Source organism: Myripristis murdjan, chromosome 20, assembly GCF_902150065.1.
Source record: "Myripristis murdjan chromosome 20, fMyrMur1.1, whole genome shotgun sequence".
NCBI lineage: Eukaryota > Metazoa > Chordata > Actinopteri > Holocentriformes > Holocentridae > Myripristis > Myripristis murdjan.
Genome location: NC_043999.1, coordinates 9,036,655 through 9,097,602, shown reverse-complemented (window position 1 = coordinate 9,097,602; position 60,948 = coordinate 9,036,655). Strand labels below are relative to the sequence as shown.

Sequence of the window (60,948 nt, the reverse complement as noted above, 5' to 3'; positions counted from 1 at the left end):
CATGAATCTCTGGTGCAAACTTGCCCATAGTGTTGAGTTTTAATGTTTGTTAATAATTACTGACAAAAGTCATGGCATTTTGGAGAAGGTACTTTTTTTTTTTTTAAAGACAATTTTTAGGAGGCAAAGCTTTCCCTAGCTTCTTCATAGCTCTTGACACTTTGAATATATTACTGTGTTAGTGAAGGGTCAATGCTACATATGTCAATTCTGGAAATATGCTGCCACCTGAAATTCATCATGCAAAATTTTGCCCCTTTTTCACTACATAGATCCAAGGCCAAACTGTATTTTCTCCATCTTTCAAAACAAAAGCCCTAACGCTACTGGAAACACATAAACATACAAGACTTACAAGAAAGCGAAATGTATTAACATGAAAACAATAACCGTAAATAACTCACTGTGCTCATTAAATGTTGCTTATATAACTAGCTCCTAACATCTCTCACTAGTTTAAGTAGTTAATAGTGTGTGTTCCTCCAGTGAAAACTGAAGTATTAAAAAAAAAAAAAATTATTTTCGAAAAATATAAGTATTTAATGAGTCTTGAGATGACTCCTAAATCCAATACCAGCCCATAATGTGCTTAACATTCATGCCAGGAGTCAACATGAGAGAGTAGGTGTCATTTTTAAGGCTTTCTTAACACTGCATATCTCATTTTGGAATGAAACTCCTAATTTATATTAAAAAAAAATGTATGTCTATAGAAGTATGTATAAACATAGTGCAATGAAAATAAACGATCAATCCTTAGAGAGCTGCCTATTAAATAGTGGAATCATTATGATAATATATTACTGGAGAAGCTGAAGAAGGAAATAAAGTGAAATGGAAAACTGCCAGTACAAAAAGTCGGAGGAAGATGAAACAAATCTCCCCAACTAAAGACCTGACTGAACACGCGTGGCATTACTTAGATACAAGAATGGAGTAATCCTCATTAACTATGCAGCTGTGTGGGCCGAATCATCCCCTGAGTTCTGCACTAATTGCTCTGAATCAATAAAACTGTTTAATCCAGAGGAAAAGTTCTCGCTCACACTCGGGGCGTCGTGACCTTGAGAGCGCCGTACCTTACAGGGGCTGAGACGAATTTATCTGTGTTTTATGCTTTGGCAGAGGACTGCTCTGTGAGCCGCTGAGAGATTTACTGCACGGCTCGGGAAGGAGAGTGAGACAGACAGATAGAGCGAGACACAGACACAGGCAGGACATTCTGTGTGATGTCTTTTGAAGCAGCGTGGTTTTGCTACATGCCTTAAGGTGTCACTTCATAATTGAATCCCTTCCTTTGTATTGTGGTCAGGCCGAGGGGGCTTGAGGACAGTCTGAGGATGAGGATGTGAACAGCCTGGGGCCCCAAAGCCACAGTTTTCCGCTGATAACACTGTTCATGAGCGGCGGCGCCACCTGATAATACTCTGCTGTGACAGGCTCCTAATGGAAACAACCTATTATGCATCTGAATGGGAAAATGATAACATGGTACACAGAATTGTCACATTATAATTATGAACAGTGAATGATGAGGAAAAAAAAAAGGAGCCCTCCAGGATTCGTGACTGAATCCACTCCTGCACCAATTACATTCTCAAGAGGCTGGTGTCCATTCACACACAGCCACAAATTATTTTCATTTTAGTCCCAACTGTCATAATTATCACTCACATTGTGACCAAAGTTTTATAATAAGGCAAAGACAGCCATGTCTTGTTTTAAAAAAGAGAAATGACTGCAGACTCACCACCTAATCATAATGTTTTTGTGTAAAGGGGGTGGAGAAACTACTCTCCGTGACTGAAAAACAAATTCAACTAAGAGTCGCACTCATGTACAGGTCATGACAAATTACTTGAACAATATGCCATACTTTTCTAACAGCACACACAGTATAGAGCTGAACCGCAGTATGGTTCATGATTTTAGAGGGAATGATCATTTTTGCATTACAATTTCAATTCCATTTTCCACTGAAAAAAAAAAAAAAAAAAAAAAAAAAAAAAAAAAAAAAAACAGGGCATCTCTGTTGCTTCATTTATAATGCTATTCTATTATACATTTACCTTTAGCAAAAAATTGATTTAGATATTGCACTCGGCCATATTGCACTTTCCCTAATATTTCCATTAATCATTCATCTCTAATCCAGTATGTAGCACGGTTGTATGCACCAGTGATATTGGGCTTTAAATAAACTTGAACTTGAACTTGACCTTAGGGCTCAACTGTAAACCACAAAGAAGTAATGGGAGACTACAGTAGGCCTATTTCATCTGAGCTGTCAGAGTCAGTGCTCATGTTGCGGCCGGTGAGTGATTCACTCCTTTACTGTACAAGTCATGAATGTTCATCATACTTTTCCCGAGCTCTCCAGGCTAAGAGGAGCAGAATAAAATGAATTTTCTTTGATCCATTCTAGCTTTCCAAGGCCAAATTGGCTATTGATCTCTTTCTCTTTGTCTATTAAGGGAGAGCCTTGCATGCCAAAATCGGTCACCGTGGTGACGGCTGCCCATATCTCACTGCTGATTGATTCGGTGCAAGCTGTGATTGGCTGGGCCAAACCAAGGGTGATGGGAGACGGGGTGAGGACGGTTGACAGGGATTACTGACACTCGAACGGTCGATGCACATGATCAGCAGAGCAGCCAGGCACCCACATAGGCTGAGCTTTTTACCCTGTTTCTTTGGCTCGACAGTATCAACAACCTCTGTGTGTATTTTTTTCCATCAGCTGAAAAGGAAATGGATACTGAAAGGAAGGTTATTCCATTCATCTGTTTGAAGGGACTTGGTGCAATCAATACTGGCAGAGTGGAATGATGGAGCTGTGGATAAGGCAGGGCGAGGATCTAAGCTATAGTCTTGTATAAGGGAGTAGAAGAAAGGCAAAATCCCCCCACTGTGACCCAGTGAGGGAACAACAGTCGCTTTGATTACTCTTTTCTGGAAGAGTTTTCAGCCATGCCTTGTGGCTTTCACTGCCTTGAATGAAAGATTGATTTTCAAAGAAGAAAAAAAAAATCCCTCTGAACTTTGTTTTTTTTTTTTTTTCCTTTTCAAATGCAATGATCAGACAAATTAGGATACATGATGGATAAAATACTTTCTTTTTTTTTTTTTCAAAATAGTTTTCAAAACTTTTTACACATAATATGGATTTTCTAAAGTTGTGCCTGTATTGCTTAGGTGAGGCAGCAACCTTAGCAGTGCTCCTCCAGGATTAGTTCTAGAGTTACAACAAAAATCTGATTCAAAAACAGTTTAACTCATCTCAGCTTAGATGAAACGGATATTTTATTAATTCCCCACATTGCAGAGGCATGAAATTGAATTAGCTCAAGAGCTTATTTAGAGCATCATGCAATATTCAGAGAGAAAAAAGTCAATTTCCTCTGACAATATTCCACAACTATTACCTCAGTACAATCTGAGACCTAATAACTTCATATTGGAATTCCAAATTCATTACACACTTAAAATGTAATGTTCAAACCACAGATGTGTGAGGCAGCGTTACGCCGCACTTAGGAGGAAATGTGAGGACATTACCTGGAGTTTGATACACCGGGCAATTTTTCCCAGTTGCCCTACACAAGTGTGCAAACAGTTTAAGTCATTGTAGTTATTGTGCACATTTTTATGAACCTGTCAGTGGCTACTGATGGTTTGGTGCCGTCTATGCAATATATTTTCAGTGCAACTACTAATGTTGTGCTGTGTTCAGACAATAATAGCCTCCATTGCAATTGTACAAATCCTTTTTGTGATAAAACATGATGGAAGAGGCATATTTTCTCGAAGGGTTTCTCCCCATCTACAAGTTGTTTTGCAGTCCTTACTTATGGCGCTCCACAATCAAACATCGCAATTCAAACAGATGCAATTATAATGTGCCTCTAAAGAGCTTTTAGTGGTGCTAAGTGTTGGCAGAAGTGCCCTGGCTTGCAGAGTACACAGCATGGCAAAGGCTGCGGCTGTGTGAAGAGATCGCCAGCCTCTGGAGAAGAAGAAAATATGTCTCAGTCAAGTTCCCGTTTTGTCACCCCGAGACCAAAGACTCACAGGCTACTGTCAAGTATTCTTGAGCTATAATGGCATTTCATCATTACAGAGAGGGTTCATAAGCAAACACCTTTGAGGAGGGCAATGATTTGAAAAGATTTATAATCTGCCGATGCACAAAATGTTAGGATACTCATTTGTCTTGCTCTGGGTTGAGCAGTATGTCTGAGAAATAAGGTATGTCGCACTGCCTGGTGAAGCAAATGGGCCATTTCTAAAATGTCATATGAAACGCTGTAACCTTTCAAAAGGTTAGCCGTAACAGGAAGTGCCCCGTGCAAACCCCACTGCTTGACAATCAATGTGGCCAACATAAGATTAGCCTCCCAGCCAAACTGTCAGTGAAATGATAAATATATTGGAGATGGAATGCCGATCGATCATAAATTGAGTCAGATGAGTCTTAATCATAATGACAATATTAATGGCGCCACAAAGTGTCAATAAATCATGAATTAGTCCAAAGGGTCTGCTGAATTTAAATTTTAATCTTCATGCATAATGGGATTTTACTAAACAGCTGTGCAGGGTAACGTGGAGGACTTCACTGGGAGGTGAGCGGCAGAGAAACCAAAGAGGAGCAGAGACAGAGAGAGACAGCCTACAGCTTGATCAGAACTGCTGCAATACTGGTCCGATTTAATGACTTTTTTAATTAAGGGATGTGGTGTAATCGATTCGGGGCTGTCTACCTGTTGAATGACTGCTGATGTTTTTGATGGGAAAGAGGATGTTTTAAATGAGATGGGATTAAGTTGCCTTAGCTGAAATTACGGAAAGCTGCGGGTCAAATGCTGGCGTTACCCTTCCGATTTCAGAACAAACAGGCCGGCAATCACTTTCAAGTGTCTCGGGGGACAACGGGGCTTGTTTTCCACTTCAACTCCATGGGTGCTGTGTTTTTAAAATACCTCAAGAAATCATCAAAGACTTTAATTCCAAAATGAGACATCCACCATATGAAAAATATGACGCCTGCTTTTTCAGAATGAGTGAGATTCATACATTTTGAAGCTGAAAACACCAGGGTAGCATCTTTTGAGTTCATTTCAAGTAACATTTTCCAATCAAATTATATAGATTATTCCATATTATGTGGCATTTTGGAGCAACTCTTCAATTATTCAGTAATTTATTCAAGAAAGATGATCAATTTCAAAACAGAGTATTTACCCAGCGAATATAATCACAACCCCATGTGTGCTGCCTGAGATAAATCTTGATAAAGGCGCTATTTTATAGCAGGACTACATGGAGGAATTGATTCCCTGCCATCATTAAAATTAACATTTAACAACAATCACGTCACTTGCTGCAGCCGGACGCAACCAAATCAATCCTGCAGGTGTGCAGCGTGGGGTCGATGCTGACTTGTTTGCAACAGTCTCAATTTGGCTGATTAAACAAAAACAGTCCAAGTCCTTGCCGACATCTCTGCCATGACTCTGACCGGGTGAGTCAGATGGAGGCTTAGAGAGAGATGACAAGTGACAGGAAAGGTTAATGCAGGTTAGGGGGAAAATATAGAAAAGTTTGTTACCATGGTGACACCGCCAGTGCTGAGAGGCAGACACTGGACAGTGTCACGGTAGTTTGAGCTGTTACTCTGTCGCCGGGTGAGTTTTAGGAAATATTTAGTAAAGATTCACAACCTTAGAAATTAATTTGTTTCCGGGTGGCCCACCTCGCCATGGCAACAGCTGGACACTGGCATCACCATAGCTGTGTCCCAATTCAGGGTCTACATCCTTCGAAGTCCGGGTCCTCCAAAGTCCGCGGCCTTCGGAGGACCCGGACTTCGGACCAAGCGTCCTCCCCGTCAACCAAATGGGATGATCTAGCCTTCGGAATATTTCCTGGTCAGGTAACCACCGTTACCATGACAACAAACTCCGGAGACAGAAAGATAATGTTTCTTTCCGTCAGACAAGACAAAACAGTAAAGAAAGGGGTTTTGGTTTAACATATATGGCGTTGGATGTTCAAATGAGTAAAAACTTGAAACTTCCATTGTGTCAAAAAAAAACACCTAGCCGTCTGGTGGATCTCTCACAGTGTTGCAGCGAAATCGAAGGGGAAAGTTAAAGTTAACGCATGAAATTATTGAAATGATATATTGAAATACTGAAAACTGAAATTAGAAGCTATTACACAGCCTATCTTAGGCTAACATTAATATTACCTGATTAAATGTGAGGCAATGTAAACCTAATTAATTGCGTCAGTGTAAATAAAATTACAGTTCTGGCAAAGGTGTCGGTCTCTTCTGTGTGTTTTCGGCCATAGTGGCTATTGTTGCTCATGCTAACAACCCAGTTTTTCTTCTATTTATTCCAAACAAACCACTGCTGCTGCTGCTGCTGCTGCTGCCAGAGTTGTAAAATGCATCACTTCTTGTGTGCCAATTGATTTTCTGGGGAAAGACACTGCAAAAGTAAAAGCTTTATGAACTGGGCATGGGTTGAACCACTAGCGGTATCTCAATCCACAGTAGATAGCGGCAAAACAGAGTCCAATAATTCATTGTTGGTGCACTGAAATTTTTGTTGGCAAAATAATAACTACATATAGGGTGTGCTGTTATTGTGGAGCTTCAGTTGTAAGAGTTGCAAAACACAGACATTAGTTATGGGAAAATGTCACGGATTTTACCTTAATTAATTAGAGGTCAGCTAAAGTTTTGCTTGACAAAGTAACACTTTCAGAGAATGCTCATATTTTAGTGATATTCAATACACACCTCAGGCAGTTTTACTTTCCTCTAAATGGATATGGCTAATTTGAATAAAACTCTATGACTTCAGAGCTAATGATTTCAGTTTTTTAATTGTTTTGGAGACAACTCATTACAGAGTTGCACCTCATGCCAGAACAGCTGCTAAATGCTCTCTTCATGGAGTTACTCCACTAATTTTACATTAAAGTTTATCTCAGTCTTGACACACCATGTTGCCATGTGACGTGTTAGTGCACTCCTGTGGAAGAGACGCCGTAGAGCATATCACGCCGTATATATAAACATGTCTGCAAGATCATTAATACCACTGTGAAGACGTGTCAGATTGAAACTGGAACACAGATGGGTTTCACACAGTTCATTTCCTAACATTGCCCTCTGAGGACGGAACTGCAGAAATCCAGTGTGTGAACTGATAAGTCATATATGGCTATATGCAAATTTGACTGTCATGGCTCTGGAGCTCTTTGTCAGGCTCACAGATGGACCGTTGTCATGTGAGGAGGCAGTCGTGGTATCTGGTGCAATTCCTCTTTCTCCAGGGCTTGCACAGAGACAGAAGGTTTTACCACACTTAGGCCACATCCACACTGATTAGTCTTGGTTGTAAAACAGCATTTTAAGTATAGTATGTCATCGAAATGTGGCGTAGCAGTAATACTCCCTACGCTGAAAAGCAAAAGTGTGGGATTTGCACTTTTAATATGCATCAGATAGTATAACCCAGGACATGTGACAGTTAAGGAGACGAGAGTGTTATCCATCGCCGCTGGGAGTCATTTCAATGGGAAAGAGATACCCACACAAGAATGATGAAATCACAAGTTTGTCAATGGGCGTCAGTGCTTTATCTGTACCATTATATTAAAATGCCTCCATATCTGCCTGTCCACGCCTACTACAACAACCCTGGAGTTCTTAAACTAAAACTCTGTCGGCTGTGTGTCCAAACAAAAAAAAAAAAAAAAAAAAAAACTTGTTAGGGTCTCGAATACACAGAATGCTGGGTCCTGTTGATCATTACATCTTCACCAGTAAGTTTATCTTTAACAAAGTGTGGCTGAAAGAAAAGAGAAGTAATATATGACTGGGTAAGTACAAAAAAAAAAAAAAAACCTGATTTCTGAACTTTTATTTTGAAAAAAAGAAGTCCTGAAATTCACTGGTCAATACTTAATTTAAAAAGGGGAAAAAAAGGATGCAGTCGTCTTCAAAAATGTAATTATTTTGTAAGCAAGGGTCTTTGTGCAAAAACAACAGTATCTCAACAATGTGTTGTACAGTCATGCCAGCAATCATTTTCTGTTTTGTACGTTTATTTTTGTCTTTGCGGTGCCTCTTTTCCACCGACACTTTTCATGGTAATACCTTGTATTGACTGGAAACTTTCTCTCATTCTAATCTATATCATCCTTCCTCTGGACTCCCAGCAGCATCTCCCATTTGTTACTTGATGTTACCTGTGTGCACAGCCACTTTCCTCCATTTTAGTCTCCTCAGTGCACAGCCCGACTCCTGAAATCCATTTTCTCACTACGCCGCTGCCCACCTAATCCCCCCTAGGGTGAGGCGGACCCGCTGTCATCATCGCCTCCTTTTGCATGTTGAAAACTTCCTCCTTTCATCTGCATGGTCAGTGGGGGCCTGAACAAAACTCAGAAAACTGAAGGAATGCTTTTTAAAGCTCACTCACGGGGGCAAGCTTCATCCAAAACAGCTTTCATACACACTGTTTACAGGGTCAGACCTCTGCTCTCCTCTGGCAGAGCTTTCCAATAACAGTGGTTGTAATTAATGCACCAGAGGCTGTAAACAAGTGAGATTTCCATTCTCATTCAATAATGGAAATATGTCATTTCTTTATGGCAATGAGTTAATTTAGCATGCACTTTCTTTCACAATTGGCCCCACAGATAGGCCTAGATATTTGAAAATGAGTCTTACTAGAAAACTGTACTACATATCACAGACATGAGTTTTTATTGGCCAAGCTTCTGAAGGGAACTGATAAATGAAAAGTCCCAAAAAACAGTAAAATCATTTCAGCCAATATCATTTAATTAGCTAAACTGATCACACCCCTCAGTGTTAATCAGTGTTACCTGACAAGGCACAGGTGACAACAGATGTTTTTTCCTGTTTTTGCTGGCGTCATTTGACACCTGCCACATGAGCATCTTTGCCCCAAACTAATTACTGTTGCTGCTGCTGGAAACATAAATCACACAACTTCCTCTATGCCAGGATCTTTTTTTTTTTTTTTTTTTCTTGGGAAAGACCTACTTGGCACCAGGTGATAAACACAGAAAAGGTAAAAGCTTTCACTGGCTGAATCAACATGCTATACTAACCTGCAAAAGACAGGAGCATTGACAGGCATTTATTTATAGAATAATGTGCAGGGGTATTACTTTAATTGACTATAGGTCCACTGAAGTATTTGTTGACAAAGTAGTGGCACTTTTACACTCTTTCTATCCCATATTTTGAATTATTTTCTTTTGATTCCACTTATTTCGTCTTCATTTTTCATTGTACAAGTCCTAACCTCCATTTAAACAGCTGAGCAACAACTGGAGTCAATGTAGATGATCAAACAGTGAGTAAATAGACAAACGCCAGCTGCTTTGATCATGTCTGTGGTGGTATCTCTGTGGGTGGTCACCTCAGACGTAGTTCACACCCAGAAGCTACTACCACTTTTATGGAGGTTTTATTTTCAATTTTGAATCCCTCGCTAATTGACAGCACTGACTTTCCATCTGTCTCCAACTACTTCAGTTCCAGTCATTGCCAGCAGGAAGATGGATGGCTCCCAAGGTCTTTCATCCAAAACCTACATTGCATGGCCGTGCTTGTGTTGAATATTTGATTGCATACTGTTTGAGGAAATTGGAGCATGAGCGAAAATGCCACAGAATTCTGATGTTACCTATGAAAAGCACATGCCTGGTGGTGGAATGCATGGCAGCGGTGAGAGGTATATCACCTTACCTGCGGGCTGTGGTCCAGTCAAGGCTGTGTGCTGTGTTTGTTACTGGCTGGTGCCTCGCTCTCCCTGTCCCTGCGGCAGCCTCCCCGACGCTCCGAAGGACTTCAGCTGCTCCTTCACCTCCTCGATCCCCACTGTTGCGCTGACCTTCCCACCCCAATCAGGGCAGAGTCTCTCCCCATCTTCCATCTTCACCTGAAGCCCAGTCTTTTCAACCAACACTCTCTCCCCCCCTGAATTGCATACCCTGCTCCAAAATGAATAAAAAGGGCATTTTCCTTGCCTCCCAAGTTCTTGTTTTTCCTCAAACTAATATGATTATTTCAGGTACATTTATGGCTCTGACTCTTTAAGTCTTTACTACTGTTTGCTTTCCATGCTGGCAAGCTTATAATTCAAGCTGTTTCATTACATTTATTGTAAGTCGCTCAGGGTAAGAGTGACAGCTAAATGCCAAAATTGTAGATGTAAAAGAAGTCCATTTTTTCCATTTCCACCAAAGAACAGCTTGCCAGAAAAGCTGACTCCTCACCCCACCCCCAGGTTTTTTTCCCTTCTCCCAGTAGCTGAAAAAAGGGAAGGTTTGTTGCCTAAATCCAATCACCGGAGAAGAGGGGATACGCCTGGCAGAGATCTGGAAATCACTCTTCTCATTTCATCTTTTTTATTGGGAGAATTGTTTTGTTGAACATGCATACTCGTTTACAACACTATATTGTTTTACTTTCATACACTATGTCCAAATTCATACTTAGGGTCCCTAATACATGGGAGTAGGAGTACTGAGTACCGAGTAACACTCAAGTATATCAATTGTACAATCAAAATCTCCAATAATGTAGGAAGGGCAACCTGCTTAGACCTATAAATGATTTTAGCCATGGGGTGTCAGGTTTGGCGTATGTGACACTGACGCTGCAAACCTTCCTCTTAAAACAGGATTGAAAAGCTCAAGTCTTTTTCTTTCTTCTGAATAGAGAGTTCTCCTTTTGAGCCTCGCCAGGATTTCACCAGCCTTACAGTGAATGTCCACAGACAGTGTTCCCAAAAACCTTGAAAACTCTATGCTGGAAAATTTTGGAGGCTTTTGAGGCTTGGAATTGGAGCAGACAAATCTGCCTTTACCCAGGTTAGTGTCATGTTGGCCAGAATCACCAGAGCTGTGGTAACATTAACCATGGTCCCTCCACTCTTCATGCACCATCCACTCCCACAACGCCGGAGACTTTCTTCCATGCTGCTGCATATTTTAATCCATCTCTGTGCTCAGGAAGAGGTTCCTCATAGAAACTGGAGACAGTGAGGAGCAATTTCTCCGCTATGATCATATTTTTCTGCGGAGAAACAAGGTCTTTTATGAGTGTACGTCAATCAAACAGACATCCAGCACTGCATTCGTCAATGCTTGCTTCAGACTCCTGAAATTTGCATGAAGTTAACTTGAGCTCTACCTTGGACACCAACTCCTTCCCGCTCTGCTCGCAAATTCTGGCTGTTCACCTTCCTGCAATCCCACAATGCTCTGCTGCAGTGTATAAACTTGCTATCCAACAAACAAACAGGTGTGTAACTTTGCATGCAAATTTGGACATTGACTCTTACCGCCACTGTTTGTTTATCTTTTAAAGCAAGCACAAGCTTTGGGAGCAAGGTACCGAATTGTAGAGTGACACTTTGCTGAATATGCTTTCATTTATAGATTGGAAATTAGAGTAAGGACATAAACTCACTATTGTTTCTTGCAGCATCATTCTTTCTGAGCTGGGCACAGTCGCTCACATGGAGCTGAAAAAGCTCCAATCGATCCCATCAATACTAGCCATCCAGCCAGAGCTCCCAAGTCGTTTTTTGGCCCAGTCTTTGGCTTCTCTCCCCACAGAGAGCCCACAGCGGCTCCAGCTAGAGTCGAAGTAATAATTAGCCAACCTCCCCACACAGCCTTGGCCTCTGAAGTTAAATTAACCGCATGGACATTAAGACGAAGAAATGGACTGGGGACATCTTGAAAGCAGACTAAATCATTTCGCTGATTTGGTTTTGCACCTCTCACAAAGCTGCGAGAGACGTCCGCTGTGGGATTATGGGCTCTGATTGGTCAATTTTCAGCCAATTGACCAATCAACTGACGCACAGCTAGACAACCTGGCCCTTACAAGGGATGACTTACAGCAAACACAACACATCGATGGCGGCACCATTAGTGGCTCAGTTAGAAATTCTGCCTCCAGGGAGAGAGAGAGCGCCTTATTTCCTTGTTGTTTAAGGAATTTTCTAACAAAAAATGTCAATTCCATGAAACAAGTTAAGATTTAAGATGATGACTATTTTTTACAGTGGAGGCTTGCCCTTCCCTAACCTTCTTCCAAGGCTCTGTCTTCCACACAGAGCAGAAAAGCCTGGAGGAAGGAGCCTGATTATTGTGGAGGAAAAGGGGATCTAATAAGACCCACCTCTTCATCTCTTGAGTTGTCCATCTGAATTTGAACAGGAGAGGGCAACGTGTTAATGCTGCCAATATTTTGCACACGTCTCCTCGATAACATGATTTAATATTGCCTCCAAGGTCTCCATATTTCACAGACAACTCTTTTTTTTTTTTTGCCTTCACTCGCTTCCTGCGGAAATATATTCTGTAAGGGCCGGGCAGAAGTGGAAAGGAAACCCTCTCAGAAATTCTCTCCATCCGGTAAGACCAGAAGTCCAAGGTAAAAGGTTAGTTTTGTCAAGGCTAGCCCGCCCAAACACTAAGACAGGAGTGAGCAGACCCATTCCCGGAGAAAAGGATTCAGTAACGATGCTGCACAAAAGAACGGACAGGTGAATAAATGACTGGCAAATTGCTATGTCTGTCAAATGCATATGCAGGCGTGTGTACGCGTGTTTTCGTCTGTGTGCGCGCAGCGTTCGTGTGAAACACAGAGAGGCCGAACGCGAGCAGAAATAAGTGTGCTGTGTTTTTAGAAGGCTGTGTTTTTAGACAGTGACATCTGACGGAGGAGGGGGAGAACAGATGTACTTTGTTCATGCGTCTGACAGGTGTACCAAAAAGCTCCCTCTCCTCTCCACTTCACTGACATGCATGCATACACTCCTCTCCAAATCTCCCCTGAGCCATACGCCTCTCTCCTCCCTCCTCTGTCCCTCAGTCACACACCAACCTACCTGCAGGGGGAACCTCACCGGCGACCGAGCGACGTGCCTGGGATCCTATTAAAAAAGCGACTGTATGTGCTGTGTTCTCTCAAGTGTAAAGCCTATTTCTTTCCCTATGAGCTAAACAGCTTGCAGTCGCTTGACGCTCTGGTGGTTTGTTGCAGATGGAAAATAGAGCTGCAGAGGCTTGGTTTGTTTGTTTTGCTGTTTGGTTCTGATCCAGATACGTGGCGCGCAGTTGAGGGGGTTCTTGGCTCGGTTCAGAAATGCGACATGTACATATAAGCTTCTGCTGGTTGGTCCCAAGCAGCGAATTAAACCAGCTTTGCCCAGTTTTAATCCCAAATTCGGGATTTCTGTTGAGAGAAACTTGTGGATCAAAGTTGGAAAATGTTTCTCAAAAGTGGAAACTTTCGGAAGACTGAAAAACTGTTTAGGGGTAATAAATTCATTTTTATTTATTTGTTAAAGGCTATGATCAAACTACATTTTAAAGGTCAGAAACATCAACCAATTTTAAACGATAATCCTCTAAATCAGTGTTTTCAAAAGATTTTGGCTGCATTTTTGGTGCTAAGTGCTTATTGCTGTAATGTTTTTCTAATGCACTCGACTGGGCATCATCAGGCAAGCACAATGCCTCGGATTTATGTTGATACAGTTGGAGTTTCTGCAGCTGGTGCTCTTTTCTCTGCAAATTCAGCCATGATGGCAAACAGTGCTCATGCTAACCACCCAGCTCCTTCTACAAACTGCTGTCGCTGACAAGATGACATAAATAGATGAAGCTGTTGTCACCCACTACTTACTGAATTGCCTTTTTGAAGCTACAATTTATCCCTCATCGTCAAGGCCATCTTGTAACTTCTTGGAAACCATGACGAAAACCCAGACTTGGGCAGCAGGCTGGGACTGGGGAGGAGCAAGCAGAGCTATATACAAACAAACAATGTGAATCCTTAATTAAGATTCGTGTTAGGATACATTATGGTAAATCTGGGCTGGCTAACAAATGCCCTGAATGAAGTGGAGAGCAGAATACCTCTGTATAGTACAATCGGTCTGTATAATACAAGCTGAATGGAGAACAAGACATTTTCAGTGATGAAGCTACCCTTAAGAAGAAAATGTAGCTGATGTTAGTCTCCAAACTTGGGGGGAAAAAACACGCACACAAGGCCACTGTCAGTGCCATTGCCTTCATATTTCACTCACTTTATGCCATCACTCCCTCCCTGGGGAAATGAAACACACCGCTGTCATTCAGTGTGGATTTGACAGCACAAAAAACTGACAGATAAATGCACATGCTGCTGCGGCTACACATGGCTGTATTTTGAATTCCAGCTGGATGATGCAGCACACCCGCACGAAGGTAACCACACCTTAAAAACATTACGTTACCCTCTTTTTGACATTTTTTCAGCCTAAATGGAACTATGAGTATGTAAATAACCATCAAGGAACATTTACAAAGACCTGAAACTAGCTGTGGAGATGATAACCTCATAATAAATCAGAAGGTAAATAGGTGTTTTTCCCATTAACGTCCATACATTTGAACTGTTTTTTTTTCCCACAGCCAGCTTATAGGCCATCTAGTGGCAGCGAGGAAGAACAGCATTTCAAAAAGCAGAGGTTTCACTGCTCAACCCTGTGCTCTTAACTTATCCGCTCCTGTCTACCAAAGGATTTTTACGTTCCAAGGTGTTTAGAGAGGCAAATGTTAAAGCTTTCATGAACAGGCCACAGGTTGAATCCCTAATGAGCAATTGTGATTAGCAAAACAAAAATTTATTCATATGAAAATGTTATCAGTCTCGTCATTGTCATTACTTTAAAGGATCAGCCATGTTCCTGCATGAATCACATCGCTGTAACACTTTTTTACACTGCGGCTGCGACCTTCAGCTGCTCTCAGGAAATGTTTCACTGGACAGCTAAATTTACATGTCAACTCTCTGACCTGTGGATAAAGTTCAAATAGCAGCAGATGTCTGCAGACGTCAACAGCCAGGAGAAAATTGCTCAGGCGGGCTAAGAGATCCACCTTTGGAGGACAGCAAAGAGGAAATGACTCTCAAATGATCTCCATTACAGCCAAGGTCAAGCATTCACAACATGGAATTACCTATGTATAGCACATTTCAGGTGTCACAGAGCATTTTTCTTTTTTTCGATCAGAAATACAAATTAATTGGAGTTACTAAAGCATGTTTTTACTCACATTTTATGCAGCCAGTAACTGTTGAAGAGGGTCAAAAAGGTCCAGTGTGGTCCTTTAAAAGATATATATCACACCTTTGTATCACACCATTATATCACTGATAAACTCACAACACATGCAGTGGCTTCTTCTTCCTCTGCTCTGGTGAAACTGAAACACATTGGGTATTAAACAATGAAAGTAGGGCTATAATGAAATAAATTTTAAATGAAAACAATGCAGTTCTAAGTACCCAACTTTGAACTCCCATCGCTCCCAAAATTTAAACTCCTATTGCCATGGTGAATTAGACCCTTGTGAAATGACTATTTTACATTTTTGATACAACAAATACTCTGAATGCCTTTCTGACTTTCAGACAATCGCAATCCATTCAATTTGCAGTGCCTTTTAAAATTAAGAGTGGTTTTTGAATGGCTCACCATACATTCGAAGGCCTTGGCGGAACAAACGAGACGGGAGACTTAGATAACACGACTGGTGCATTTATCGTTGGATTTATGAAATATTTTCATTTGGGCAGTGAAGTTGACATGCCCTTGACACCTACACTGGTCCTTTTAAAGATGTGGAATAGTGCAGAAAAGAGTCTATTGGCGTCTTTGAAACGGCGATGCTCAGGAGAGGTTTTAATACACTGTCATCTGCAGTGACCTGAAATACATCGGGGAGTATATCTGCGCGGGCAAATGCAAGTAAGGAACACGCATGCATACACACACACACACACACACACCGTTCTCTCTCTAGTAGTGATTCTTATTGCTGTCACAGGGAGAAGGGCAGGTGCTGTAACCTTTTGCTGCTACTCCTGTCAGAGTGAAAAACCCAGCTGTGCGGTGGGAGTGACATACTGCAAATGGGCCTTCAGCCTCTTATTGGCATTCAGTGAGCCTAACACATCTCTCTTTCTCTGTCCCCCAACACACACACACACACACACACTCACACACACATCCACCCTCCTGCTTGTCACTGTGCATAATGATAAGCCCATCCAGAGCACCATCTTGTGGACATTCACCACTTTAATAGTTGTCTAAAATGTCACTTATGATTAGATTCAATTAACCAACTGACTAATCAACTTCAATCAAACATGTCTGGGAGGTTTTTTTTTTTTTTTTTTAAGACACAGTTTTAATTATGATTTTAATTTATGAAAATCAAATCTCTGATGTTTACTCTTAGTTATGAGGCATAACATCATTAGCGCTGTCGTTAACCAACTCTGCAGCATGAGGCTTAGCGAGACACGCTGAGTGAAGATACACGATAATTGACTTTTCTTCCTGGTAAAATTAAATTAAATGATGGAGAGAAGTTTGAGGACAAGTCACAGAACTTTGTGATATCTTTTTTTTTTTTTTGTACAACTAACGACAAAAAATGATGAATATCCTGACACACTCCCAGGCTACCCCTGCGCATAGACTCAGCTACCCCCTACCAGTTCATGCACATCACATTCAAAATTCAGTGTGTGTGAGTGTGTGTCAGTGTGGTGTTTCTCTCCCCAGGGTATGTAGCGGTGCCACCCCACTGCCTATGCTGTGGTGCAGCCATCTGGATCACAGTGGGAAGCACCTGCTTGCAGGTTGACACCTTAACACCACATCTGCCACATTCTCATTGCCAATCATTTTCAAATGAAAACCTTTTCCTCCATATTAGAAATAGATGTAGTTTCCCACAAGGCATGGATGTAATTTCCGGGCAAACCTGTCCTATTTATTGAACCTTTCTGTGATTCTGTCGTCTTCTTGGAACTTCACTGAGGTTTGCTGCTCTTTTTCAGCAGCACACTTCATAGTCAAACAGTTTATACCTGGAAGCAACACCGAGCATAACAATCCACTGATAATACCAAAGACGATCTACACCCACTTCTGCAGAATAGTGGATTAAAAATATGCATTTAGTAAACATGGCTCTCATTTGGCTCATCTTGAAAATCACAGTTTGTTGGCTTGTTTGTTTTCCCAGCAATGTCAAGACAGTCAAGTGTTGGTTTGTTTACCAATCTCACTTAATGTTTTCAGCCTGCTCCAGATTTATTGAACGCTTAACTCAATCAGAAGTCCCAGCGGAGACAAGCAATCAGCTGGGCACTGCCATACCCATGCCCTCTGATGTCAAGTTGCTCCTGCAAGATGCACCGGCTGCATACTGATTCCAGTCCAGTGCCCGCAGGTGGAGCTGGAAAATCTATACCGCATCTTCAGCTGTACTCTTATGACCATGTGAGAGCTCAAACTAACACTTGGATGTACCTGCGCGCGTGTCTTGAATGGAGTAAATAATCAATCTTTGTGAAGCTGGGGATGCTACATGTATGTTTTTTGTCATTTAACTGCTCTGTGATTATGCCTTCTAGATCACATTAGATTTAAATACCAATTTTAAATCTACAATGGGTAACACCGAAAATTTCACCATCACACACATAAATCAAAATGATGTCCTTTGTGATTTGATCCGCACTAAACCAAAACCACTTTGGGTTCAAACATGGTTTCACAAAACGTCCCGGCTTCATGTAATATTATTACATCTTTCTACAATTAGCAGTTTTGCAAATAACCTCCACAGATTACCTTTAAATGGATACTGCTTAAAGACAAGTGTGATAATCAGACATTTAATACAGAAATCAAAAGTATTTTACACATCAGAGTTCAAAAAAAACGTATTATTATTCTTTAATTTAAAAAAAAATATCTGATATCATCCTCACACAATATCACAACTGTCAGCACATTATACTGTCGACACATTTCTTTGAATATAGTGGATTGAAATTATTTAACTATAATGCAGTGACGGACCAACTGTGCTCCTCATGTTGGCATAAAATGTCCACATGCTGCTCACGGGGAGTAAAGCAGCAGTTCCTTCACGATTTCCATTATTTATGATTTCCAATGTAAAGATACATAGCCGGTCCATTATAGCTGAGAGAAGAGCTGTGAAGCGTTGTCCACATTTACAGCTTCCCTTGGTGGCTCTCTGGCAATCTAATGGGTCAAATAAATACAGGAAAAAGCACCAAGAGAAATAAAATTAATGTTTAACAAGTTCAAGATGTCTGTGCTTTTTTTTTTTTTTTGGTGTGAATTTGTTTACGACTCCACCTTTACCTGTGTTTGTTTCTTGGGTTCAGGGGCGACAGATTTGGAAACACTCGTCACGTCCCTCTGGACTTGTGTGAAGATCTGATTGAGGTTCTCCACCTTCTCATTTTTCACCGCGTTGATCTGTGGAAGCCACACGTTATTTCACTTAAAGCTACACCCAATGGAGAATATACAGAATATTCATGTGCAAAAAAAAAAAAAAAAAAACACGACAAAGGCACAGGGTGAGCTTACGTGCTTGAGCGTCGTCGTGACAGGTTTGGCTTTATTCTTGAGCTTTGTTTGCTTGTTCGCCACTTGAAAGACGTTCTTCTGCTTTTTCCCCTTTTGTTTGTTCTTTGCCATGTTCACCTAGAGAGAGAACACCGATCCTCATGAATAAGTTCACGTGGGAGTTTTCCTTTCATGTCATGAGCATCTCATATTTTGTTTTTTTTTCCTCCTCGCTGTTTTTAAGCCCACAAGCTCTCAGCCTGCGTGCACTGGAGGCAGTTTAGAAATTGATCACCTATAAGCTCCCTACAGATACTGAGGGTGTGCACCTACACTCCATGGCCATTTCATTTGGTACACCGCTGATACTAACAGCTCACTCCTCCAGAACCAAGTCATACATAAAGCACAGAGTCTGAGGAAACAGTCAAGAAGTTCATTTACACTTTGACTGAGTGGTGGAAGAACGAGACTTCATTTAACTTTCAGCTAAAGCTGCAGCTAATGATCATTTTCATCATCGATCAATCCACTTTTCAGCTGTTCTACTAATCATCAGTCTGTTATGGGTGTGCAAAACACTCACTCACTCACTCTCACCAGCATCCAAAAGGTCCCGACGTATTAATTTTACATGCTGATATGCGAAGGAATAATATAAATGGAGAAAAGCAGGAAAATATTAGTGTCTTGGTGATCTCAGTGCAGCTGGAATCAAATGTGTGACTGAAATGATGATGAATAACCATTTTACCAACTAATGGATTCACTGCTTTGAACACGGTGTGATCACTGGTGCCAAAATGCACAGACTTCAGCATCTCAGAGAAGAAAGAAAACACCTGATCTCCTGGGATTTTCACGGCCCCACGGTGTCTAGACTTCACCGAGAACGCTGTGAGAAAGGAAAATAAATCCCGTGGGTGGCAGCGGCTCATTCACGAGAGAGGTCAGTGGAGAACGGCGAGACTTATTCAGACGACCAGGGAGGCCACGAGTTGACAAATAACAACAGAGGAGCATCTCTCAACACAACACTCTTTAAAATTTGAGGCAGACGAGCCGCAGCGGCAGAAAATGATGCTGGGTTTCTGTCAGCTACAAACAAGAAGCAGCTACAGTCAGAACATGATCATCACAATCTAAATTATTCCACATGGTTCCACAAATCCTATGTGACAGAATTTGGCATAAATAATATAAAACTGATCCATCCTACCCACTGTCAACAATAAGGACTACATGTCTGGACTTTAATTCAATATTATTGTTCAAATCCTGATTATTATTGGTGAATTTGGGATAACGTGTCACATAATTCTGCTTTCTTAACTCACAATAAACTAATTTCTAATTGCGAATTCTGACAAAATTAGGTATAAACATTTTCAGGAATATTATCTGACAATTTTAGAATTTTGTTAATAGTCAAACTGTGATTCAGTTCAATGGGTTGAACATTAACTTCATTATTAAAATGTGACTTTGCATGTGTGAGTCATATTGCCTTATGTATCAATACTATATCAGTATACTATACTATAACCAATAGAAAACAGCCTTATAGGTGTCCTGATTGTGATTTCACCCACATGGCCTGGCCATAATAAAGGCTGGTGGTGTCATTAAGGCATGGGGAGTGTTTTCTTGCCACCCACCCACCCACACACACACACACACACACCCACACACACACACACACACACACACATAAAGACACAAGCTGCACTGTTTCAACTGGACACAATGGGTTAACATGTGATGTAAAGAAGTCACCTCAAGGCGGCTTCACCTCAAATCTCAAAAGATTGCCTGCGAGATGTTAATTTCCAACTATATCCTGATGCACATGCCTTGAAATCCCTTTGCAAGATTTTTGGACACATGATTCCTCCATGAATTCAGGCTGCGAGGCAAAACAATGGGTCCTACTGACACTGGCAAGGTTTTACCAAGAGAGGAAACCACTGAGCGACCATGAGCTCAGTCTGCCTGCTGGAACACACCTAATGATAAGTTTATGTAATCCATATTTCTCCAAGTAAGGCAAAAGTCGACTAGTGTGTCACAACATGACAGCTGCTGACGGTGTGTGTCCGGTTTACGCGTCTGAGTTTGGCTGCCGAGTGTTAAAACACTTCATTAAACACGAAGGACTAATACTTCCAGTAGAGATACACGTAAACGAATGTAAACGTCGAGCTAAACCAACAAAAAAAACATCGACAAACCTTGGAAGAAAACTACTGTTGATATCCTCATGTGCTGCCCCTGCTGCGACTACAAATGTGACGTCTTTAGCGTGCGACAGCGGCCGCGTCCCAACATTACGCCAACGATTCCCAGTTGATTATTATTTTTATTTTTCATCTCGCCAGGTCACAAGATAAACCTAAGGAAACAATTACACAAAGGGTGATTGCTTTAGTACCATTATCTAGGCTAATCTCATGTTATTATCCTTTTTATTAATTAAATGTAAGAAAAAGGAAACCAAGAGGGAGTATGAAATAAGTTTTGGAATGCGTCCGCAGCCTGATCGTTGGTAAACGCGCTTAATTTGTAAACAGAGGTGTGCCGGGAGGGCGGGGTCGCTGCAGGGTTACCGGCTCCCTGTTTGGGACTGTTGGAAAAGTTTCCATAGGGTCAGGGAACATGTTGTATATTATATACTGCGGATAAAACTGAGCTTAAATATTACACAAACACTAATATCAGTGTTCACAAGGTAGGCTCAACTAAAAACAAAAAAAATACTCTTAATAATCTATAAATATAAATACTATAAAATGCAGTATATTAGGCCTATTAGATATGTGATGATCAATAGTGGGGTGACGTTTTTAGTGACTACTGTTTTTTGTAGACGATGTTTTGCGTCATTTTTGCATATTTCCACTGCCTGATATTTACAAGTAATATTGATATTAATATTTTTCGTGAAAATAAGTATGCAAAAGGGATTATTACAGGCTATGTGCGCCCGATTAAATATGCCAAATCCTGATCCTAATCTATGCTGGGATTTGTTTTCATCCTCCAAGTGGGACTGATGTTGCTGTTGAAATGAATGAATGAATGAATTAACATGCACCCAGCAACGTGGTGTCCCTGTAGTCTCCTGGGTAAACAGCAGATGGCAGCTTAGCACCGCCGCTGTGCGCCCGGTGTGTCACCTTGTGCAAATTCAACAAAGTCAATATTTAGCGTTGTATCATAGCCTGAGAAGCGTAAACAGAAGAGCATGTGTCGCTGCAGAAAGTGATGCGTTTGTTGTCCATTTATTCTTTGAAATTATCTGTCCTCATTTTTAGATGCTGTTTAGATTTGCCAAGCCACGTGGACTTTGAAAACAACACGTTTTAGGCATCGTGGAGCCTAATCCACTAAATTTTAGGATTATCTTTAACTGTCTTTAAATTGCATTAAAGTGCCACCAGAAGACTATGTCCATCCATTAGACTGTAGGCTATGTCAGTGTGTTGGAGTATGTTCACCATCCACCCCTACAGATTAAATCAAGCGCACGGCCCTGCATGCGGTGCAACAACAAATATATGGGATCAGTCCACGAGGATGCATTTAGCCAAATTATATAAACACGCCTGGCCTCTAAGTGCCTGCTGTCCATCACAGAGCAGATAAGAACCCATTTACTGCAGGTCAAATGAAATACTGTACTCCTGAGTGTGTGAAAGTAACACTTAGTGGTATTACAGGCCATTTGTCGGAGTGGCTGTGTGGTCCTGAACGCACCACCAGCGGCACGCCCGGCTAGCTCAGTCGGTAGAGCATGAGACTCTTAATCTCAGGGTCGTGGGTTCGAGCCCCACGTTGGGCGGTTCATCTTTTGGGACTACACTCTCGAGATTACAGATTATGTAGAATATACATGCAATAAACAAGATGAAATATCACTCAGCAAAGCCCACAGGCCCCATCAGCTGTAGAAGTGACGCTTTGCTGTGAGCTCCAATGGAGAGCGCAAGAAACAGTGCGTCTTAATGCTTCTACTGCTATCATTTACAACCAAACATCATCTAAAGGTGCATAAATCAAATTAAATTATCTGTTTATGAATTCATAATCTAACTGTTTTTTTTTTGTTTGTTTTGTTTTGTTTTGTTTTTGTTTTGTTTTATTTTTTTTGTAATCCAAAATGTAAACCAATTTTTTTTAGGTTATCCCTGATTAAACATCATTAAACTATAATATCCAGCGATCTATTGTGTAGGCCTATACGTCTGGTTTTATTTTATTTTGTTTTGTTATTATTAGGCTATATTATTTTTTATTATTTTATTTTTTGATTTATTTTATATTTTATTTTTGTATGTCCTTTTTTGTATTTCATTACTTTATTACTTTATTTATTTATTTACTTACTAAGCCTACTTACTTACTTACTTACTTAATTACTCACTTACTTACTTTGTTCGTTTGTTTGTTTGTTTGTTTGTTTTAATAGATCAGTGACAACATCCCTGTGATATTCCAGGTGAGTGGGGTTGTGTTATGGTGGGTCTGTCATACTTGATGTAATTTTTTAAAATCATGTTTCACTGAAACGTTCCCATAGTTTTTTGTTGTTTGTTGTTTGTTGATTTTTTTTTTTTTTTTTTAGTATTCTATTTTTTTTTTTTTTTTTTTTTGCTACCCCACAGGGTTCCAGTGGTTGCCTAGCAACGCTGATAACTTGTTTTCCCCCATCAATTTTAACGGACGCGGCAGTTGATCGGTTCATCTGTCAAATTTTGGCCAACAGGCGGTCATCTCGATACTCTGCGGCGACAGAGAGACACGAAGACGGACACCGTCAGCGAGAGAGAGAGAGAGAGAGAGAGAGAGAGAGAGAGAGAGAGAGAGAGAGAGAGAGAGAGAGAGAGAGAGAGAGAGAGAGAGATCCTCATTGATCCACAGTATTGCGGTACCGCGGCGCCTGTAAACTCCTCCCGGTCGTTGCGCGGACATCATGTGGCCAAGTCTTCCAGCCTGAGAGACATATCCATTCACAGGGGACCCTATATAAGCTGTCAGCTGTCAGGTGGAGGACACTTGCTGTTTTGCACCAGGGGACGACGCACATTATAACGGATTACAGCAGATACCCATAGCTCTCAAGTGTAACAATGTCTTGGGGATACGCAGCGGACAACGGTGAGGCACTTTTACACGTACGCTCCAGTCTAATGATGTTATTGAGAGGAACTTGTTAACAAAATGCATAGGATTGGGCCTGTCAGGGAGCTCTGTTGCATGGTGGAGAGACAGCCGTGCATGCATGAGTCACTGCAGAGATTTTAATTCATCCCTCTCCTGGTGGGGGGCCGCGCGTAACCACCTCTCCATCACCCCAGCCTTGCAAATGATCTCACTGACACACAGTGGCGTTTAAATAAACCAAGTGTCCCCTCACCCCTTGTGTCATTGCAGGACCCGACAAATGGGCTGATAACTTCCCGGTCGCCAATGGACCCCGTCAGTCTCCCATTGACATCGTACCTGCCGAAGCATCGTACGACTCCGGGCTGAAGCCGCTCTGCCTGAAGTACGACCCCTCCACCTCCCTCGACATCCTCAACAACGGACATTCCTTCCAAGTGACCTACGTCGACGACAGCGACAGCTCAAGTTAGTGCGACATTCATATCAGCCTCACTCAAAACAGCTCTGCGTGTGCGGCTCGGGGTGCGCACTGCAGAATCTGACTGAGAAATAAGAGTTGGCATCATCGTCTTTCCTGCCAAACTGGTTAAAGCACTTATGTATAGACATTTCCCCCCCTTTTCTTTAAATGTGTAACTAAAATGTGCCGTGATAGTGTTAAGCTATTATAGCACTCAATTTTGCTGCAAATTTCAGGACACTCAGGGTCCCATGATGATTTAAAAGATGCAGAACAAAATGCGTCATTCAGTTTTGATGAATGGGTGATGTGTTGGGTTTTTGTTTTTTTTTTTATCCGCAGCTGTGATGGATGATTCCATATCAAGAACTTACAGACTGTCTCGGCTTAATTTAATGTCAAGATTAATGCATAAAGCAGGGATGCGCCTTTAATGACTTGGCACCTGTAAAACCCCAGTGATAGTGAGCAAACAGGCCAAACGCTGATCGTTCTGCTAAAACAAATGGTTTTTTTTTGTTTGTTTGTTTGTTTTTGTTTTTGTTTTTTTTTTAATATTTAAAAGGCCTTGTTTTTTTCAGTAGATTGGCAACAGGAGCATCTTGGGAATACTCTGGATGAGATTCATTCAAAACCCGCACAGAAGGCTGGCGCACAATAGCAATTGAATTGGTAATGTAACCCCGGCGAACCTTTCCCACGCCTGCCCCTTTTTTTGCTCTGAGGGAGGTCAGAAGCTCAAAAAACAAAGGTTACTTTTTGCAAACAGAGCTGGTCTTGGTTAAACATTAATGTGTGAAAAGCACATGGGAATGTGTTTAGTAACTCCATAAAACAAGCCTGATCTTACTTTCCTGTGCCAATAACGTAGGATGAAACTTGCAGTAACTTATTAAATATATGTTCACGCTAATTCATTGGCTGAGCATGCACCATTGCATTCAGATTAGACAATATAATCCAAAGGCCACCTTCCAAAAGCTGACAAAATGATGGATCACTTACGCATAATAAATGTTATTTCTTTTTCTCTTTTTTATATCATTGATTTTGTAGTCAGACTCCCTTTTTTCTTTGCTTTTTTTGCTTGTTCTTTAGTTTATCTGATTTAGGGAATTGCAAAGTATGGTTACATAACCAACGCAATCCTGTGAATTGGGATTATGCGTATGCATTAGCCCAATTCACAATGGATATGTACAGAAATAATGAGAATACAATCCATCATTGCTGCTAAAAAAAAAAAAAAAAAAAACCTAAGATAGCTGGACTGTATGAACAATTTTTCCATGGCATATGAATAATTTTTTCCATGGCATCTTCTTGTGTTTATTTCCAAGCCTCAGATTCCCCAAAAGGGACAAGTGCATGCACAGTGGAAAAAGTAATGTCACAGCTCCTCAGAATACACAGTTTACTGTCTAATATTATTTATGCAAGGTAATGCCACTTAAGACGTGCACACCCTCAAACTGGTTTGCCTCACGGTGAATTCCCCACCTTCTTATCGTGCACTGCCAGTGGTTTTGAAGCAGATATCCTGTTTGGAGATGACAGAATGAGGCTTTGGCATCAGTGTTTATTGACATAAGGATTGGTATACAACAATATGGGCTTATCTGTGACTGCATTTGTATATTTAGATCCTTTATGTAAAGTAGAGCGGAGGTTTGATCTAACAATACCTGGACATCATCTTGGCCTGAGTCAACCCTGAATTTTGACCAGTGCTTACACAACAGGAACTGAGTCTGTTTCCATCAAATAGGAAGTCAGTGTACATCTGTGACGTGAATGAGTGACTGTGTTTATATGTGTTTGTGAATCTTGCTTAGCTATCAGCTGCTTCATCTCTTTTTGTGGTTTTACATCATTAATCCACGCATTTCTAGCCTGTGAAGAAGCAGCTGACATTACCATTTTCTCGTCACCCTGCTCAAGACAACTCTCTCTCATCAAAATTTTCTTCTTCTCAATATGTATCACAGTGCCGCTGTAGTAATGCAATTTATGGCGCAAGTCTAACTATGAATTGCTGCATTGTTTTTTTTGTTTTGTTTTTTTTTGACAGTGTTGCAAAGTCTAGGCAAACAAAATCCCCAGGGTGGCCCATTGCACTGTGATCTCATGGATACTGTTTCCAAGTGCCCATGCTCAGTGTGGGTTTAGCTCATGGGTGTTGTGTGTCTGATGTGCAGCTCTGACAGACGGGCCCATCTCGGGGGTCTACAGGCTCAAGCAGTTCCATTTCCACTGGGGATCCTGTGATGACCAGGGCTCCGAGCACACCGTGGAAGGGACCAAGTATCCTGCTGAGGTAAGGACCCACTGAACCACTGTATGCAGTCCACAAGGGTCACATGACTACCTTTATTTTGAGAGTTTGGCGATGATGTAGTTGGTTATACCAGTTTGTTCCAGCCTTGCATTTTAACTGGCTGACATCCTGGCACCGCAGTACAGTGCTGATATTGCACAGTATAGCACAACCTTAAATCCTGCTGACTTGCCTAAGTAAATGGCAAATGGTTGGTAAATGGTGTTTTAGTTCTGCTAACATTTCTTTTTCTGGCCAAGTAGAATTAGATATTAAGCCATGTTAAACAACCAAAGGGTGGTTGCTGATATTATGAGGCTTAACACTCTTGCTACCACCTGAAAAGCAATTTAGCTATACTAAATTATCCAGGTACACTGGCCAGCATAGCTCATAGTTCAAACTAACCTTACTAACCTGTAGCTACTGAGGTGAACTAGCCTGCTTACCCTCTGAGATCATGAATGCTATGGCCATGATGAATGAAAGTGGTAGGTTTTATCACGTGTTGCTTTTGCCGTCCCATTTTACGGGCTACGCCGCAGTCCAAAAAACTGTGATACTTTGGCCCCGCCCACTGAGGCTTAACTCATCCAATGAGATTACCTCCAGTTCTAGTAATCAGCTCTGCCTTCGAGGAATGTTTGCGTAGTTCAAACTCCAATCTGCCAAATGCTGATGCTTCATTTTTTTTCCCTTAAATTATGTTTTCATGAAAAGCTCCCAAAATGCCGTTTCCAGTCTTTTGCTCTGGCAGCAATAAGTCCTACATTAACTTCATCCCAAGAAACCGTGCTTTAAGCAAAGTTCAATTTCCTCCTCGAACAAAACTAATTTTAATGAGCCTATCCTTTTCTATCTGCTTTTCATTTCATCACCTGCCAATGAATAGAAGCTTTCAGGCGTGAAACCCCACAGTTGGTCTAAGCCACTGTACAAAAGGTCCTAAAGCTAAGGGGACAGAACTGACAGGCTCTGAAAAGGGACAAATCTTTGAATTATCTGACAAATGGCTTTGTCCTGAGTTTTTTTTTTTTTTCTTCTTCTTCTTCTTTTCCAGCTCCATCTGGTGCACTGGAACACCAAGTACCCCAGCTTTGCTGAGGCTGCTAGCCAGCCTGATGGGCTTGCTGTTGTAGGAGTGTTCCTGAAGGTCAGTGGCAAGCCATTTCACTATTATATTCATTGCCATAAAACACAGCATTACCGTGATTTATTGCCAGTGCCAGTATTTATCAATCATATAAATAACCTTTCACGATATTTGTATGATTTTTTTTTTTTTCAGATTGGCGCTGACAACGGCAGCCTGCAGACGCTTCTTGATGCCTTTGATGCCATCAAGAGCAAAGTATGTGCATATCTAAACAACATGTGTATAAAGATATTGCTGATTGGGTTATCTGACTAATCTGTTTGTTATCGACTTTCTGTTCCTTCCTGTGTGGTTTCCAGGGCAAGCAGACCTCGTTCGCCAACTTCGACCCTGCTACCCTGCTCCCAGGTTGCCTAGACTACTGGACATATGACGGCTCTCTGACCACGCCCCCCCTGCTGGAGAGCGTTACCTGGATCGTCTGCAAGGAGCCAATCAGCGTCAGCCCTGGTCAGGTACGGCTCGCTCAGATGGCCCCATTCAGTTGAAGCAGAGGGATTTGACTCACAGTCATGCTGGCTGTGTGCCCGTGGTCTAGAATAACCCTGTCTGCAAATCCTTTCTTTTATTACTATCTAAATCAAGGGCTTAATTGTTGAGATAAGCCGCACGGCTGAAACGAGAAGAAGAAACCCTCTCAGCACAATGAAACGCAATACAGCAGCGCAGAGCAGAGTACGTGTTTCACTTAAGGAACACAAAGCTCGCTTTTTCTCAACAAAAGCAGCTGTCTCACAGCTCTGATGATGTTTCCTCACAGTCCTCCTTTCTGATTAAAATGTGTGAGAGTCATTGTGTGGGAACTAAATATGGTGCAAGCAGGAAATGTGCAACCCACACATCTAGCCCTTACTGTAGGTGTAAAGACCTAGCTTCACTGAGTACGTGGCTCAAACCATACTTGAATAAACACAGTGTGCATCATTCCCACAAACTATTTACTTTCCAAATATATCTGGTCCTTCCAGTGAAATGGTTATTTTACATCTGGCCACCCATTAATTTACTTGTCCGGTTAAACCCACACTGTCTCCTCTCTCAGGTCTGTCCTTGTAGCTGGAGTCTTGTGGCCACGTGAAAATTAACACTGCCTAGTCAAATGTTTATTTCATGCCGGCGTGTAGGTGTCTCAAGGGAAAAAAAATGGGGGGAGTGTGTACATAACCTTTAGACATGGTGCCAGACAAAGCTCGTGCAGCACACAATGACAAAAGTCATTCATGTACAATAGCAGCCATTATTGGTAACACATGCTATTTGATAATCATTTATTATCAATTGATTATAAGAAGTTACACAAAAAAGTCAAAATCCTGAGACATGCATGATGTGCCAAAGGTGACTTGTTACTCACTGTGTACATTAAGAGAGCTTATATGCAAGTGGCTGAAGGCATTGCCAAAGTTCATTAGCCAAAGTTAATGATAAATCCATTAAACAGGTCAGCTGCTGCCGTGCCATTGCAGCGACTTGTTTTGCTGGCTTTGACTTAAGCGTCAGTCACAAAACTCCTAAGCCTCATTCCACGAATCAAGGCTAAGAATTTAAATCAGGGAGTCAAGCCAGCCAAGCGCTCGGCTTTAGCTTCACGTCAGTGGGACTGGTGATGTGTGTGTGGTGAGTGACAGTCACAGGAGGTCAGTGGGGATGAGTAACTCTGACTGTGTTCTCTCGTTTTGACAGATGGCCAAATTCCGCGGCCTGCTCTTCTCCTGCGAGGGCGAGGCCGAGTGCTGCATGGTGGACAACTACCGCCCTCCCCAGCCCCTCAAGGGTCGCAGCGTCCGTGCTTCCTTCCAATAATACCCCCTCCCCCTGCCCCTGTAGCCCTGCTGCCCTTTCCCTTCCCCCTGCTTGGCGAGACACCCAGAATTACCTCTCTTGCAGTGAGCCACAAATCACACATATCTCTCTCCGTCCAGTTTTAAAGAAATAAAATTCCTGTGTGGCCCATTCCTGCACTGCTGGGCTGTCTAGCTGTCAGGTGGAGCACTTGCAACATCAGCCGTGTTAATATCTTTGTTTTTTTCCCTGTATGATAATAAGTTAAGACGCCCTTTCATAGTTTATTTAATAGGTTGAACACTCCACAGTGGCTCTGTGACACGTTTACCGGTTTTTCACATCTGGTGCCAATGCTTTAGAGATATCTAACTGTGGTGTGTAGTTCTGTTTTGTGTCAATCATCAACCAGCATGCAAACAAAGCCAAGGCTGAAAATGTAGAAATATGGTCAGAATGATTCTACCGAGCCAGCAGGAAGATGAAAATTGAAGCAGTCCTGACGAGGTGTGGGGGGCTTTGGGTGGGTGAAACTACGTTGCCATCTGTGAGGAGGGCAAGGTACACAGGAAGAGGCTTGCACATTCAGAGAAACAGCCACACACTCATCCTGCCAGTCTGTCTGTAATCTCTGACCGACTGCCCGCCTCAGGATCACAGCAGCTTAATGAAACACTGCGGCTGCCTCCATCACACCCGATTGACTCAGAAAATCCCCCTCTGGCACATGCACACAGACACACAGCATCTCACACACACACAGTCACATGCAGACATATACACAGGCCATGCCTATAGGCACTGACCTGCTTATTGATAGCCGCTCTTTGTGCAACAATAAAGCAACAAAGGGCATGAGGACATGCTGCTGCTAGTGCTAGCTACTGAGCTCAATCATGATAAAGGCATATTTCTTTGTTTTTACAGCCTAATCTTCAAAACTAGCATCATTTCATCATTTCATCTGTCTGTCCCATGTTGTGTTTAGTGATTGTATGGATGATGTTTTATTTTATTTGTTTTTTTTTTAAAGCCTGACAGTTCATACAAAATTAAATGTTTTTAAGTTATTCCTGAATTATATTTTGTACCCGAAAGCTCATCTGAATTTTTGGTTGTCCTGATGATATAGCAATAGCGAGGAGTGGCCCTCCTTTTCCCAAATGCAAAAATGCGCAAAAAAACCTGTACCTTGTGTTGTTTTGAAACTCTATTGTGTCATGTGCTTGAACGCTTGAAACGCACATCTGCCGTGTAGGCAATGCCATAGTGGCTAATGCACAGAGCCAACAAAGAAATTAACCTGCCAAATGATAAGCTTATAGTGTCACCCTGGTGTTGGGCCAGGAAGGGTAATTCAGAGAAGATCACGCGAGGTCACCTTCAGCCTTGGGACCACAGAATCTTGCCCTGTCAGCATTGCTAAAATAATAATGAAGTCTGTCAGAAATCATGCATTTCCAGGAAGGATGATTGTTCTTGTTAATTAACTTAAAAAAAAACTTCTTATGCCAAGTTAGAGCCCCCCTGGGAGTATGTCTTGTTGTCATGCTATTTTGAAAGTGGACATTTTATTAGTTAAATAAATATATTTTATGACTAACCTGTGTCTGCTATACTTTGTATTCTTTGTAATTGAGCGAACTCTGAAAAGTAGTCCAAAATGATGTTTTCTTGCCTTTTTTATTAGAAATATTTTAAATAGGCTAACCTTTCATGTATCTATTTCTTGAGTGCTTTATGATCTGTAACTATATAGTACATCCCAGCCATAAATTGTTAAGCTATGTACTTTTTTCTTTTTGAAAATGTACTTTTAGAGATATTGACAGCTTGTTATATATACTTCCTGTGAGGAATTGAGGGGTCATTCTACTAACTATCAATTGTTGCTGATCAAATAATTCAGCAGCATTCTTTATTAAGGCAGTCAGCTAGTGTTGCATATAGCTTTAAGTGACTCAACCGACCTCTGAAACCCGACCAGCAGCACACCACATCACATGATGCATGATTAATGCCTGACATCTGACCTCCAGCATCCTCACCGTCCTCTGAACCTTGACATAATTTTTCCACCAAAATAAAGGAATCTGGACCATACCGTACTTCAGAGCAACATTAGCAGTCAGTGGATCCTTAATTATGCATTTCTACACTTCTTAAGGTGGATTCTGCTTGATTTTGAAGCCACAATGAAAAAAAATACTGCTAACCTTACTAAGCATTTCAGCTTTTTGTGGCTTTATGTGATTATACCATGGTCACTACCAAAATACATATTTTTTAAGTTTGCTTATTGTTTAAAATGTTATTTATACTTACATTATTTTGGCATTTTACAAACAATGGGATTCAAAAATCACATTCATTTATTCATTTTTCATTTTATTTTTTTTCCATCCCTCCCTCACTGTCGCTTGACTCCTACCAGGAAGAAACTTGGAGGAAGCAAGGAAAAGAAAAGCGGAAAGGGAATGGTTAAAGGAGGGGAAGGAAACAGAATATGGCTATGGCTTCCTCATACCATAATCAAAGTTCACACCCATTACAGATGAAGTGATCTGTGACAAATCTCTGTGCAGCAGCCAGTCACAAAGCTTCACAAGGCCTGGTGTGTTACATAAAGTGGAAGAATCTAATTATTGATGCGCTCTGCTCGTCACCCCTAAGATCAGACCTACCTTGGCATATTTACATGAAGGGCAAAGTGATGAAACACGCTTCCTGATAGGATCTTAGTTTGTTTCTTTGATCAAAGCTTCTTAGAAGGAGACTGTGAAGCTGTTTCCTGCCATATCAGGATGGCCAGCGAGATAGCAACATCAAAATCAGTGTCTGGGTCACAAAGGAAAAGAGGAGGTGAAGGGATGTAACGTGGCATTTTAATGGTAATGGGAGGGACCTTCAGTATATTCAAGACTTGGATCAGCAAAGTGCGGCGAACACTTTGAGCTCACAACTCTCTGGTGAAATCTTGACAAGGACATGGGACAGATTCTAATCCAAGAGGTGTCGAGTAGCGTTTTTATTTGCTCCCCCTCACAGAGAGGGCTGCCAGCTTTCTCAGTTGGGCTCGAGTTCCCTCTGTTGAGGAGTAAGTTCCTCCGTGGACTCGTGGAATGCAGAAAACTTGGCCAGATCATACAGAGCCGAGAATATAGCTGGCCTTGTCCCCAGCGTATCACCAGTTATAGAGCTGACACTGAACCTGGTGTGCCCTCGGTCAACCCAAATGTAGCATGTGCCTGCAATTTTAAAAAATATATGAGCTATGGAATGCTGAAATATCTGTCCATCGTGCTGCAAATAAGTTATATACTACCATTAAAAAGTTTATTCAGGGTCATAGACTCACTAATAGCTCTTCTGGACTACTGATATTGGAGTTTTATAACCTGCCTCCCTGCAGGGTGAGAGATTTTGGCAGTATTTGAGTCTGGATGTGAGGTTGTTGGATGTTAAAGCCAATCCAATCAAATGATGGACTTGTCTGCAGTTTTTTTTTTTTTTTTTTTTCATGTAATTGACTGTCTCTGGTGTTCACACCAGTTAACCTCTTCAACCTTGCCACCCCGGTTCAGTGGGTTCATCATTAAAATGCATGCAGCACGACCATGCTTCGTTTCAAACCCACAGAACTTTATTTTAAATTCTAGTGTAGATCCCAATATTTCCAAAGATACCAAATATTTCCTGCTGAATTACAGGGGGATTTGAGGTAATAGTGCAGCCATTAAACAATTTCATCTTGGGTTTGAATATTTCACTCAGTATAAGTGTGGTGTTGTCTCAGTGAAGTGTTGCAAAAATTAGATGTGTCACACTGTCATACAGCATGGAAAAAATGATTTTATTTCCAACTTTGAAGCTACTTAAGTGGAAATTTTAGTGACTGACAGATTCCAGGGGTTTAAGAAGACATTAACACAGAGCTGAATTTGAGCATCAGTCCAGACTGCGGTTTGCCCTCACTTCATTTTATTCTGCTTGGCTTTCCAAGCATGAGTAACTGTTGGCTATCAGGTATCAACATCTGTCTCCTAATATGAATACAAATGTGTGTTTGGAGCTTATTGCCTATAGCTGGCTTGGATTACATTCTCACTCTTAATGAACTGGACCATGCCTTCTCCTGGAAGAGGACTAAGATACATTTTCAAGGGTTTCTGAGGTGCATTTATTTTGTACTACCTGAGTTTGTAAAGGCATCTTTCTCACCTGTCCAAACCATCCAAACTGAAGGGGGAAACTCCCCAGGGTTCAAACAAACAACTGCACAGTGTGAGCATGCCTTTTATCATCCTTCCCATTGGATTATGTAAAAAATCACTTGCATTGATCTCCTTTATCCCCTCCAGCTATTTCTAAATAGCCTCTCTCTTCCACAGTCCATTCATCTCACCATTTCTAGCTCTTTATTGTGTCTTTTTTAACTCTGTTGTTGTTGTGACAGCTGGGTGAAGAGGAAAAATCCTGCTGGGTGCCATGAATCACAGCTGTGGCTACATTTATCATGATATGATGAGAATATACCATGAACCGGTCACTCAGTCTGCACCGAGTGTTTCTCAAGGTCAGAAATGTCAGTGCCATAACACATTGAATATGAGGCGCACTGGCCTGGGGGGGAATGTATGACAGGATGATGGCACATTGTTTTCCAAAAATAGATTTTATTGACCTCAACATGACGACAGAGCAGCAAAAAATTGCAGATAATTTCTAAGGTCAGTGCGCAGCAGACATCTGATACACACCACTGTCAGCAAGTCATATGTAATCCTCCCAGTCTTTTGCAAGTTATGCAGCTTGTTACATAATCTAGCATGGTGGGTGACATATATTAAGCAGACAGGAACTACGCGCACATCCACACTGGCCTCTGCAATTGTGTTTCTTACTCACAAGAGAGAGAGAGAGAGAGAGAGAGAAAGAGAGAGAGAGAGGGAAGCCCGTCCAAATGCACAGTGCTGCAGCATGTGGTCGATAGATCTGACATTGCACTTCTGTGTGATTAACCACCACTGTGAAATCCAGCCTGTAGTCAAGGACAGGGTCACCATTTCCCCAGACACAGAGATATAAGAAAACGACAGCAGCACTGCAGCACAGAGGCAACGTCACACCATTTCAGAAGAATAAATTATAACCATAGAAACTGAACGGTTTCCATTCAGGTTCTATGGTTAAATCATCTCTTTTTGTTTCACTATAAGCGTTCAAAAAAGTCATTAAGATGTTTCTGTGACCCATATTGACCTGTTTTTGCATCACAGTAACATTCAATAATATCGGATATGGTAATTGGTGTAGTATTGATTTTCTCTGAAAGCATCCGCAACGCTGCCGCTGCAACCTTTGACACCGTTTTTGAAAGTTTCAAAAATGATGCGGCTATGATGTTTTCATCATAGACATGACTAAGCTCGATAATACAGTCTGATAACACATTGTGATGAAATAACTTCACAAACAAGTTTTGGGGTATTATTTGGTATTAGCAATAAACAACAGAATAGCTCTTTCAAATTATGGCCATGGTATTTCCAGTGAGCCCCACAGCATCATCGTTCTGGCCTCTAAGCAGCAATACTAGTGGTTTCTAAATTTAACAACGGACATGAAGGACAAGCAGAGGATGGAGATGTTCTGGGCTCACTGACATTATATCCCTACACAAAATCCCCTCATAAATGTATGTAACCCAGGACTGGTGAATGAAAATGTTTCTCTAGCAACATCAGTTTGGTTTTGAGCAAAGGGTTAATTTTTAAAAGTGCAAACTAACTTTGAAAACAAAAAAAACACATCCTCATGTTCAGCTTCTAACATGTGGAGGTGTTACTCCGTAAAAGTGGTACTTTGTGAACCATGAGTACTTGAGGAACCATTTTTTTTCTTTTGTTTTAGATTTTGTCAGTTTACCGAAGGTTTACCAAAGGTAGCTAACATCTTTTGTAGATCAAGATCTGTGTTTGTGACAAAACTCACGTCCATATGTGTAAAGCATAGATGTCATCAGCTCAAAGATAGAAGGCAGGAAGCACTGTACTTGGTGGCTGAAGTTTTTTTTTTTTTTTTAACTGTGAATGGTAAACATCAAGATAACAAATTTCCTCTGTAATTTCCTGTCCTTGTCCCTCGTCGCCGTTTTATGTAAGCTCGGCTCTCCAGACTTGCGTCGGTGCTGTTTTCACTGAAATATCTGTCTGACCTGCAGTCCTCTGTGCTATGAAGAGGTTAATTTCATTTCCCATTTGTTTTCACTTGGGAAATTAATATTCCAACACATATTGCCCTTTAACCTGTTAACATAAATACTTCCCATACAAATGCATCATTATTTATTATGAGTGTGATTATTAATCCTTTCTGTAGAACACACACCCTGTGTGTATAGTGTTGTATTTCATAGCCAAATAATCTGCAAAACAAACATTAACACTGACTTTATGTGCACTCTGAAAGCTTTATATTCAAGGGCAAAAACCGAAAGACTAAAGAAATCATTGTGTTCAAATGCATCACATGAAAATGAAAGAAAAGGACTTTGGAATGATACAGCAAAAAATTAGTGTTTCTGGTGGATATAGTTTCTAGAATTATGATATAAATTCATAATCATACATAAATGCAGGCTATAAATATGCAGTGTGTGCCAGGCCAGCTGCTGTCGTCGAAGCCAAGACACGTATGGACAACAGGATATTTCCCCGGAACATCAACAACAATGTTTTCACATGTTAATCCACGGGAATGATGCTGATAACAACAAAACATACTCTCTGTCAACAAATGAGGAGAAAAACGCAAATATTTGTGGAGTGGAATTTAATTTATGAGCCACTCTACTTAATTTCTCATGAGAATAAGCAAATAAATAAGCTTTTTTGTTTGTTTGTTTGTTTGCTTGTTTTAATCTTGTCCATTAGCCATAAGCTGGAAGCCTGATTTAGCCTCAAAATTAATCCCCTCGCTTTGCGCACATCCAATTGCATTATCTGGCTCTGTGGAGTACAATTTTGTTATAATTTGAATTTAAATGATTCTTAGCGTGACAATGTATTTCTTTTAAAAATGAACACTGAAATCTTTTTTGTGACAAAGTAGAGAGCTTGACAGTCTTGGTCACATTTAGCTATCGCATGAATATTAAAGGGAAAAGTGAGTGAGACAGTGCACAAAACTTGATAAGTCTATTCTCCTGTTGCTGCAGCATACATATGACAAGTCCACATAACATCAATGAAATCATGGGATAATCCCTCTTAAGTGGGGGGTCATGTTATTGCTGAACCTAACTAATGCTGCAGCACTGCGCCGCCGCCACACAAGGAGATTATGCTGCATGGGTCATCAGAGACAGTTGTAACATATGGGCGATGCACTCACACACAATGCTCAACATCTGTCTGATATTAATCAGAACTGGTTTTAATGATTAATCATTCATGCTGCCATCCAATAGGATAATGATGACTGTGCATCCTGTGTGTACATCGTGTTTCTGCTTGTTGCACTAGACTCTCTGGTTTAGAGTGGTAGCTTATGGGATTCATGTTATTTTTGCGATAGTCGTTGCTGTGATGTTGTTGATGGTTTTTTTGGCACTGCACTTCTCAGAGCAGCTGTCAATCAAGCAGTGTTGTAGTTACAGTCATTCAGGCGGTGTTGCTGATGTTCACTGCGGGTTTTAATTCAGGAACTATTGCTTTCGTCTTTAGCATGCCTGCCTTCCTCTGAGTGAACTTTCGATTTATTCTTGGATTTTCTCAGGATGAAGTGTGAGTTGAGTTTGGTGATATTTTTTGTGACTGTTCTGGCTTGGCCTATCATGTCTGTTGTGCTAATGACCCAGTTCAAACTGTGCTGCTGCTGCTGCTGCTGCTGGAAAAAGAAAATGCATCACTTCCTTTATGTCAGAGGATTTTTCCTGAAAAAAAAAAAAAAAAAAAAAAAAACTCACCACAGGACTTCCTATTCCCTACATCAGATTAAACATTTTCATTGTTATTAGGTGCTAATATTTTCCTATTGAACATATTATCAAATATTTACACAACCCCTTTCAACAAATTTGGAAAATTCCTCCTATCAGGTGACATTGGCCCAGTCTCCTCTGATTGAGGCAGTTACATGAGGTGTTCTTTATCTTACTGTACTATTATTCTGATTATTAGTGGATTATTAGGGTTCATGTAAACACAGCCAGTGATGGACAGTGACATAACATATTTTTTGTGTAGGTTTCATGGATTGCGGGCCACATGTTGCCAGCTGTTTGGCTTGGGCTCCCTAATGCTGACACTATCTGCTGACCAACACCCCAGTATTTTCTACCAATAACAGAGAACGGGGGTGACAGCAGGAGGGTGTGCCGCCTTCGGAGGCTGCCACGTTCCTGTGCTGCAGCACTGGAATAACCTTATCTAGGTCACCTACATAGCACATTATCACCACCACCTCCTCTACTAGCCAAACTGATAAGAATATGTCTTTTCAGTGTGGCAGTTTGCTGTGGGAGAGTCTGCCAAACCTGTACCAGTCCCAGCCATGTCTTTGTTGATTCAATTGTTTCTTGACTCCTCCTTCACTTCACAAGGGGACACTTGGAGGTAGAGAGATGTTGTGGCCGAATAGATAAGAACAATCTCTCATTCACTGTCCCCTCCTTTGTTCCCACTTTCCCAGTCACCCAGCCTTACAAATCTCAGAGCATGGCTTCCTCATTCACTGTCTCTCCTCCATTATCCGGTGATGTCCTGTTTTTCGTTCCTCCTGACCACAGGCCAGCGCTCCCGCCCGTGGGGTGCCGCCGCTCCACTTGAGTTTTCTGTTCATGCTCCCCCGCTCTCTTGGTGGTATGTTGGTTAGCATTACCCAGGGGCGTAAGGTTTCCTGCAGAGCTGCAAGAGGTCAACTCTCTCACATTACCACCTGTTGGCAAGTGCTCGCCCTGTGCTTCTCTGCATTCAGCACCATCTACATACTCAGTGAGGGAAAGGGGAAAGATAGAGATGTGCAGCTAAATGTGCACGTTAAGGCAATGTTCGCTGTCCATATGTTTAGATATGGTCAACTTTGTATAGATTCTTCCCTCGTTAATATCACATGTGCAATGGTTAATGCAGGAGGATGTGTAACAGCAATTTAACTGGTCAGACTATGACCACAATCAATAATTAATGGTGTGCAGGTATTTGTTTTAGATTACACATTAAAGATCTCGTGCTTGGTTTAACATGGTATCAGCTATCAACAGATTGCTGTAATCTACATTTGCTCCGTGAAAAGTATTTGGCAGTGCATGAATGAAAGATTACAGTGCATGATGGTCAGCTCCATTACCAGGGCTGGACTGGCACAAAAATTCAGGCTGGGAATCCCACTCCTACCCAGGCCACCTCATAGACTATTGTACTCAATACGAGCGCAAATGAATCCTGACCAAGACATAAATCTGCATGATGATTATTTATTTCACACATATGTACACTACTTTTTAAGCAAGCATCCACAATGAAGCTTCTAGACAGCAAAATCTTGAAAACATGCTCCCATTTCATCTCCAAATCACAGAAGTATAACACCACAACTACAAAATTAAAATGACTCGTATTCTCATGCAGGCAATGGAGGCCTAAGTGGCAACACAAGAAGCCCTTCTATGGTGTAGAAATGAGAAAATAACGTCTGAGGAGAGACATCCATTTCTCTCACCTATGATTTATTACCCGATGACAGACGAGGTGAAAAGGTGATGCAAAATATTCATGCCTGCTAAAAATAGGATAGTGCACAGTTTTGTAAAGACTTACAGATTAAAGAGATAAAGATTACATTCAACTGGTAGCAGATCATAACTAAGATACAGCAAAAACTGTCCATTATAATGGTATTTACTTCTTACACTGAATCTTAAAAACTTACGAATTTATGATATGGGTACCCAATGCATCATTTGCAGCTCAGTGGATTCACATCTTGGAGGTCACATGATTTCGGCAAATTTTAGAAACTGAAATTCGCTCAGATTGTCGCTCAGATTATATTCTTGTAACTCCTCTTACATGCATAGGAGGCATTCATCAGTTATGGAGATTAGAGATTTAGGCAAATGAAGGACAAAACCTGATCCCCTAAATAAATAAATCCAACGTAATCCTCATAAACAAAGAGATTTGTCAGTGCCCTAAGATGCTTTAGGTTGAATTTGGTGTTGCCAACTTACATAACATATTGCGTAAGATATAGAAAACCTTATTGTTCTTTTCAGTTGTTTGATTCAGAAGCAACAGAACAGGCAGATATACTGTATATTGACCTGTCCTACTCTCTACTTTCCTGAAAGAACTTTGTCTGCCGTTAGAAAATCTTTTTGTCAACAAAACATAGACTGAGATGCCACCAGTCTCCTCTGATCCACAAATGGACAGAGGCACCCAAAGAAAACAGGCCCAATCAAAGGTTTAGCACTTATCACACAATACAGGGATGTCTGTCACCGTATCACCACTTAGACAATACATCACAGCTGCTGTCGATACTCCCAAAGAATCCCTTTCAGTTCAAAGGAGCACTGGTCTGGCGCCATATATGTAAGGAAGGAAATTCTTTGAACGTAAACAAGAGTGTACAGAAAGATCACGCCTTTGATAGACCAAGTAGCCTCAAGAAAGGGGGCTTTAACGCATAAGGAAACGACTGCTGCAACACGGGGCGATGGGGTGATTAAGTCCCACAGGACACATCGGTGGCCCCTCGTTATGTTTCAGACTGATTGGAGATTGCAGAGTCCGGAGGTAGTGGTCCCATGACAAGCAATCCACATCTCTGGTAATGATTTTAGTTGTGTAAGTAACATCGGCTTAAAATGGCCAAATTTTTGTTGTACCCATATTTCACTGCATTTTTGAGAGGAATCATTTGGAAAGATAAAGTTGTGTTCGTTTTCCAGCCATCCCAACTTATAAGTAAGTAAGTAAGTAAGTGAAACTTTATTTATATGGCACTTTTTAAAACACAAAGTTACAAAGTGATTTATACCCATGGAAAATGAAAAATACCAAGAAAAAAGAAAACACTGGAAAGATGAAGTTTTGTTCCTTTTTCAACCATGACATCTTGTAAGCAAGTAAGTAAATAAGCATGTAAGTAAGTAAGTAAGTGAGAGAAGCTTTATTTACATGGTGCTTTTTAAAACATACCGTTCTCACAGATAGAGAAGACATAGATCCTCTGTCTATCCAGAGATCTTAATTAGAGACCTATGGAAAGGCTTGCCTATAAAGACACATCTTAAAACAGTCCGGAGATTCAGAAAATTGAATTGGTTTGAGTCGATTATTCTGGAGGGTTGGGGCTAAAACTACATAGGTGTGGTCACATTTAAAAGTTATAAAGGTTGGGCTTGCAACCTATTGAGAGAACTCACCAGCATTACATCTTCTGCCACTCTCTTTAGTATTCTTTGATATAAAACAGGACGAGTTGGTAAATGTAGCGTGTGCTATGCACTGTTTAATTGTCATCATGTCTCATGATTTCTGGGTTTTAAACTTCTCAAATAGCCAAAAATGGTTAAGAGGAAGGGAAATGGAGGAACATTGAACAAAACGAACAAGAGATGATGTCCTGCCAGAATTAGTTGCATACAGTAAACATAAAGTATGGAGTTAATGTAAGCTATATAAAGGGCATAATTTTAATATATTACATAAATTCAATAACAGGCAGTGTTATATACATACTGTGAGTTGTTAATTGGAAAGCAAATGTCAAGAAGTTACAAGCTCAGAACGTGAATGTGTAGAACAGTCTTCCACATTCATAAATTAATAATAATGATAATAACATTAATAATAATCATTATTATTATTATATGATGCTTGTGAATGTCAGATACACATGACCCCAGGAACCTAAGGACTGCCTTGTCTACTCATTGTAAACCACAGCAGTACAAAGGGAGTTCATCATGTTTATGGCAAACTTAACAACCTGTATCTCCCCACAAAACTTTTTGTGATGAACAATCTCTGAATAAGCAACATAATTGGCCTTTTGGCATCCACCACTACACTTCATCTGCATTACCACAACTGAGCCAGACACATTCTGACTGATACTGTACATCAGTGTCACACAAACTGCAAGTAGTTTTGGGGAAGTTGAGTTTTTCTCATAGGAATGTGTGCACAGTGGGTTTCACATGAAATAAATTCTCGACAGACATAACATCCTGATGAGGTGTGCTGAATACTTCCAAAGTTACAAAATGCTGCCAAATGTCATGAGGAAGAAGGGAGGACTGAGGTGACTGTGACACATAAACTGTAAATGGCACGGTGCCTACAAATTTACCAAAGGACCATCCCGGCACAGGAATGCAGCGTATCTCCTAATAGCATTAGTGTTGTTTGGAAGGGTGACAAACACAGCTGTTACACTGTCATCCAACTGAGGAAAATGACAAACAATAGAGAACAGCATTGTAAATGTAATGTTTGATTAATGTGTTTGGATTTCTGGGTGGATGAGAAAAATTAGACATAATGTTTGAAAGGGGATGAAGACAGAAGCTTTTGTAAGTGAAGCTCAAGAAAGAGTTGCAGTGGCAGTTTTCCACTGGACAGGTAACCAATAAAAGGAGCTCATAAATTATGCTGAAAAGATTTTTTTTTTTTTTTTTGTGACAGCTGTCACACTCTACTCTGAGCTCATTATCATGTCAGTCTTGAAGAACATGTATGTGCGCCTTGATAGATGCATGCAATTACTTTCTGCTTCTGTGGAGTTACGTAATAGTTTGCTACTTCGTCACAAAGCCAGTAGGAAGGAAAATTAACAATTATGCAAGCCTGACCATATAAGAATCCACAAATTGAGCAATCATGTTGACCTTTTCTTCTAGCAGTTCCTCAATTTCATGTTTTACAGCAAGCCAGTTCCCTTAAAATAAACTAGAATAAAAATAAACAATGATTTATGTACATTTTTTAATCATTGTTACTCAGCCCTAACTCATTAGCTATCAGCTCTACAGGGTGGGGATTTGTAGCGTGACCCTGTCCTCTAATCTTTGTCCCTGGCTCCATGCAGTGAACGGTGGCTCTGTGATAACATATATTATCTTTGTCTTTATTAGGGAGACTATGAAACAAACACTGCCCTGTCAGTCATCTCTGAAGCACTTTGAACTGCACTTACTTGCACGAAAGCTGCTATACAAATAATGTTTGATTGCACAAAGCGCTCTAAAGAATAAGAATACGAAATCTTTTTTGTTGTTTGTTTCATTTAGTTATTCATAGTAAAATACAGGGGCCCCCCAATTTTTTTTTATTTTTTTTTTTGGCCCAGGCCCCCAGATTTTTTCAGATGGCACTGCCTGTTACTGTCCTGTTGTTATCACATCTAGTACACCAGCTAATAGTCATGTTCCTGCAGTCAGTCCTTTCAGCCATTCAGGATCATGCACCCTCTCTATCGCCTTGTCCAGGTGGTCTTCCGACAGCACTGTCTATTCTTAGGAGGATGACTTGCTTTATGGAATCGGAAACCAGAACCACGTCGGGTCTTAAGGGTGTGGTCTCAGTGTGCTGCAGGAACTTGAGTTGCCTCTCAAGGTCCACCGTCAGTCCCTTTCAGAGGCCAGTATTCCTGCTATTGTTCTCATGGGAGGTTCTGGCTGCTCCCCAGCTCTGACAAAGGTGAGGCCTTGTTTTGTGGGATGAGGCGTCTTGGACCCATCGACTCCCGCACTGATGGTTTCTGTGATGGTCTTCTAGACTGGGGCATGCTTCCATCTGTACCGTCCCTCTCCCAGTGTCTTGGTGCATGGTTCCAGACTTTAAGCAAAGTGGACAGGCTGGTGTCTCCGTCCTGGCCCATGCATTGAGGTTTGACAGGCTGGGAAGCATGTGACAGACCGCCTGGACAAGGAACTTGATATGATTGGGCTTAGGCTACCACAGCTCAGCCCAGGTCACTTTCCGCTCCATGGTGTTGTCCCATCTGGTCCGTACTGGCTCAGGTCCATCGCTGCTCTCACCTCCTCCTGGACCAGGTGTCGCTTCTCCTTCCCTTTGGTGATATCAGTGTGGGGAGCTTTGGGGGGGCTAGTGTTAGTATTGCAGTGGTTAGTAGATGCATGTTAATATTAACATCAGCTGTTCCCCTAGATTAGCCTGCTGGTTTATTGGCTAGCTGAAGATGCCAAAGCCAGCTGTTTATTTATAGCTTGATGGAGCTGATGCTTTTCAGCTCATAATGCATTGTGGCCGTGACTGGGACTAGAGGACCAAGGGCCAAATACAAGACAGTTTGCTGCAGTAACCTAAATTTAGGTTTAGGGACTAATCTACATTATCAGTCTACACATGCAATTATAACATTACTGAACTGACCTGCACCCACACCGCAAAAATCTTTTCCAGGTATTTCTCTATAGGTGTCAACTGCAATATCAAGACTTTGTGGCCCTTCATTTTAGTGTAGCATCCTCTAGAGTATTTAGGCTGTTTGTGCATTGTGTGGCTATAAATTTTTGTCATTTATATTCTATTATGTACAAATGTTTTGTCACATCTCCAAAACATGCATGGCATCAGCTGTAAAACAGTCTGGGGTATGCCCGCACTGAAAAAGACAGCAGATCTGTGCAGCCTAGCGAAAACAGAATCCCAGCAAGGCCTCCACCACAGTCCTTCGCCCAGGGCCCAGTAGCTGTGCGAGGGAATACGAAATGACAGCTTCACAGTAAATCTAGCAAATAGCAAGACATGAGGAAGACCTCAGGGGTCAAGGCTGTACGTCTGTGGGATGATGATGCAAGAGAGTGTTTTTGTGTGAGGGAGAAAAAAAAGTCAGACAAAGAGAGAGAAAGGGTGCACACAGTGTATGTTTATGAGCGTGGACGGGCACGTATATGGGGCAATAACAAGTGCTATCCAGCGGTCACTGCAGCTGTTTCACCACACGGACGCAACCTCTCTCCTTCTCCTGTGCCGGTGTATCATTAAATGTATTCTCTGCACCGCTCCAGAGCAGCTTGGTGGAGCAACTTAGATGCCAAGGCCAGCATATTTCTCCACGTTTGCTCTGCAGATAGATGTATAATTCATTTCCGAGCTCCAACTTACCAATACACAGGATCTGATGTAGCAACACAGTCTCAAAAAATTTGTTGACATGTTCATGACCTCTGAAATACAGACTATATATTGTGGACATGAAGGAAATCATGTTTTCCACCATCAAAGGGCTATGTGACAATAATTACAACTGGACATCCCATTTACATGGCCCATGAGAATATTAATTTGGAGTTATGGCTTGGGATTAAAGTTTGAGTTTTGATCATGGTTAAATTAGAGCTTTGACTGAGTAATTTCTTCCTGCTACACAAATGACAAATGCAAATACATGACAAAATACATGCACTCATCCGCCACACTGACCTCCAAATTTCATTCTGCACCACAATATTTCAATGTTCAATTGCGGCCAGTCTCTGGTCCTGACCTCTTCAAGTAATTCTTTTGTGTGTGTAAGATAGGGAAACATTTTTCTCTCACTTTGCATGCACAGAGCTCGTCATTTGCATTTAAAGATAACCAAGCTTGTTCCAGGGAATATTATGAAACAAGGGTGGACATTACCAGCAGCAGTGCAATCATTTCAGAAGCGTAGGGGCCAAAAAATGTGTTTGTGTGTATGTGTGTGTGTGTGTACCAGACCAGAGATGCAGCACTGGGAGAAGGGGGAAAGCGGCTCCTTGCCAAAAGTCCACTGTATGTTACCCAACTTCAGCACACATAGGACTTTCATGGTTGCATTTTCAGCAAGAAAACACATCTACTAATGTTAGGTCAACAGAGCAGACAGTTAGGCGGCTTATAAATTTCTTATCATGGGTTCCAGTATGTTTGTTCCCAGCACAGGCCGGTGGGAATTTAATCAGTGCTGGAGACAACACTGCTGCCTTTCCTAAACTTTTTTGTTTCAGCTGCTTGCTGCTCAGTGACTGTACTGCGCAAAAAACTTATGAGCTAAAACTTTAGTTAATATCAACTTTTACTGTAGTTGACTGTCTAACTTTGACCGCTGTGGGGTTTTGGTAGACAGTCTTTTCCTTGCAAAAATCTCAAAAGTAAAGACAAAAGAAGTTTGGATTTTTCATTGTGGGCAATTTTATTCCGGTAGACTAAAAATGCAATGTGACTAGAAGAGAGCCTTAGATTTATTGTTCCCATCCTTGCCAAATTTGTAGACTATTGAAGATGTCATTCGCATCAGGCAAGGACAGATTACAAAAACAACAACAATAATAAATGTAGTCGTCACATTGCAATTGTACTCACCTGGCGATTTTATTTATTTTGTGTTCATGTCTTTTGATTTTTCTACACGTCCACATCCCTACAATATATGGATTCAAATGGAAAAAATGCCAAATGTGTAAGAGTGGACAGGAATAATTGAAATGTCTTTATACTGTAAGTGTCGCAATATAGATACAGTGATTTGCAACTTGGACCTCATGGTTCCAGCACAATGGATGTGACTGCCCCCTGTGTTATTTGGTGACTTGGATATTGAAGCAAATGGGAATTGGTTACAGTGGGAATGTCATCAGTGCTGTCGAGTGGACACCCTGCATCATAGATGCTTCAATGCAGATATCCCACAACCATCTGCACCACTGATCACAGCAGTATTGATATACGGCTCCCTATACATCTCATTATATCTGCATTTTCATCCCTGCTTCACAACACACACACACACACACTTGTATACACACTTGTTTCTAAACTTGGGACAGATCCTGCTTTGTGGACGAAAGCATAATTTGTTTTTGGAACACTAGGATGCATTTTCAGTTCTCCTCACTGTGTCTTGGAGGAGGAAACGTGCATCAAAAAATGATGTAACTGCAGCTTTCTTCCCCTCAACATCCTTTGATGAGCTCCGCCAGTCTCCTTGGAGATAACAGTGATTGCTGCCAATTAACATACTGTAATAAATGGAGACACATGAGATCTAGCTGGACTGGGTGTTGTCCTCTACTGCTGTGTTTCATCTGGACCTAAATCTGCTGCATAAGCTTGTTGACCTGAATTCCAAGTTTGGATACTTTTTTTTTCCATTTTTGAACATACAGTGCTCGAGGGTTGTAGCTAAAATAACACAAATGAAAAAAAAAAAAAAAAAACAAGAGTGGCACATATTTCATCCCAGAATAGTATTTGATGTTGGATATTAGCGGCTGGAATGATTTTTATGTTTCATATGATGCACCCTCCGGCACAATAATTCATGGAGGTGGAACTTATTCTGGAAGACACTTCACTGACCTATATAGCGCGCGTGCCACCCAGCAGCCACCTTATCTTTCTGCTTCAGAAAAAACAGATACAGACTGTGTCTCAGTGTTGGCAAAGCAAACACAAATACCTCCGCATTTGAAGTAAAAACAGACCGGCTAATAGGCCATCTGATTGTCATCACACTTCCTCCCCGGTGAGCCCTGAGGACAGCAGGAGGGGCCGCCGTCAGGCCTCCTTATGCAACCAGTCTGGCACCCGTATGTAAACTCACACACAAAGACTGACGCTAAAATATTGAGAGGGTTTTCAAGGATAATGATCACACAAATATTTAGCTTTACACCACATTGCACATGAGCTGAACAAAATAACAGGAACACCTGACAAAATAGGAGTAACAAAAATCTAATAACAAATAAAAGTGTCCTGTACCAGCTGAATAGTTTGATTTCTTCATTTCACCATTTTCAAAGCCTCAAGCCTCCAGTTCTTTGAGGGATGAAACATGGAAGATGATAATCTGTCATTTGTCAAAAAGGATAAAAAAAAGTCACTAATAATGTGGTGGATGTGTTGTCTTAAATCTAATATCTAAGAAGACAGTATCCCCCTGTTTGTATGAATACCTTCACTTTTTTGTGTGAAAATGCTGCAAAATTTCTAAACCATGGCTGACCTTTTAGCTGAAATTGTTGAAATTTTAAATGTGAAATGATGCGAGACAAAGTCAAGGATGGTTTAATGCAGTACAAAGGGGCATAAACATAATGAACATACAGTAAATAGGGGAAAACTTGTTGTTACACCTTACTGGCTAAGGCGCTGTTTCAGTGGCTAATATTTTGAGTCACAACAAAAGCCTGTTTTCGGCCCAAGGGATTACAACAGCATATTTCCTTCTTCACCTTAAGCCACCAGCATATTCCCCTAAGATGCTTACAAGCAAACAAAGGTCTGCATTTATTGACATATAAGGTAGCTTTAATTGTTATAATGCAGGAGTACTTTGCACTTGAGGCTCAGTTATGGTTCTTAGACAGACTGAGGGAATTAAGCTTTATCCAATACAGCACTCTCTCATGGCTAAATTGCTTTTGGGAAACAATGGGAACAATTGTAATAAAATGCTGAGTAAGCGAATTCCTCATTCACTTGATCAGTTATGTGTCAAGGTCGTTCTTTAGGGTCCGTTCCGAGAAAGCAAATCTCATTATCCTAATATAGCGCACAACACCATTAATCGTCTTAGTGAAATCCAGAGCCTTATAGCAAACACACATTCACACACTTGCTGTGGCTCTGTGAATGTGAAACCACAAGCTCACTGACCGCCAGCTATCTGTGGTAGGCAGCATTAGTGGGATTAATTTTCACCTCATACTAACCTGATACCCATTATTTTGGCCAAACAGTAGTTTGATGTGCATGTGTTGCATTCACCAACCATGCATATCTCACTCACAGTCATTTAATGATTAGAAACAAAGTTCAATCTTTGGACAAATCTGTACAAGACTCCTTGCTGGAATTAAGACTGTTTGCTTTGGGAGTTTCTCTTGCAATGCATTTCCTCAATAAAGTACAAATAAAGTATCCACTTTGATTTAAGTGTTCAATCAACCTGTATCTGTCTCATGGTCTCATTCTGGTGTTACATGCTTAAATGCTTTATTTTCTCAGTCATTATTAAGCGCAAAGAGGATTAGTTCATTGAAGTGTTGCAGGATTCATGACATGGTCATAACCTTATGCTTCCACAACAAGTAAGGTTAACTTGGTGGAGTTGTTAGAAAGCTTTACCGAGGATCAAAACATCTACCAAGAAACTGTGCGTTCTTAAACTTTTTCGGCTTGCCTCTGCAGTGCAACAGCCCTCCTGACCACATTGTAAAAACACCAGTGTGCTACTACTACACCCAAACAGATCCATTTTATTGTGCTGGTCGCCAGGTCCTTAGGGCTGGGACACACCCTATTTTGTGGGTGGAATATGCCAGCTTAGTGCAGACAGAATTGCAAAACAGAGAAAAAAGATGCATTTTCAAATTTACCCAACGCAGTGTCATTGTAACAGCAAAACTATTAGCAATCAGCACTGGAACAAATTTAAGTATGAAAATGAAACATATAAGAGGCAATAGAAATAGTGCAAATAACAAGAACAGCAGATATAAGAAAACAATAGGTGAATTTAAAGCAATAAAACAAATTCTAAAAACCATGGGGTTATAATAATATTTGCTCTATAATTGTCTAAACATTTGGCAGCACATTTTCTGACAACAGGGAGGTTGTCATTTAAGATGGGATCAACTCAAATGGGATTTTGCTTGTGTACAGTCGCAAAAATGGGCACATCTTGAACCTGCCTCACTTTGCCCATAAGCCCCAGGCACAAAGTAGTTGCCTATTCCACCCTGAACGCAACACACAAACACATACACATGCACACACACACACTTTCCTGTCTGGCTCTGGGCTCTTGGGTCTAAGAGCTCTTTCTTGCCAGTAACCCAGAGGGGAGATGAGCATATGAAAGCCAGAAGTAACGGGTGCAGCGCTCACAGTGTACAGTACAGTGCCAAGCCCCATCACACAAAGTCTGTCCTCGGGATGTAGGCCCTGTAACTTAGAGGCACAGAAAAACAGGCCAGTTCCCCATTGTGTGCTTGTCTGCTGAGGCCTGAATGTGTGAAAGCAAGGAGAATGCCTGCAGTGACACATAAAATTCCCCCTGTTTTCACAAACCAGTCTAATAAGATGCAAATGTGTGTCATTAGTGCTCCTGAGTCTTAATAACATGCAAACTCTCAGGAAAGACAGCCTCTCTGCACCACTCAGTCAGACACCTTTGTTTTTGGCTCATCACCTGCTACCTGTGCATCACCTCCTCAGTGTGAGCTGGCCAAATTTGAATCGGGAAACAAAGATCTGAAGTCCAAAAGGCATGCCAAAGGCAGATCTTGGCGTCTGGCAACATCCTCAACAGACCCATTCTCCTCTCTGACCTTGATTAAATACAATTTTGACCCCTTGAATTCTGTTTTTCCCTTAAATTTCCCCTTAAGTAGCCTCATAGTCAGAAAAAAAATCCATACTTTATGACAATGTCACATACATATTCTGTCTGCTGGTTGCAATGTTTTATTTGTGGTACATCACAATTGTTTTATTCACTTCACTATTATGTCAAATAGAAATGACCTGCAAATCTCATTTTGTACACTTTTCCCTGTAACTCAGCAGGGCATATTTGATATCTTTGGAAACCTTGAGATCTTATTGAGATCTTGTTTTTAAAGTAAAGTTCTGTGGACTTGAACAAAGCACGATTACACAGCCTGTGTGACAAATCCATCGATGGGACCGGCAGGGCTGAGGAGCTTTTTTGTAAGGGGTCATAAACGACAGGAATGGTTAAGCTTTCATGATGGATCTATTTTCATATCCTGCGGCTGCTTTTATGATGTTGTATATTGAAACACGAATTGCATGGATTTTTGTCCATGTTTACAACTCCAACACAGATGGATATTTTGATTTGTCCACAGAACCAGAAAAACAAGTGGAAAAAAAAGCAGGTTCGACTGGCCTCATTTCCAAATCCACGTCAGTTTGCCGCATGCTGTATGACTCAAAAGGGATACTGGTGTCCTCAGGATAAACACATTGATTTTTCATGGTGTTTTCACACCGTGGTTGATGAATGTAGAAGGATTTTTTTTTTCTAATTGGGAAACTGGTGGGAATGGGAATTTGTTAACCAACAGTAAACAAGCATTCACCATTCAAACATAGTTTGCTGGGGTTTTTTTTCCCTGGCAAGGGAAAACAAACCTAAAATGAAAGTGTTTGTACAGTAGGTGTGTGTTCAGCATCTTCTTCTGGCGGAGAGCATGACCTGAATTTCCCCCAGGGACAAGCACTCAAGGCCATGAATGGAATATCAATGGGTCACGGCTGGAGAGTTTTCCACTGCCGGACTGAAAAGAAGCGCCATGGATCAAAGCTCAAATCCAGTTTGTTACTCTCTCATTCAGATGCATATGAGCCCTGCAAGTTTGGCTCACTCTCTCCCTCTCTCTCTCTCTCTCTCTCTCTCTCTCTCTCTCTCGCTCTCTCTCTCGCTCTCTCTCGCTCTCCTTTCAACCTCGTGCCCCGGGCCAGTTTTCTTTCAAGAGGCCAGTTTTCTATCTGCCTGGTGCTGCATCTCATTTTGTGTGACTGTGCAGAGTGAATGGCAAAAAGGTCGCTTCTTTTTCAGCAAACCACATCTCCTTTTGACAACAATGGAACAGTGGAGAGGCGACATGTTTTGCATGGTTACGATGAAGGACAGTTCAAGACCGAATGTAAAAACGAATAGACTCAAATATATGATGTATTTCAATCCTCTGTATGCAGGATGAATTGGACGTACATATTATTATCTGAGAAAATCATGTAACAACAAAGACTTGGTGACCTCTGAGCAACTTCCAGTTCAACCACAGAGAGAGAGCAAGCTTGAGAAAATACTCTGTGTGCATGTGCATGTGTGTGTGTGTGTGTGTGTGTGGTATTTCTCTTTACAAGCAGCAGCAGTTGTTCTATATACACTGGTGCTTTCTAGGTTGTGGTATAGTGGTTTAACATGCTGCCTACACACTATTGCATCTCTGAGTCTACTGCCGTCAGTGCAGTGAACAGTATGGCAAATTTCCAAGACTGCAGACACAGTCAGCCAACCAGAGTTTCGTTTCAGGGGTCTCACACAGCTGTAAAACTTGTCAGAGATATTTATATATATCAAAATATCATAGATGCACGTTAAAGTTTCAGAGCAGTTTTTAGGACAAAAAAACTAATGCTGGAATGAACAGCAGCTCACACCGGTTGGCTGGTTTGGGGCTGTAATCATTGAGCATTTTTTAATCCAGCCGATTGATGCTGAAAACTAGTTTAAATACACGCTGGGATTACATGAGGCCTTACATAATGTAATCCGTGAGAGGAGAACACAGCTGAAATCAAAGCTGCATCCTAGTGGAGTTCTCTGGGATCCTCTCAGCCCCTCAGCAAGTTTCAGTGGGAGTTGAACTGCGTAACACACTTTTCACACTACAAGGAACATATGCAAGCCGCCGTGATTTATACCCTGAACCAGCCGGCCAGCAAACGTATACTATCCAGATGTATACACTTGTAGTCCTCCTGCAAGTCTCCCTTTGTGCATTTTTCCTCCATCTATCTTGCATTAGTCCTGCAGTTATTTCTTTCCTGGATGTTGCATAATGTGTTGCAAAGTAAAACACTATACACTCTTAACCAAAAAAAAACTGCCAGTTCTTTCATTGTGATGGTGAATTCGTGAAAAGGGAACTTGATTTCCAAAGACTTCTCCGAAATGGTGTCCCAAGTGCAGAAGAGTCCAGCTCAGTTCAGTTGGATCTTTATTGCCCCCAAGGGGAAATTTTGTCTTGCAGCAAGGGCACCATTCAATATTAGTAACAGTCAGACCTTAAACTATAAATAAAGTAAATGAAGATCTGATAAAGAGCACTTAAAAAATAGGAAAACAGAATAAAAATGGCCCGTGAGGTGAGGGGCAGCTGCTCTAGGTTGTGTGAAAAAGTGCAGGGTGCAACATCAAGATGTGTGCAACTTTATTGTTGCACATGGAACAAAGGAACATTTGTACCGATTGCACATTGCTCTGGGGATCCTTACAGTAAGCTCAACTTTTTTCTCACAGTATCAGGCATGCATGCCGTGAATCCCATGCTGTCACTTTAAATGTAACCAGTTCAATCCAGGAGCCAAAATGTATACAAGAACTATACGCTGAATTTACTGTGGAGTAAAAACAATTTTAGACATCAGAGCTTTGTGCTTCAGAGTCATTACCATTCGAAATGTAACCCACTCAGATTACATAAAATAGTGTCCCCAATCCAGCTCTTCCTAATGTATCATCTGTGCTCAGTTTGTGTATTTTTGGATCCTCGTCTGTGGTGAAGCCTGTTGGGCATGGGGAGGGGACAGAAAAGGTCATGGTGTTTAGTTATTGTAGCAGGGAACTGCACGACTATTATTCACTCTTCAGATGCTTTTTATAGGCCAGTTATCCATGGCGATACTTAATGCCCTGAGCCCTAAATGACTCTTTATCTCTGTGTTTTTGTTCCTGACTGTGTGTTTGCCTCTGCTTCTGTCTGTGCACGTGTAACTGTAAAATGACCCTTTTATTTAACAGGAAACATCACTACATTGCTGGTGTTTCATTATTATTGCCATTATTATTACATACTAATTATACAGTGTGAAACTTGTGAATAAGAAAAAAAAAACATGGCAATATGTTTAAAAAGCAATTGCATACATTATAAATAAACCATTGGTTTAAAATCATCGAGCAGAAAAATGTGTGCGGTCTGTTACAATTATAAGGTAGGGTAGTAGAGTAGCACAGTGCCAGAAACGACTAGTTTTCAAAGAAGGAATGGATGTGAAGTGCAGTTGTTGCTTTAAAAGCATAGCCTCATGGATAAATATATTTCAATGAATTTCCGTTCTCCTTGTTACAGAAGACTGGACAATTTTCTGATATAAATCACAACAGTGACTGTGAAATTTATCTCTTGTAATAATATGTAAGGCAATGTGATGAACTGCATCCTCTGGCTTAAAAATAGAACAGGCAGTATGCAAATACCCACAACGTATTCATGGCTGTGACTGTGGATGATATAATGACTCTTATCAAAAGAGAAGTGGACTTTGTTTCTTTAAAAAGAAAAGCAAATATATCCCTTTATTTGGGTTTTGTGTGACGTATCCCATGTGGGTTTTGAATGATAATCTATGACTTCATCATATTCGATCATATTTGTATGGTTGTATTCAATTTGGCTTCAGTCTCATGCATGGATACCATTACTGGCAGTGTTAATGGTAACAGTAAAAGGTATTGTCTGATTTTGTCTGAGCGTAAAATAAGTTTTAGGTTGATGAGGAAATGCAATTAAAGCTTGTATATCATGTGCAGGATGTTACAGTGGCCTGTTAAAAAAACTATTTTTTTTAATATTAATATGAGTGGATCAAGAATAGACCCCTGTGGAACACCCTCACTGATCTCAAGAAAGCTTGATTTACTGGCATTAGCAAATAGCCTTAGCTCAGCATAAGATGTGTTACAGACAAGATCATCCAAATTAATATAAAGAAACTTGTTCAGTAAAATCTTACAGTCAGCAGCATCAAATGCTTTTGATAAACAAATGTAAAGGACAGTACAGTGTTGTTTTTCATTCAAAACAAGGCCTGCAGCTTTTACTGTACTATAGCCTGGTCTAAACACTTATTACTGCAGCTGTAGGATGCTACTCACTTCTAAAAGAGCTCATCATTGAAAATCAAGTAATAATTCAGCATTTAATTCCAGATTAAATATTGCTGATATCAACCTGGTGCAAAGTAACAACTCCCATTCTGCTGAGATCTCGCCAGATAGATATGTCAACTAGAAAATGTGAGCAAGTGGTCTGGAACTAATGTGTGCAACAAACCGCAGAAGACTGGGGGCAAAATTATCTTCATACATGTTCTTATATTGAAGCTTATCAAAGCTCTGTAAATCTCAATATCTGTGACCGGCCTAAAAGAGAATTTAAAGTGTGCACTGCCAGATGAAGCAGCTAATACATCCTTCATTGATCTAATGGTGTAACTGCCTGGGACAGTATCCACAGACAAAGTGTCAGACAGCCTGAGGAGACAGGATTGAGATCAGCAGCCTCGCCAGTAGTTTTTTATTGTAATTATATAATTTGTGCAGCTATTCTGAGCAGAGAGTGAAATGTTATTTTTAGAGACCGCACAGTTTTCCAAATGACTTTTGCGATTGCTATTGCTGACTGAAAGGGAATTCAGGTCAGATTTGACTTTGCTGATCATGCTTATTCATCTGTTTCCCATCTGCCTGAAGGTCTGCCAACCAAGCAGCCACAGAGACAGCAGCTCTTCCTGTGGCTCCATGCCTCAGAGAAATACTGCAAATCAGAGATCAGGGCGAGGGAGGGAGCATGTTTAGTTCAAATCAGAGTGGCATAAATCATGGAGAATTCCCTGTTCGTCAAAAAGTTCAAACTCCTTTTTCTAATGATTTATATTTGGTGCTTATGGTTTCTGGCATTCCTGACCAAAAAGCAATGGTCAGTACTTTCACTGCTTGGTAATCACATCTCACTCTTTCATTCGTTTGTTTTTTTTTTTAACCCAGTTTTTCCCATGCAGAGTCATAGGGTTCAACAAGCGAACACTGGTCAGAACGCAGGGAAACACCCTCAACAGGTTGCCAGATCAAATGAAAGCGCCTGCTAATTTTACTGTGGCTACCATGGCAGACACCAGTTGCTCTCCTGCTGAGCGACTGAGTGTGATGGATTTGCTGCTATTCAGTTGTGTACCACTGCGTACTGCAAAAGTCGACGTTCTTAGCAAGGCTCCAGGTGATCTGTTTGCAGAGACAGGAAGCTGCGACGTAAAAATGACACTGGATCCTGTTCAGAGAGAGCGCCGGGACATTCTGCGTGCATTGACAGGACGCTGAATTACTTGTTGATCCCATGTCTGTTAGCACCATATGCTGTAGTGTGTTAGCTGGTAGTGATGTAAGAATAATGCCACTCCCATGCCATTTGTCAAAGGTGACTTCCAAGCTCCAAGGGGAATAAATGTGTCACGAGAAAAAGGGGATGTAAAGATAGCACCGACTCATTTATATACTCATAAAATCCCCAAAGACGAGGAAAACATCTCCCTCTCCCTGCTCAGTATCATAAAGCAATCTGACGTCCCACCACAGCCCTTAAAGGCACAAGATTTTTACTGCCCCGTGGCACAAAATAATCACAATAGTCTGCAGTGTCTGTTGGTGGGGGAAAGGGTTGTAGATCAATAACAGTGACTCAGCAAGTGGCGAGATTTTTGGCAGTCAAGCTATTTTTAGCACATTCTCTGTTTAGGAAGCAACGCTCCCCGCCATTTGGCATTTCAACACACTCCAACCCCCTGACCTACTCGCATTTCTAGTTGCTCAGTGATGACGGGCGGTGCTTCGTCCGAGTAACCAGCATTGTAATATTTTCTTTCTCCAGCCAAAAAAAGAATGTGACAAAGGCTTTGAATCTTTGGGTCAGAGATTTGATTCGATTCAGGCTTCTTCAGTCCCTGATTTAAGAACAATTTTTCTTTAGTGTACCGTTTCAATTCGGTCTTGTAAACCATGGTCTGAATTATCGTCTCAATTCAGCACTTTTACCTCAAATTTTGCAACTATTGTATAAGCATATGCAATAATGATAGGCTATCCTTTGTCTTCTAAAACACGAGATGTCAATATCATGTCACTTCTATTGTGAAAATGTGACTTTTCTATTAACTAAAATAAATAAAAATAAATTAATCCCTTGGTCACCAAAAGAGGACAATAAAGTCATATATTACTTAATGCTGTACTGGTTGTTATGATTATTTGGTAACACTTTACAATAAGAGTACAACAATTAACGTTAGTTAATGCCTTAATAAACATTAAGTAACAGGAAATAAACATTAAGTAACAGGTAACTAACCGTTAGCTAATATGTCTAAGAATCATGTACTAATGCTGTTCGCGCTAAGGTATTAATTTATATGTTATTTAAGGATTATTGTAGATATTATTAACATTAGTAAATGTCATAATAATCATTAACTAACAGTTAATTAACCATTACGGCATTAACTAACATTAACTAACGTTAATTGTTGTACTCTTATTGTAAAGTGTTACCGTTTACCGTGTTACCGTTTTTCAAGAAACAAAATCTTCCTTTAGCCATTTGATTGTCCCAAATCAATAATCCATGCGATGACAGCTCATAACATCGCTTACAAGATGTCTAGCTAGTCAGCAAAGCGTGTTAAAACACCAAAACCCCACTATGTTATTTCAAATTCTTACCATTAAATGACATTCACAGACACACTGAAATATGACACAGAGCCTCAGCCTGCCCTGCTGTCATAAATCAGCCAGTAGAGCAGGCCACTCTTGTCCCCACAGGACCACAGCGGTACAGCTGACCTATACAGTATCGACTCCTTGAGACAGCTCTATATTTAGCCCTGAACGCCTGTTTCCTGGGGCGCATTGCAGGGCCCTAATGACAGTCTGTTCACCTTCAAAAGCAACATAACCCAAAATCACCACAGAGCTATGATCTCTTTGATGGCCAAAGCAGAGCACATGTTAATGAATTGGCCGTGGTAAGTCATGGCAAGTTTATTTATAGAGCACCACTGAGACACAAAGTAGTTCAAAGTGCAGAAATAAATTCAGAATGGTACAGAAACACACCTGCCGTGCTTTTTTTGTCTGTATTTCCAAGTTTTCAGAGCTTTCGCTGCGATGATCCTTGCTGCCGCCAGAGATGAAACAGCATGAGATCAAAAGGTGTATGTGAGAGGAAGGAGTTTTGGAGGAGGGGTATCTACGGCAAAACGGATTACGTAATGCTTCTGGTGCAGATATCTGGGGCAGCTCTTTGGCGTACACCCGAGGAGTGAGGCAACGTGTTGTGGGAAGCGTTCAATTTGTGGTGAGATTCGCATGCACTTAGTACGAGGCTGAGCAGAATGAAGGGTGGGAGGCGCACAGAATGATTCATCATTTTTTTTCCCGCATAAGGAGGGATCCAGTTCCACATAAGTCAGTTGTCAAATATCAGGCTGAGAGTGTGTTTCAGTAAGTGAGCTTACGCAAAGGCCAAAGCTGTTTGTTGTGAACTGTTGACCTCCACTCACTTCTACTATGCAGTTTTGTCTGGCCCTAAAAGTCCCAATGAAAAAAAAAACTTTCTTATTGTTCTCCAAAATGTCCATAAATTCTGCCATAGTTGCTGTTTAAAGATGTTGATGACTTTCCCTTAAAGTGATGTTTTTGCAATTGTCAATCATTTTATAAGTGAGGATGTTTAAACTCAACTGACCCCCAAAAAAATGGAATAAACACGTACTGGACAATCCTCATCAGTATTACATAGTGAACTTTTAAGATCTTATGATGAAAAATGAAACATAATATAGTATCTTTTCACTTTCCACCTAAGAATTTCAAGGTCTTGAGTGAAAACATGCAGCCAAAACTCATTTAAGATGTTAACTGCAAGCAACCCCAGGCCTAAATTTATGTTACGCTAACCACACTTTCACAGCTCAATGCTTGTTCCTGAAGTTTATGAACCAGGTATAGAATGTAGAGTGTAGATTAATCCTTAATTGGGGAGTAATTACATGATCCACAATCTCATATCTTTCTACTTCACAATCACTTCTCTCACAGGAGAGATTTGGGTTATTGCAGGAGTGTTGTGCAGAGTGAGGAGATAAGGCCAAATGCTCATACATGTACTCATACATTTACTCCAAAAAGTACGTCTGAGACCAGGGGAGGTGTTGCATAACTCAACCCTTGTTTTTTCTTCTTGAGCAAATTGTGTGATTGAGATTGGCCCCTCGGAGACCAAAGGGAGGACTATTTTCCGCCCCTCGGAGATTAACTCTGGACTGCAACAACAGGATAACCTTCAGACGACCTTAGGGTTTCCTCATGAAGGTTGCCCTGGTATCTCCAGAGAAACCCACAGGCGAGAGTGAGATTGTTGACTCAGATGTCTGTCACCCAGTGTTGCATCTAAATGACCCATTAAAACCGGTGAGAATGAAAAAGCCTCAACCCGACTACCAAAGGAACCGGCGTGGCGTCGTTAAAAACCTCGACGTGTTTCAGTCAGCAGTGCAGAGATGAAGGCACCTTGTCATCTGGTGCCTAACGAGACCACTATCGAAAACGGCTCGCAATTATGAAGGTATAGATTGGTATCTGAGGGAAATGGTGGGGCAGTTGAAAAAGCCATTAAACACCGGAGATTGGATCAGTAAAGGGGAATGGTCTTGGCAATTGAATGGGGCCGTTTATGTGTTACATAAGCGCTCGAAGAGGTGAGGGAGGCTAAGACACTGAGAAACCAAATACAGAGCCACAGGGAGGGTGCAGACACAGACACAGGGGCACGGGCGCAAAAAAAAAAAGAGACAGACTAAACAAAATGTGGGTGATAGTGTCATATAAGATGGACCGAAAGAGGGGGTGGCAGGAAGTGGGGATGCTGGGAAATGTTTTGTCATCTCCCACAGCTTCAGATACTTTGTAGTTTTGTAGATGAGAGGTCACTCTGCAAGCCAGAAGGCGAGCTGCCGGTGGGGATTGTGACCTTGGGAAGATATTGTTATAATGTAAACACTGGCACTGTTTGCTCTGCCAGCTTTACCACTGACCTGTGTGAAAGGGCAAAATAAAGATTTTTTTTTAATGTTCTCTATCTCCAAACCAGTTCTCCAGACACACAGTTTTTTTTTTTTTTTTTTTTTTTTTCATTTTTTTATTGTTTTTGCTGGCTATCACAAAGATGGAGACTGAAAAAAATAATGATCTGACATGAGTAAAGATGTGAGTATGAATTACATGTGCTTGTCAGTTGACAAATTGTCTCACCACTGCCACCTAGAGGCAAATGACAGGGTCAAGGTAGGGTCCAGGGACCATTGGGGTCGCTCAGCGGCCTCCAGAGGGTCAAAATGTGGAATAGTGGAGTCTACAGGGGCAAAATGAGGAATTTCGCAAGAATTTGATTGACTAGAAATGGTTGAGATAACAAAACACTTAGAAGTAATTATTTTAATATGTTTGAACACGAAAAAGCTTTTTTCTTTCTATTTTTCTTTTTTGCAGGATACATGTCTATAAGGTTGGACAAGCTCAGTTAACAGTTTGGTTTCTCCGCCAAGTTCACTGGAAAAACACAACGTCTCCCACTGGAGTGTAATTTCAGGCTCTGCTAACCCAAATATTTTGTCTCGCTCCTGACCAGAATACAGTACCTCTGTATTACCAAGTCTGTATTTCAGCTCACTTTTGTCCCAAATATACAACAAAGAGCAAAAATAAGCATAATTTTAGCATCACTGGTCAACCTGGAGAGCTGAATGTAGATTTCGAAAACTGTCATTTGGGTCTCATTTGTTTATTTGTTGGTGTATTTTTGTTCTGTATGAAAAACAAAAATAGTTTTCTGTCAAAGAGTCCAAAAAAAAAAAAAAAAAAACAAGGTTAACAGTCCCATTATAGCTAATGGATTGTTCTCATAGTTTATTCAGCAGGTCCAGGACAGTGCATCCTCCTGCCTCCCCATTGTCTCTGGCCTCCGGGAAGCTGTTGATGTGGTGCCAGCGAGCTTGAGTAAACTGTTATGGCTGATGTGTTTTTTTATCCGCTAATGACAAACAGGCGCCTATCAACAATAGCAAACATCCTACAGGAGAGAGAGGAGATGCAAAAAACAGACAAATGCGAGACAGTTGGTCATTGTGTCGCACAAGCACGAAATATCACAAATATTACTGATCCCAGATTGTCTGATATCCATATTTCACTGGAATAACATGAACCATTTCCTGCTGACCTGTGGAGTGCTTGGCATATAATTAAGGTGATTTACTGTGAGGCATCCATTGTGATATATGAAAAATTAATCAGCAGCCACTTACGGCCACTTGCTGCCCTGCTTGCCACCACTTGTGGCTTAAATAAACATGGAAAAGGAAGGTAAAGTAGGAGGAAACACCGCAATCAGGGGAGGTGCAGACAAATAATAGCCATAACCCTGCGGGTTTCCAATGAGGGCAAATTCAATTATGTTCTATAGCCTCATAAATAAATAAACACCTCTTTGTCTTTCAATTTTCTCTCTTTTTCTACCTCACGCCCACATGCACAGATGTGTATGTGCTCACAAATACTACACACACACACACACACACACACACACACACACACACACAGCCATGCTCTTTCTGCTTTGCTGACTGATCTGATGGGGAAGGAAATGTTTGCTTACACACAATCAGCTGATGGCCGGCACCGTGTTTCCTGCTCTGATGACCCTCTGTCCACTGCGTTTAGGAGAGGGAAGTGTAATCCCACTGTGTGCTGTAATAAAGGCTGGGCCATATGAATGAGCCATTCATGGTTTTTGGGTGAGCTCGGGGTGCGAGTGAGTGAGTGAGGGAGTGAGTGAGGGACTCGAGGTCGTGGCTGGGGATTCCTCGCCAGCAGA

The 60,948-nt window shown here is 41.1% G+C and overlaps 2 protein-coding genes and 1 non-coding gene across 3 annotated transcripts; 2 read left to right on the top strand and 1 right to left on the bottom strand.

The window, feature by feature from the left end:
* Positions 1–17,805: 17,805 nt before the first annotated feature.
* rbis (ribosomal biogenesis factor) lies at positions 17,806–20,863 on the bottom strand. The gene is made up of 4 exons (XM_030078828.1): positions 20,762–20,863; positions 18,552–18,668; positions 18,321–18,437; positions 17,806–18,197 (listed from the first exon to the last, which is right to left on the bottom strand). Exons 2-4 carry the CDS (start codon positions 18,660–18,662, stop codon positions 18,129–18,131), a joined length of 297 nt encoding a protein of 98 aa, XP_029934688.1. The 5' UTR covers positions 18,663–18,668; positions 20,762–20,863; the 3' UTR covers positions 17,806–18,128.
* A 1,435-nt stretch (positions 20,864–22,298) lies between these two features.
* trnak-cuu (transfer RNA lysine (anticodon CUU)) lies at positions 22,299–22,371 on the top strand. The gene has a single exon. It is a non-coding gene; the product is annotated as a tRNA-Lys (tRNA).
* Positions 22,372–23,447: 1,076 nt separating this feature from the next.
* Positions 23,448–31,014, top strand: LOC115378673 (carbonic anhydrase 1-like). The gene is made up of 7 exons (XM_030079087.1): positions 23,448–23,687; positions 23,964–24,161; positions 26,355–26,473; positions 27,534–27,626; positions 27,762–27,824; positions 27,929–28,084; positions 29,313–31,014. The coding sequence occupies exons 1-7, from the start codon at positions 23,660–23,662 to the stop codon at positions 29,430–29,432; spliced, it is 777 nt and encodes a 258-aa protein (XP_029934947.1). The 5' UTR covers positions 23,448–23,659; the 3' UTR covers positions 29,433–31,014.
* The last annotated feature ends 29,934 nt before the right edge of the window (positions 31,015–60,948 follow it).

What these genes read in the sequence shown, in the direction of transcription:
- LOC115378673 (XM_030079087.1), top strand. Translation starts at nt 23,660, where the DNA reads ATGTCTTGGGGATACGCAGCGGACAACG. An exon ending in GGACCAAGTATCCTGCTGAG is followed by an intron (nt 26,474 to 27,533) that starts GTAAGGACCCAC and finishes CTTCTTTTCCAG; the next exon opens with CTCCATCTGGTGCACTGGAA. An exon ending in TTGATGCCATCAAGAGCAAA is followed by an intron (nt 27,825 to 27,928) that starts GTATGTGCATAT and finishes TGTGGTTTCCAG; the next exon opens with GGCAAGCAGACCTCGTTCGC.
- rbis (XM_030078828.1), bottom strand. Translation starts at nt 18,662, where the DNA reads ATGGCAAAGAACAAACAAAAGGGGAAAAAGCAGAAGAACGTCTTTCAA. An exon ending in TCACGACGACGCTCAAGCAC is followed by an intron (nt 18,438 to 18,551) that starts GTAAGCTCACCC and finishes TGGCTTCCACAG; the next exon opens with ATCAACGCGGTGAAAAATGA. An exon ending in AACCCAAGAAACAAACACAG is followed by an intron (nt 18,198 to 18,320) that starts GTAAAGGTGGAG and finishes TTGACCCATTAG; the next exon opens with ATTGCCAGAGAGCCACCAAG.